General features: G+C 42.5%; 1 protein-coding gene across 1 annotated transcript; it reads right to left on the bottom strand.

Moving 5' to 3' along the window:
- Nucleotides 1-22,811: 22,811 nt before the first annotated feature.
- LOC139447840 (uncharacterized) lies at nucleotides 22,812-51,811 on the bottom strand. Its single transcript, XM_071229317.1, has 7 exons — nucleotides 51,665-51,811; nucleotides 42,558-42,698; nucleotides 36,101-36,263; nucleotides 34,621-34,929; nucleotides 33,656-33,851; nucleotides 31,927-32,033; nucleotides 22,812-24,613 (listed from the first exon to the last, which is right to left on the bottom strand). The coding sequence occupies exons 1-7, from the start codon at nucleotides 51,760-51,762 to the stop codon at nucleotides 24,302-24,304; spliced, it is 1,326 nt and encodes a 441-aa protein (XP_071085418.1). The 5' UTR covers nucleotides 51,763-51,811; the 3' UTR covers nucleotides 22,812-24,301.
- Between the last annotated feature and the right edge of the window lie 6,372 nt (nucleotides 51,812-58,183).

Below are 58,183 nucleotides of genomic sequence, written 5' to 3'. Positions count from 1 at the left end.
AAAGCGTTCACTCGTCACGCCAAAGACCTGGGTTCGATTCCCGACGTGGGTACAGTGTGTGAAGTCCATTTCTGGTGTCCCCTGCTGTAATATCGCTGGAATATTGCTAAAAGCGGCGTAAAACTAAACACTCGCTCACTCATTAAGCTGGAATATTGCTGAGTGCGACATTAAACAACAAACCAAACAAAAAAAACATTAATTTCAGTGAAGAAATATGACATTAATTTGTTTATATATGCGCAGCTGCACAGCTGTTGTCTTGTGCTAAAATGCTAAATTAGAACGTAGTACACCTTAAATTGGACCATAAACAAAAATGTTCTACACTGAAATAACAGAACCCATCCACAAATCCTTGTATTGTTATAAAATATTTCTGGATTAATTAACATAGGACGAGTGTCGGACATACACCGTCCCATTAAGATATATAGGATAGTACATTTCTGACACTTGTGTGATATTCAATAATCCATGTAGAAATATTTAAACAGCGACCTGGGAAACTAACAGGAAGTTTAAGCTCTAAACTCCCACACGCCAAACAACGTATACAGTAAACTACGGTTATAACGAACACGCTTATAACGAACTGACGGATATAACGAACTTACTTTTTTGTCCAGACTATTTGCTGTGGTTATGCTGTATATATGCATATAACGAACCACGGCTACAACGAACTAAAATTAGTGGTCCCTTTGAGTTCGTTATATCCGTAGTTTTCTGTATGTCTATTTTACGAACTGCGCACAACGTTAAGAAACGGACGTAAAATGAACGCATTTATGTTGACAACCGGTCTTTGAAACTCAAACTGTGAGAATGGAGTGTATTGAAGACCACCGTCGTGGGGAGTAAGTTTGGTTTAACGCCGCTTTTAGCAATATTCCAGCGCCATCCTCCAATATCCAGTGTGTCTCCATCTAATTAGATCCGAAGGGATTCCGAGTAAGAATATTGGTCCCCAGCAACCTATGCTTGTCGTAAATAGAGGATATTATATGAGTGTTCATGTCACTGTGTTTACGACGCGAGTTTCTAAATTTCGATATTTCTCGAGCGAGAGCAAAGGAAACATCGGAATTTAGGCACGAGTGTCGTAAACATAGAATGACATGAACACGAATATAATGTTTAATTTATTACCGAAGGAGATGTCTACATACAGAGACAAATTTTAGTGTTTAAGGTTACACACAACCAAATGTTTTCCCATAGACTTCTATAGTAACGTTATATATTTTTTTAAATAACTAAGCATTCAACAGCTATTACCTGTACGTGTGTGCACAGTTTGGCCTTAGCGCAGCAGTATAAACATAAAAAATGACTAGCTTAGCCAGCTCCTTTTCCGAGTACCGGAAGCTAAACACAACACCCCCAGTTTCGCACCAAATGTCACCTACCTGAAAATAGCTGTGGTCACATTCAGCATTAGTCATCATGTTGAAAAAGACAGAACTAAATATAGAAAAACATGGTCAGTTTTAATAACTGGATGGATGTACATTTAAAAGACATAAAAATCTTACAGAATATCCTCCAATCACAGCCTGCAGATATCTCGATCTGCACTGAAGGCTGGTTCTGATTTGGTGTAGTTGAACCTTAAGGACAGCAAGTCGAAAACAGCAGAAATACAATTTGTCGAATGACGTTGACAATCTTCAGCTATGACGTCGTTTCTAGTGTAACCTCATTCCGACCCTCACGTCACAATAAGATCCGAATGACATCAACAATGCCGTCTGGATGACGGAAACAATGCGCTGTTGTCTCGTGACGTGATATGACCCTACGGCACATATAGAGAATCTTACCCGAGTGTCTTTTGATATCAAATATATATCAACACGAGTTGATAAAACCGGAAAAAAACTCCGAGGCTTATATCAAAAGACACGAAGGTGAGATTTTATTGATCATCCAACATCATTCTTCCAACTTTTTTTCAGTTTGTATACAGTAATAAGCAGCGTCTACTAACAGTACTACTAACAACTTTAGTAGCAGTGCCATTAGTGATGTCATTTGATTGTGACGTCATGGTAACAATGACGTCACAGTGGTCTGCAAAGCATTGTGATGCAATTTCATTGCAGCGATATCTACTATGTAGATATTGCTTGATATCACCCAAGCGATATCTCCTATGGGAGCCAGTTTTGGATGATAAATGATTTTTATTAACCCCGATATGTTTGCCCTCGTAGGTAATAAATGTAAAAATTGACTTTCACTGTGTGTGAGTCTCGAAGAGCCAAATTCTATGAACGTGGGAGCTTGCGAAAAAACATTGTAAACATGCAGGGGGTTTCTGTTACGAGTTTGGCGCGGTTCGTGGAAAGTTCTAACGATGATGGACAGTAATTACGCTCACAAAGCCCAGAGGCCAACGAGCCGCACCTTCCATGAGACACACGAAGCAGGATGCTATGAAAAATGGTGTTGCATCCGCATCATGTAACTGTACACGTCGCCTGCAACACATTCCGTTCAGGAAGTCCCACAGGGAGTCCAGGGTTTAAAACAATAATGATGACGTCATGCTATTGTTGTTGTAGTTGATTCTGAGCCAGGAATTCATTGACCTTTCTGATCGTGTGTTATCTGCAAGTAAAACTGACGCAACTTCAGGTCATTATCCAAGATTACAGAGAAATTGTACATCAACAATAAGTTGGAAGCAGACTCTCGAAACTGCTTATTCATTTAACATTAAGTTCACCTTCTTGCACTTAGGGGCGGTCGGGTAGCCTAGTGGTTAAAGCGTTCGCTCGTCACGCCGAAGACCCGGGTTCGATTCCCGACATAGGTACAATGTGTGAAGCCCATTACTGGTGTCCCCCGCCGTGATATTGCTGGAATATTGCTAAAAGCGGCGTAATACCATACTCACTCGCTCACTCATTCACTCTTGCACTTACGAGTCCCAAAGGTGCGTGTTGGAGCTGGGAGTGGGGGTGGGGGGTGGGGGGTGGGGGGTGGAGGATGGGGGAGGGTTTGGCTGTACTTGCGAAGCCAACAGGCTCTCATGATGTCTCCATTACTATTATATTTGACGGTATTCCACTAAACCTACTAAAATAAATGGGTTGGTCATGTGACTCGGCTAATCACATATTCCGGCCTTGACCCAGTAATGAATACCAACAAATAAACTTTATGTCGCCTGACCGAGATATCGAACAGACAACGATTCCAGGTTTTCAACGTCGAGCTGGGTTATTTAACGGCGCTACTTTGAATTCGGCACCGAACGTGCCGATATCGGCGGTTTCAAAAAGAGGTGGTAATTGTAGATCGTGTACCTCTGACTGACCAATCAGAATCGAGGAATTTCAAAATTCATGGTTCAGTGATTTTTATCCGGAATGTCAAACCATTCTTGATAGAACGGGTATATATTAACCGACACCAAGAAGAATTTTTAGTTTGCATACAATAGGTGACTTGATATACTTCAGTTATTTGTACCTAAATAACAAATCTTTTCGGAATATATTAAAATGAGATTCATTTCCCGTTACTTTTATGTCTAGAATGTATAAAACAACAATGTATAACAGAATGTAACACCAAATAATAAAATTTAAAAAACGAATTCCCATATCATCATGTTTTGTTGGTTTAGTCCCAAACTACTCACCAAAAAAATGGGGGGAATTATGAGCCTGGTGCTACTCCAGTCGCTGTACTGTACTAAAACATAAACGCACTATCAAAATTTGGTATAGAATTTTAACTGATAAGGAAATCCGAAATTAATATAAAAAAAGGTATGCCAGTTTATCATTCTGAAAGGACCCCATATTGCTGAGAATCTACCATGGACGTATTTTGTGCAACAAACACTTGTGGACTTACTGAATTGTTTGATAACCCTGTGAAAATGTTATACACAATGGCTCACTTCAAGATAGAATAAATATACAAAGATCAATATGTGTATTATTAAAAGAATTTTAAAGAAACTTTATCTTTTGAAAACTATCTCTTCCCAACCAAACCCTCTCCAGCTATGTACAAATTTCATCCCCATAATTTTGTGTGTGTGTGTGTATGTGTGTGTGTGTGTGTGTGTGTGTGTCATGCACTACCGTTTGTGGGTTTTCGAGTAATATCCGTGCACCTCACTTTAAGTATACACTTGTAAGCACATAAACAACCTCATAATTTCAGTTGAGGAGAATAATGGTTTGGTCGAGTAGGTCTGAGTGTTCTTGTAATTAAAGTTCTTAAAACGAAAATGAATGTTGTGTGATAAAGCACTTTAATGTTAAACTAATCCTGAGAGCAGAAAGTCGAGACTTGGCAGCCTAAACGTGTATGTCTGTAAGATAGACCTAGCGCAGGTGCAAGAAAGTCAGTAGGTCACGGAAACCGAGATGAAAGGAATCAGGTCACATCGCAATATCTCGGATATGTAGTCTCCCCAGGGAGCTGAGAATGCAAGTTGAAGGAACATGGACCTCGTGAAGAACCGGGTTAGAATTGGCCTTCAGCATTCTCTGGTCCAGACTAGATTATTTACAGACTGCCGTCATTTTGCTGGCGTCAAACAACAAACAAACAAACAAACGAATGTACACGCGCTCGCTGACCGGGGTAATAATTATTGCACGAGCGTATAAAAACATATGTTGTTGGGCATTTGAGCTACCACCTAAAACCATAAAAAAAAACCAAGAAATATTTTCGCATTTTGTTGTTTTAAACGTCGCGGTCAGCAATATTCAAGCTATATGACGACGGTCTGTAAATAATCGAGTCTGGACCAGACAATCCCGTGATTAATATCATGAGCATCGATACACACAAATGGGATACAATGACATGCATCAAGTCAGCGAGCCTGACCACCCCGATCCCCGTTAGTCGCCTCTTGCGACAAGGATAGTCGCCTTTAACGGCAAGCATGGGTTGCTGAAGACCTATTCTATCCCGGATCTTCACGTGTCTATATGTAACATGCCAAGACGCACCATATCGTATTATATTAAAAACAGTTAACCATGGTTACAATAATATTTCCCAAAGTGAGGGAGACTGGAAAAATATAAATTAACTTAAGAAAAACTAGGGTCCGAATCCCCCACATGGGTACAAAGTGTGAAGCCCATTTCTGGTGCCCCCAGGGGCGGTCGGGTAGCCTAGTGGTTAAAAGCGTTCCGCTTCGTCACGCCCCCGAAGACCCGGGTTCGATTCCCGACATAGGTACAATGTGTGAAGCCCATTTCTTGTGTCCCCCCGCCGTGATATTGCTGGAATATTGCTAAAAGCGGCGTAAAAACCATACTCACTCACTCACTCTGGTGCCCCTGCTAAAACCGGCGTAAAAACCATATTCACTCACTACCATTCTGTTTGTAACCGTAATCAAAATTGACACAAATCCACGCTCACGCTATTAACTACTGATATTATTGTCAATTTGAGAGTAAATATGTTCCCCCTGAAAATGTGTCCCGACCCCCCCCCCCCCCCCCCTTCTCTCAAGTGTCTCCCCCTCCTCAAGTTTCTCCCCCTCCTCAATTTTCTCCCCACAATATAACATAATAGGTTCTAATTTCTAGAGATATCTATTCCATCGCTCACATCAAGGTATAGCGGCGGAAAGGGTCCTTCACGAACTCAAGCAGAGGACAAATGGACGTGCGCTCTACCGCCCCTCCTAGCTACCCGCACAAGACAATCTGACTTCCTGTACATAGATCTGCACGCAGAACGCATGTTGCCTTCTCTCATGCGGAGGTAACCCGGTATATTTACGTATATTTCCTGGATTCTAACATTCCTCATGCTAAGCCCGTGGAACGAGGAAATCTGCCGACTTCCGGTGGAGAAAAATAACTAGTTAATACACAAATAATGACTTTGTTGTTCTCCAGCCATCGGGCGATTGTTTTCAACCAATTACGTCACAGTGACATAGGAAGATCACGTGACACGAACCAGCTTCCCGCCCAGGTGAAACCCATGACTTACGCACACGATCATCGTGTAAAACATTAGTCTGTAATCAACTTGAGGTCCATGTGCTTGGCTTTGATAGGTAACAAGAGCCTAAGTTGATTACACGTGATTGGATAATTGACGTCTGTGTTACTGCATCGACTCGTTCAGGTGCAGTAAACAGGTGGTTGTTGCACGTGCATCCCGTGTTTGGCGTGGTACGATGCTGTAACAAAATCAACATTCGTCGACAGTAACACAGCATCTCGCTGGAAGATAGAATATGTATAATTTCGCATATCCTTAGGATTTTTGTTTGTTGTTTAACGCCGCACTCAGCAATATTCCAGCTATATGACGGCGGTCTGTAAATAATCGAGTCTGGACCAGACAAACCAGTGTTAATATCATGACCATCTATCCACACAATTGGGATCGATGACATGCATCAAGACAGCGACCCTGACCACCCGATCCCTTTAGTCGCCTCTTGCGACAAGCATAGTCGCCTTTAACGGCAAGCATGGGTTGCTGAAGACCTATTCTACCCCGGATCTTCACGGGTCGTGTGTATAAAATGGGTAATGTATCTATGTTGTATTGTAGGCCGCTTTTGGCAATATTCCAGCAATATCACAGCAGGGACACCAGAAATGGGCAATGTGTCTATGTTGTATTTTAGGCCGCTTTTAGCAATATTCCAGCAATATCATAGCAGGGGACACCAGAAATGGGCAATGTATCTACGTTGTATTTTAGGCCGCTTTTAGCAATATTGCAGCAATATCACAGCAGGGGACACCAGAAATGGGCAATGTATCTACGTTGTATTTTAGGCCGTTTTTAGCAACATTCCAGCAATATCAGATCAGGGGACACCAGAAATGGGCAATGTATCTATGTGGGGAATCGAAAAATGTCCTCGGCGTGTCGAGCGAACGCTTTAACCACCAGGCTACCCTACCGCCCCTACATTTAAAGAATACATTTTTTATATCACCATATGTTCCCTTTTTGTCTCCATCAAGGTAAATAATGCATGCTTTATAATGTTGTGGAGTCACGTTAAACATTATAAAAGCAGATAGTCATTATCCAATTAAACCAAGTTAATGGGACAAAATTACTGACATTTCGAACTCATGTAACCCTGGACGTATTGCGCGGTACGACCTGGTGAACCAGTGTTCCTTGACCTCAAACTCGGCTTCGTTCCCAGAGAGGGCCTGGGTTCACCCTCATACCCTGATGTGCATGGTGACCCCCCTTGACGATCAACGACCCCACGTCGGCCTAAAATGTCAACTATTTCATCTTAATGTCAGCGTTTACTCCTGCGGTTGATTTCGTCATCGTGTGACCTTTTGAGTCTTCTATTATGCAATACTATATCTATAGGGAAGGATTGCTGTGACATTGTCTCACGCTGTCCTGCATTCCTGGACTGGACTTGCCGTTGAGTGAGATTGCGAAACGCTAACCTGTACCTAAGTTCCATTCAGATTTACATTCGGAAGGGCACTCGATTAACCAGTAGGTTATCTCGGCCGGCATTGAGCGGAATTCATATTGGAACTGAATTTACTATTTCATAATTCACGTGATACTCAAAAGAAGTTGAGGAAGACCCGATTTTTTTCATATGACTATAGACCGCCTCCGTGGTCTGGTGAGTGAAGCGTCTGTCCGGTCGGTGTTCGATCCTCGGCCACGTCATACATAACTCTTGGTGTCATCGATCCCAATTGCGACGATCGATGCTCATGATGTCAATCACTGGACTGTCTGGTCCAGACTCGATTATTTACAGACCGCCGTCATATGGCTGGAATTTTGCTGAGTGCGGCGTTAAACAACAAACAAACAAACAAACAAACAAAACAAACTCTTGGGCCCAACATACGACGTACGAGTTAACGTATGGACCCAGCATACGACGTTGCAGTTAACACTTGGAAGAGACATACGACGTACCAGTTAATACTTGCACCCGACATACAACGTACCAGTTAACACTTAGACGAGACATACGACGTTGCAGTTAACGCATGGACCCGACATACGACGTACCAGTTAACGGTTAGACCCGATTTACAATGTTGCAGTTAACGCTTGGACCCAACATACGACGTTGCAGTTAACCCATGGACCCGACATACGACGTCCCAGCTAACCTTAACGCTTGGACCAGACAAACAAGAGATTGATACAATGAATACCGATTAACGTATTCGGGGTACGTTTATTCATATTGCAGCCGGTTGTAGAGTCGCCGTTTCTCGCCCTAGTATCCTACTCATTTCCGTCTGCCAGTGTGACCAGCCGGTACTACTTCCAGACGCCCTTCGCGACAAGCATGATGCTGGATTCCCACGATGGTACCTACACTGTACCGGTAATGTATGTATATGTACTTGCTCACATGGACAATGATTGACTAATCAGTGGCCTTACAGATCCGACTTCAGAGGCGGCCTGAGTTGAGTGAGCCGAACGCCGTAGCGCTCTGGAACGTGGGATTTCCTTTGATGCAGCGGATGTCTATAGCAGTAGTAGTAGTAGTAGTAGTAGTAGTAGTAGTAGCATCAGCATCAGCATTAGCATTAGCATCATCATCATCATCATCATCAACACCATCATCATCATCATCATCATTATTATTATTATTATTATTATTATTACCAAACACTAGCTGTTGTCGTCACATTGATCACAGTGAGTCTGTGGTATTTCTGGCGCCATGCAAAAACCACAAGCGACATATTTCATGAGTGAAAAAAATATAAAAAATCCCATTTTTAAGCATTGTTTTTGTTCAATTGTGTTCAGGAATATGTTTTAACGCGAAACAAACATCTGAGGACTTCCCATACGGGTCATGCCAGAACGACCTTTCATCCGACCAATCAGAGCGTCGCTTACCAGATCAAGAAAGTGGCAGTCGGAATGCGTTTTCTGATCATGCAACCTCGAAAAGGTTAACACGGGGTCTTCCGAGTGTCAGTTACGGGCTGTACAACCGAAATCATCAAAATCATTGTCTATCTCTCGCTTTAATGTGATGAACATTAGACTGGAAGATATTTTGCATATCCCGTGGGAAGTGCTGCCATACAAAGTCGGCCGCCATTCCAGACTGCCCTTTTGTTCAGTTTTAAAATTATGAATCGAGAGTTTTGTTTGTCAATCTTGGACGCGACAATAAACCCCATTTCACCTCACCTCCCTTTGTTTGTCAAAATATATTTCCAAGCGTAGTCTGGAATGGAAGTCGCCAGAAACTGGTGCCGTAAAGTTCGAGAACGTAGCTCTCTGATTGGCTAATGTCGACTTCTTGTTAATCATAACATTGGTCGGTTAAAGTTCGCGAGAGGTCGATCTGACGTGACCTGTAATGAGATGTCCTCAGCGGTAGTGAAAAGTAATATCTGATTTTAATGACAATGAAGTAATTTCCCAAAAAGATATGACCGTCTCCGTGGTCTAGAGGTAGAGCCTCCGCCCGGAGAGCGGAAGGTCCGGGGTTCGATCCCCGGCCGCGTCATACCAAAAAGACGTTAAAAGATGGTACTTGTTGTTACCCTGTCTGGCGATCGGCATTAAGTGGCTTAAACAAGGGCTGGTCGGTATACTGTGTCTGAGTGGGGTATTCATGTAAAACTGCGACAAGGTATCTCAGTGGGCTAGCACTGTAGATCGGTGTTACATGTAGTCCGCACTAGTACAAGCAGCCACATGAACTGGAACAGTACTGACTTTAAATTGGGATTGTAAACTGAAAGTAAACTGTTTGTATCTAACACCACACACTCACTCGCCCTCTCGCTTACGCACACACATCCACTCACTCACTCACCCACACATTCGCTCAATGCCTTACCGCCACTACAATGCCCCCCCCCCCCACACACACACACACACACACGCCAGACCTCCCCCCCCCCACACCCCCCCCCCCACACACACACCCCACACACACACCCCACACACACACACACCCCGCACACACTAACTAACTCATTGGTGTTCTGAGGTCAATGTCCATGGCACTTTTAAGCTTCCAGGGCGGATATAGCATTTTTTTAAAAAGATATATAAAAAATCGAAAATATCAAAATCCTCTCTCAGATAATTGTACTGCCTACAACATACCACATTTTTTTTCAAAAGAAGGGGTAGGTCCGGACCCCCTTAACCCCAAACCAACCCGACCCCCACCCCACCGTCCGCCTATGACCTTGACCTTTGTACGACCTTCAATCACCTTCCTGCAAAACTAAACTACTCTTCAGTCACCAGATGCTACGTGTTTACTACGATTTACTTGGTTTGCGCCAGAGACCATGTAATAGATATTATATGGCCTCTGGTTGCGCGTAGTAAACCTGATACACATTAATCGTCATTAAAGTAATAATTTCGTGTCGAAATGTAGACATCTCGTACGAAATACGCTTCCAAATATTCCGGAATCACTTATTGCCAGTCTGAGATATTATCTTTGTGAAAAAGAACGAAGAATCTTTTCCATTGAAAAGAAATATGATTTACCTCACGAACATCAAGGGGTTATGACGTCAACGCCTGGACACTGTAGCCTTATTTCAGACCCCTTTTTACGGTCCGTGAACACATAACGTATACACGTGCTACCGCTCACAGCGTTCTTATCACGCACCACGAGACTCCCGGGGATTTGATTGGATAAAAACGCTGGGTTAACTTCCGGTTGTTGTGCGATCAGGCGCCGTGCAAGCGTTGTGTCGAGATATCGCGGCTAATCGCGAGATAAGGGGAGACAACTCCCACTGAGGGCATCGCCACAATACCAGTCTGTTCTTTCGATGGGTGGGCACCAGTCAAACAACCTCAGACAAATAAACATACGATAATGTGAGAATATATTGTGATAGGAAACAGGGCGATAAAGAATCTTGTGATGTGAAGAAAGTCGTGTGATGAACAAACAAGTTTGTTTATCCCTGACGGCATGGGGCTCTGCTCCTCTTGAAGACATAAGAGAAGACAACGAAAAACCATCCTGACACCGTCCATCAATAAAAAAAACCACCAACGCCAGACTTTGGATTTATTTGTCTAGGCTTCGTTTTTCAAACAAATCTTTTGAATGTTAACTTTTATACTGTCTACGCCATTTATTACATTATCTCGACCGCCTCTGTGGTCTAGTGGCTGAGCGTCCGCCCGGAGAGCAGAAAGTCCGGGGTTCGATCCCCGGCCGCGTCATACCAAAAGACGTTAAAAGATGGTATTTGTTGTTACCCTGACTGGCATTAAGGGGCTAAAACAAGGACTGGTAGGCTCGGTGTCAGCATACTGTGTCTGAGAAGGGTATTCATGTTAAACTGCGGCATGGAATCTCAGTGAGCTAGCACTATAAATAGGCATCAGTCCGAACTAGTACAAGCAGCCACACACACAAACACACGTACATGCATGTCGCTATATAAGTGCAATAATCTTGGACGCGGCGTTAAACCCCAATTCACCTCACCACTACATTATCTCTGATGTCAAGGGAGATTTAGAAGCACGAGATAGTATCTATTATATTTATTGTAAGGGAAATCTAAATTTGTCATTTTTCAGCGAAGTTTTTAAATGTGTTTACTTTATCGTGTACCGGGTGCATCGGGATTTTTCAACGGTGTATCAATCTTGTTAATTACCACGCATAGCAATATGGGTGCCTCTTGGTTTATGCTGTGCCTCCATCGCTTTCACAATGTTTACGCGAGGGTATGTAAATCGCAGTGTTTGTGTGAAAATACACTTATCTAATGAAGCTATGCCAACGAAGTACATCGCTGATCAAATCAGTATGAATTATTGTCTGAGATGAGTCATTGCGTGCTTAAAGAACTATTTCAAGTCAGATAACATGTACTTTAAGTTGTTTTTACTCCTTTGCATTAACAGATGGGGAAACTTATGAGAATTGCGATCGTTGACTAGAGGTTGCAGCTATTACCCGACAAAAAATCTTTTGTGTGGGTTTGAGAAAAATCGTCATGATGACGGAATGGCGGCGTCGCGGAGGCTACGAAAACAAAAATCGTCTTTAGTTTGTGGTCGATATGGCATTTCAGTCCATCCTGCTGGCTGACTGGTCAGTGGTCACAATCGGGCAAACCTTGCATGGTTTGATAACTGGACCAACCTGTGCGGGGTCTTGGACTGAGTGGTATAAAATACACAAGAAATAGGTACAAGCTATAATGTTGACAAAACAGTGAAAGAATGTCGCGACATAAAGGTAGCAGAATTGTCAACCATGGTGACGTCAGTTACTGACAACAATGTTTTAAATAGTCACTGACAACGATGTTGACATAATATGTCAACATCGTTGTCAGTAACTATATATCAACATCGTTGTCAGTAACTATATATCAACATCGTTGTCAGTTACTATATATCAACATCGTTGTCCGTAACTATATGTCAACATCGTTGTCAGTAACTATATATCAACATCGTTGTCAGTAACTATATATCAACATCGTTGTCAGTAACTATATATCAACATCGTTGTCAGTAACTATATGTTAACATCGTTGTCAGTAGCTATATGTCAACATCGTTGTCAGTATCTTTATGTCAACATCGTTGTCAGTATCTTTATGTCAACATCGTTGTCGGTAACTATATATCAACATCGTTGTCAGTAACTATATGTTAACATCGTTGTCAGTAGCTATATGTCAACATCGTTGTCAGTAACTATATGTTAACATCGTTGTCAGTAGCTATATGTCAACATCGTTGTCAGTATCTTTATGTCAACATCGTTGTCAGTATCTTTATGTCAACATCGTTGTCAGTATCTTTATGTCAACATCGTTGTTAGTAACTATATATAAACATCGTTGTCAGTAAGTATATGTCAACATCGTTGTCAGTAACTATATGTCAACATCGTTGTCAGTGACTATTTAAAAAAATGTTGTCAGTAACTATATATACTGACGACGACGTTGAAGACAGTCACTGACAACGATGTTGAAATATAGTTACTGACAACGGTGTTGACATATAGTTACTGACAACGATGTTGACATAAATATACCGGCAACGATGTTGAAATATAGTTACTGACAACGATGTTGACAAATAGTTACTGACAACGATGTTGACATAGAGTTACGGACAACGATGTTGACATAGAGTTACGGACAACGATGTTAAAATATATTTAATGACAATGATGTTGACATATAGTTACTGACAACGATGTTGACGTAAAGACACTGACAACGATGTTGACATATAGTTACTAACAACGATGTTGATATATAGTTACTGACAACGATTTGGATATATAGTTACTGACAACGATGTCGACATATAGTTACTGACAACGATGTTGACATAAAGTTACTGACAACGATATTGATATATAGTAACAGACAACGATTTGGATATATAGTTACTGACAACGATGTCGACATATAGTTACTGACAACGATGTTGACATAAAGTTACTGACAACGATGGTGATATATAATTACTGACAACGATGTTTTGAATAGTTACAGACAACGATTTGTATATATAGTTACAGACAACGATTTGGATATATTTTCTAGTATTATTGTTGACAACCATTCAGTGACAGGTACTGACGTGTAGTTCCATGGAAGAATTACTTAGAGAAATTCTCTTCTAACTTATGTCCAGGGGGAATCAAATCAGGTCTTCGGCGTACCCACTGTGCTACCCCGCTGCCCTAGATTCCGTTTAAGTAATTCACAGCAGATCATCAGTAGTCTTCTGTAGCCTTTCCAAGTGGGTTCCGACCTTCAACTATGACACGATTTAAGCACGCGGGCAGTCCCGCGTTTATCCAAACAGTCTTATCTTCTGCACGGGATCAAGTGATGGGCGTGGTGTGGGCGTGGCGTGCTTTAGATATACATATGTGTCGATAAACATACACCAGCTGGCCAGTGGAAAGTTTTGACAAAATCTAAACATTAAAGAAAACTCGTGTTGAAAAGATGTAACATTAGCAGACCGAGGTTTGAAAGTTGTTGTAAAAATAGACTTTAAATTAAATCGATTTGACAGAGAGAATGAAAATACGATGTTCGTAGAGTTAGAAAACAGGATGCATTTTATTGTACATAGACTCCCACTCGGGCCGTGTACAGAAACAAATTAACACATTAAACATTATGACAGTTAAAGATAGCACACAGAAATGATAATAATGTGGTAATCTGTAATGGGGGTTAACGCCGCGTTCAAGATTGTTGCACTTATATAGCGACGTGCATGCACTAGTCGACTAATGCCGATTTTATAGTTCTAGCCCACAAACACCGGCCGCTGTTGAACATGAATACCCCACTTAGACACAGTATACAGATTCCGACCAGACCAGTCTCTGTTTTAGCCTCTAAATGCCGAGCGCCGGCCAGGGTAACAACAAGTACCATCTTTTGGTGTTACGCCGGCCGTTATCGAACTCCGGACCTTCCGCTCTCAGGGGGCATGCTCTACCCGATGACCACGGAGGTGGTGTGATAATAATGAGACACAATGTCAGAGTATAGAGTAATAGCACATTTCCAACATGTTGTGTATAAACGGACTATAAGGGCTAACAAAATGACGTTAAAGGATGGTACTTGTTGTTACCCTGTCTGGCGCACGGCATTAAGGGGTTAAAACAAGGACTGGTAGGCTCGGAGTCAGTATACTGTGTCTGAGTAGGGTATTCAAGTTAAACTGCGGCATGGCATCTCAGTGTGCTAGCAATATAAATTGGCAACAGTCCGGACTAGAATAAACACACACACACACGCACGCACGCACGCACATACACACACACACACACCATATATAAGTGAAAAGACGGTGCTTGGATGCACGGGCGAGGGCAGGGAGGTTCGTGATGGATATAGGACGCCAAGGCTGTTTTAGACACAAAAGACTGTATTTCTGTTGGTCAAGCACATGGCCAACACTCCTGGTCGGAATGCCATTGAGGTATATATGGAAATTGGAAAATAGTAAAGGAAACGAAATCGAGTATAATAAAAGTGTAATTAAACAACGAAACGAAATAAGGCTCAAAAGGCTTTCTGACAATAAGTGTAATAATCTTGGACGCGACCTTATCCCTAATTTCACCTCACCTCACCTATAAGGGCTGAACAATCAAGGAACGAGGTCAGTAGGAATTGTAAAGCAGTGGCAATAAATTGCTTTTGGAGATATGGGCTGGAAATTATAATCTTATGGAAGCATAGAGAGAACTGTCAGGCGCGTTGTCTTCATCTTCAACCTCTCCTCAGGACTGTTTCGAAAAATGGAGTGTCCAAAGAAATTCCTAAAAAAATAATTATGCTGCACAGAGTTGAAATTTTTTTAATTGCGTGCGACAAAAAGGATATTGTTGCAAAGTGTTTTTCTAAAAAACAAAACATTTCAGGTTCATAGTTTTAAATAAAAAATAATCTGGTCATGTAGCTGTAGCTGAAAAAAATATGTAATTTCGATACAAAAATCCGGTAAACATCAAAGAGCTTTCCTAAAGTATATCGTTGTTTTTCTACGCATTCGTAGGATATCGCTGTTTTCCCATGCAGTGGAAATATATCCTTGTATTTCTACGCAGTTGTAGGACATCGTTGTTTATCTACGCAGTTGTAGTTCATCGTTGTGTTTCTGCGGAGTATGGAGTGTAGTATAGGTTGCTGTTTTCCCATGCAGAGGTAACATATCCTTGTATTTCTACGCAGTTGTAGGACATCGTTGTTTATCTACGCAGTTGTAGGACAGCGTTGTGTTTCTACGGAGTATGGAGTGTAGTATAGGTCGCTGTTTTCCCATGCAGAGGTAATATATCCTTGTATTTCTACGCAGTTGTAGGACATCGTTGTTTATCTACGCAGTTGTAGGACAGCGTTGTGTTTCTACGGAGTATGGAGTGTAGTATAGGTCGCTGTTTTCCCATGCAGAGGTAATATATCCTTGTATTTCTACGCAGTTGTAGGACATCGTTGTTTATCTACGCAGTTGTAGGACAGCGTTGTGTTTCTACGGAGTATGGAGTGTAGTATAGGTCGCTGTTTTCCCTTGCAGTGGTATTATATCCTTGTATTTCTACGCAGTTGCAGTAATTCGTTGTATTTTCTACGCTATTGTAGTATATTGGGTTTTTTTCTAAGGAGTTGTAGTATATCGTTGTATTTCTACGCAGTTGTAGATAATCGTTGTTTTTGTACGCAGTTGTAATATATCGCTGTTGTTCTTTGCAGTTGTAGTAGATCGTTGTTTTACCCAGGCGTTTTAGCACATTGTTGATGGTCTATGACGTTGTAGTATATTGTACTTGGTCTCCGACGTTGTAGTATATTATAGTTGCTTACGACGTCGTAGTATATTGTAGTGGCTTACGAAGTTGTAGTATATTGTAGTTGCTTACAGCATTGTAGTATATTATAGTTGCTTACGACGTAGTAGTATATTGTAGTTGCTTGCGACGTTGTAGTATATTGTAGTTGCTTACGGCATTGTAGTATATTATAGTTGCTTACGACGTTGTAGTTTATTGTAGTTGCTTACGGCATTGTAGTATATCATAGTTGCTTACGACGTTGTAGTTTATTGTAGTTGCTTACGACGTTGTAGTGGCTTACGACGTTGTAGTATATTGTAGTTGCTTACGCCGTTGTAGTATATTGTAGTTGCTTGCGACGTTGTAGTATATTATAGTTGCTTACGGCATTGTAGTATATTATAGTTGCTTACGACGTTGTAGTTTATTGTAGTTGCTTACGGCATTGTAGTATATTATAGTTGCTTATGACGTTGTAGTTTATTGTAGTTGCTTGCGACGTTGTAGTGTATTGTAGTTTGCGACGTTGTAGTATATTGTAGTTGCTTACGGCATTGTAGTATATTATAGTTGCTTACGACGTTGTAGTATATTATAGTTGCTTACGACGTTACAGTACATGTATATTGTAGTTGCTTACGACGTTTTAGTATATTGTAGTTGCTTACGACGTTGTGTTATGGTGATGCTTACGACGTTATAGTATATCGTGGTTGCTTACGACGTTGTAGTATATTGTAGTTGCTTACGGCATTGTAGTATATTATAGTTGCTTACGACGTTGTAGTTTATTGTAGTTTCTTGCGACGTTGTAGTATATTGTAGTTGCTTACGCCGTTGTAGTATATTGTAGTTGCTTGCGACGTTGTAGTATATTGTAGTTGCTTACGACGTTGTAGTATATTATAGTTGCTTACGACGTTATAGTATATCGTAGTTGCTTACGACGTTGTAGTATATTGTAGTTTGTCAACGACGTTGTAGAATATTGCTGCTGGCCTACTATGTTGTTTATTGGTTACCAAAGCGACGGTAGAGGAACCACAGACGTTGTGAAGCAAGCTACAAACTCTGCGTCGTACGCTGGACGGACAGACTACGTGAAGAAGGCAGGAGGGTGTTGCCACTGTAGCCAATGTGTTACATTGGAACTCTGTAGAATACGATAACCACCTCTCTATTGAAAATAACGACGTGCTAAATCTATCTTAGGATCAACATACTCGTGATAACCGCAGACAATTTCAGATACTATATAAATACTAAATCTGGGAGGGATATTTTTAAAGAGGAATTTCCAAAAACGAGTGCGGATTTCCCATATTTCATCAGCGCCTGGAGCCTACGCTCTCCTAAATTGAACTCTGACCGAGTTCATATGTTTACATTCCCCGATTTCTTAGGTGTTTACAGCAGTATTTCATTTACAAAGATTCCCTTTTTGCTGTTGCAACATCCACCATCTTGATTTACATGAGCTATCGCGAGATGTGACACATTTCGTTTCCAGAGTTCCCGCGGCTCCTGACCCGAGTTTTTGTATCTCCATTAATAACGGCGAAGCGGAAGGGAAGTTTACACGACTTTCCTTGGCAGACAGTCAACGTTAGACATTTTAATGTTTGTACTTTGGCAGTGTCTGAGATGCGGAAGGAGAAGTAGTCTATCTACCTGAGCCTGGAACTCGTCAAGACGAGCCTCATGGGTCGCAATCACAGAAAACCTCTAACAGAACCCTTTAATCTCTCAGACTGTTTCAGAGGAGACTTCACAAACGTACAACGTCCTATTTACATTACAACTCGTTGTGGTGACCTTATCGAATAGACGCCTGCGTATTCCGTTGTCGTAATAACAGAGCCCATCTTTCGTCAGGTTGTAATTGAACGTTTAATACTTGGTGTTTACATGTGATGGGGCGATCTATTGCTGTCCGTGTGTATTTACCTGTCAACTTACCTGTAAGAACACCTGTTCGCCCACCTGTCAGAACTGACACTGCTGTGAAGGAACACGAAGGCTACACCTGACAAAAGTTATTTTCATGAGACGTGTTTGTATGTTTAAGACCTGGAAACGTTTTCATTCGGGTTATAGTCAGCACGTGTTGAGTGAGAGGGTGAATGCATTCGTCACCACTCGCCCCTTTCCGTAACCTGCTATTCGGCTTGTCCCGGAATAACACGAGTTGGTCACGAATGAGGGTGAATGTAGTTTTACGCACTGTCGGCAATATTCCAGGTTTATCACGGGGGACTGTAAATAATCGCGTGTGGATCATGTAAATGTGTGGCCTCCTACCTCGTTGCATAATCTCTTTATCTACTTAAGGTGGAGGGGTTAGTGAGTGATTGAGTTTGGTATAACGCCGGTTTGAACAATAGTTTAGCTCACGTCATCTCAGCTTAGTATGGGAGCAAAACCTGAAGCGACTTTGATTTGAACCAACGAGCGCAGGTTTGGTGCAAAGATTTCTACTCAGGGCTAATCCCGGACTCGAACCAACGGTCAGCGGATCCTGGATCGACCAAGGGACACAACTTCTGGTCAAGGAAATCGACCAGAAACATGTATGTGTTGAATGAGGGTAGTCGATGAACGTTCGCGCTGTCGACTGGTCGTTGGACCGTGTATCCAGTATTGCTACACTCAAATAGCGCAGCCCCTTTTCCGCAGGTGACTGACTACCTGCAGAGGGTTCGAATCCAATATTCCATTCCAGTATGCCCCTGTGCCGTTAGTAACTTACAATTCCTCTTTCTCTCTACCTTACTGTCTCTCTGTCTGTTCCTCTCTCTCCCTCTTTATCTTTCTACTCTCTCCCCCTCTCTCTCTTTCTCTTTCTCCCCTTCTCTCTCTATGTCTGTTTCTCTCTCTCCCTCTCCCTCTCCCTCTCTCCCCCTCTATGTCTCTCTAACTGAAATACTGTTCACGAATGTGTTATCACTCACTCACGCACTCACTCACTCACTCACTCTCAGTCACTGGTTTGTGTGGATCTCTCTCAGTCACTGGTTTGTGTGGATCACTCTCAATCACTGGTTTGTGTGGATCACTCTCAGTCACTGGTTTGTGTAGATCAGTCTCAATCACTGGTTTGTGTGGATCACTCTCAGTCACTGGTTTGTGTTGATCACTGTCAATCACTGGTTTGTGTGGATCACTGTCAGTCACTGGTTTGTGTGGATCACTCTCAGTCACTGGTTTGTGTGGATCACTGTCAGTCACTGGTTTGTGTGGATCACTGGTTTGTGTTGATCACTCTCAGTCACTGGTTTGTCTGGATCACTCTCAATCACTGGTTTGTCTGAATCACTGGTTTGCCTGGATCACTCTCACTCACTGGTTTGTCTGGATCACTGTCAGTCACAGGTGCGACGTGCATGCACGTGTGTGTTGCTGCTTGTACTAGTCTGGACTGATGCCGATTTTATAGCGCTAGCCCACTGAGATACCATGCCGCAGTTTAACATGAATACCCCACTCAGACACAGTGTGCTCCGAACCGATCTTGTTTTAACCTCTCAATGTCGAGCGCCAGACAGGGAAACAAGTATCTTTTAAAGTATTTTGGTAAGACGCAGCCGGGGATCGAACCCCGGACCTTCCGCTCTCCGGGCAGCCGCTCTACCACTAGACCACAGAGGCGATGTAACGTTCTTGAAACCCAATTGGTTCCTAAATAAGTTTTGCTTTTTTCTAAAATGTGTAAAAGAAAAGTCACGACCAAATCCGTTCATATTTCTTTCCTATCTAATTAAACGTCAACTCAGGAGAACCAACAACAGGCCGAGTAAACAGCTGGCCACATTATAGATATAATATGTGATAGTCTTTGATTACCTGATTTAGGTTACCAACCCTGGCTGATAAAAAACTTGGATTGCCTTGCAGGACAGCTCACCAGTCGGTCATTTACATACGCGGGTCTGTGATTCGTTTTAATTCTATAACCCCAGCATAATGGTTGGTTGGTTGGTTGTTGTTTAACGCCGCACTCACCAATATTCAAGGTTTGTACAGCGGTCCGTAAATAATCGAGTCTGGACCAGACTATCCAGTGATTGATATCATGAGCATAGATCTATGCAATTGGGATGCGATGACATGCATCAACCACGTCAGCGAGCCTGACCACCCGATCCCGTCAGTCGCCTCTTACGACAAGCAAGTCGCCCGAGCATAATTGAGTGAGTATGATTTTACGCCGCTTTTAGCAATATTCCATTATCACACATTTGGCTTTACACATTGTACCCATTTTGGGATCGAACCTGGTCTTCAGTGCGACAGGCGAACGCTTTAACCACTAAGCTACCCCACCGCTCGGTCCATATTGGACAAACGATTTAATTGCGAAGTTCTCAAATCAGCTGTTCTATTAACTAACACGTTACTTATACTCCTTCGGTAGCTATTGTTTTTAACTTATGAAATATTGAATTCGTGTGTGACTTTACAGAAAGAGGTTTTTGATGATCATACTATCGACCATTGGTTTGTCTGCTCCAATCAGATTAGTCACTGCAGACAGTTCTTATTTGCGTAATAGAGGCGGTAGGGTAGCCTTGTGATAAAATATTCGCTAATGACTCTGAAAGCCCGTGTTCGTTTTCCCACACGGGTCCATATCAAAAACATAAAACTAGTTTTAATCGCTCGCCTCGTCATCCATCTCTGCAAACTTGCAGTTTGTCTGAATGATGGTCAAGAAGAGAACTTCCCCTGTTTGTTTCAAAATTGTCATTTCCGTCTCATAATAACTTTGATATAGCAACAATTGCTTTCCGTAGCGTTTAATTGGCTATCCGAACAATGGCTTTTGTGTTTGTTTCTATAAACCTAATAACATTAGACCATGCCGGATTATTACTCTTTCCTGACTGGCTGAAAATAGAATGGACAGGACTTGTTGACTTGCCATGAATGACGTCACTGATTTCGTACTGTTGTCTACAGTTTCGTGTGCCAATGCTTAATAATCAATCTATGAAGTTATTATTATAGACCCATGAAGATCCGGGGTAGAATAGGCCTTCAGCAACCCATGCTTGCCGTAAAAGGCGACTATGCTTGTCGTGAGAGGCGACTAACGGGATTGGTTGATGCATGTCATCGCATCCTAATGGCGTTGATTGATGCTCATGATATCAATCACTGTATTGTCTGGTCCAGAATCGATCATTTACAGACCTCCGTCATATAGCTTGAATATTGCTGAGTGCGACGTTAAACCACAAGCAAACAAACTGTCAAGTTATTATGGTTGGTGTATTAATTCATAAGAATGTACTCCGATATATTATTGCGGTTATGGAGTTAAATAACTATGCCGTATCAAGGAGCGTATGCACTTTGTAAAATTTCAAAAGCTCATGACTCATAGGGTCACGAATCATACCGTGACCTTCTTCGCACACATCTTTATAAATACACACCCTATAAATTCTGTCAGTTGTCTTCTCAACGAAATGATGGCCCGACAAGGGGACACAACTCTATAAAAAAACCAACGTTGTTGCGCTTTAAACAACATCTTCCCGAGGCATGGGTAACCGACTATAAAAGTCCAGTTTCCACCCTTGCCGAACTAGGCTGTAATTTCTGAACTCGATCGTACTACCACGTACTATTACGAGTTATGTCCCTTCTATGTCCGTCCTATTGACCAATCAGATTCCACCTCTCATATCACTTGCATTTGCTTCAAACAAAATGGCGACGCCCTGTCAAGACGATCTGATCGATAATCAAAATCTATAGTGTGGTAAAACGGTTCCTACTTCGCGAAGAGCATCAAATCAAGTGAGCACCTTGATTCAAAACATGAAAAGATTTGGGAAATATCGTTTGACACCGAGTTGGCGGTATACATGTTTTGCAAATCCTGCAATCGCCCGAAATCTGCACCCTAGTTTACGAACCGGATGCCGATTTCGTTACGCGATTTTGATTGGACAATGCATAGACTCGTTAGTCCAGCCAAAATATAACTGTTATAGTCAGTTAACTCCCTTGCCTCGGGAAGATGTTTAAACAACAGCACCACCTTGACGATCCGTGGGCCTTTCCAGACAGGAGGTGAAATGGGGTTAAATGTCGCGTTCAAGATTGTTTCACTCATATAGCTACGCACATGGGTGCGTGTTTGCGAGTCCGGAGGACCAATGCCGGTGTTTTAGTGCTAGCCAACTGAGATACCACGACGCAATTTAACATGGATACCCCACTCGGACAGAGCACACCAGAGCTTGTTTTATCTCCATAATGCCAAGCGCCGGACAGGGTAACCACAAGTACCATCTTTTGACATCTTTGGATATAAGACGGCCGGGGATGGAACCATCGATCCTCCAATCCTCGGGCAGACGCTCTACCCACTAGACCACGGAGGCGGTCACCTTCCTGACAGGTGTATTCGAATGGAATACATCAAAATCACATTTCTTCACTCACAAAACAGAATATACAGGGCAACTGATCAAGGAATTACGCAATTTATTTTCAATACGCAGATAACAGAAAGATTCTAGCCTGAACTATATATTTACAACCAGAAAAGTAACAACGAGGTATATATTATCATCAATATAATCAATATTATCATCAACAAACTTATTTACATGAGTTCAACAAATTGCTGACACAGCTAAAATGACCATTAAGGAACGTCTCACTCAGACACGTGTTTACTGATGTGCCAGCGTGTGTCCCCTTAACGGACAGGACGCACGTACAAGCTATATACAGTGGTATTATGAAACACGCACGGTAAACACACTGAAAATAAAATAGTTGAACCATTTGACAAATTATTATATATTCATTTAATATTAATATCAAAATATAGTTTATTTGGTACTAAAATAATATGTTACATCAATCTTACGGTATATATTGCAAAATATATTTAGAAATACTTCACTCGTGACGAAAATTATGGTTCTGTTGATGAAAGTATTACATCAGCATAATACATGCAATAGAAATATTCAAGATATTTTATTCATTTTAGACTGCTCAATTACACGTAAAGATACGACTTAGGTCAAAAACGGTTTATTATATTTGAGTGGGTGAGTAAGTATGGTTTCTCGACGCTTTTAGCAATATTCCAGCAATATAACGGCGGGGGACACCTTCGTACTCATGTCGGGAATCGAACCTGGGTCTTCGGCGTGACGAGCGAACGCCTTTACCACTAGGTTACCCAACCGCCCCTTATCATCTTTGAATAGACATTGTGCTCGTCTTTACTGAAAGCGGCCCTATTAGTAATCGATATGTATATATATTGACGTATTTATAAACAATTCCACTTAATCAAACTTGTATCCTACCCATAGATCCGATGTGTACACTGACCGTCAACCAGTAATGGCGATGTGCGTTATTAACATTTGCGACCTGAAACGAAGTATTAAATATATACACTATTTACATACACTTTAAATATGTACAAGCTGTTGCGGTGACCTTGACCCGGCTTAACTGACGTTACGTATTATACAGCACGCTTATTATCATACATCATAGCTGAGACTAATACATTTAAGAAATGATCATATCCATAACTATCAAATTGGATAACTGTAACAAGATATTACTATTGATGGACAGCAAAAACCAACATATCACATCCACCTGCCCAACTGAAAGCACACCCTGACGTGGCCTGCCGTCAACTCTAAACACCACTTGCTCCCACGGCTCCTCACACCGTCACTGGTCGCTCGTCTCGCGGTGATTGGAGGGTATTTATGATGTTATATACCTTACGGAAACTAACATGTTGTGTATCTTAATCATGTTTCCCAATTTCCATTTGACAAAGCAGCAACTGACATCTTGACGATGGCCGCAATGACTGCTACGTTTCACCGGAAGCTGCTGCCAAACGTGCCACAGCGAAGCCAGCTCCGCCATGACACGGTGGCCTTGACCTTGATCCATGACCCTTTACCCATATTCTCAGTTTTTAGACAGCTTGGGAGGAAGCATCCTGTTTCGGCCTTCGACTCCTGTTTGGTTTTTTCGCTGTTTCCTCCTCTTTAACCTCTCAAACTTCTCCGTCTTCCACCATTTCCTCACCAGCCTAGCCAATCGTTTCATGGCGTTGCTGTACCTGTTGACGTCGGTTGAAGACTTCGCCGCCTTCTCCTTCTCCGGCTCCTTCAGCTCCATCCATCGTGACCTTGACCTATGGACCACTCTCTGTGTACGTTTCAGCGTTCGGAGCAGCTCCCGAACCCGCTTGCAGAGCTGTGAGTGTACTTTCCTGCACTGAAAGAGAAAGATGTCAAGTCAGCATAACAGTCAACGTCAGACAAAATGATATGATATTATCAAATCCACTTTCGAGTGGTAGATGTGTTCGGTCTTGCTACAACAAACAGATTGGTTCAATTATACATTGTATATAGACGATTTTGTCTCGAGGCTAACACTGTTTCAGCGTAGGCGCCAATCTTGCGTGAAGACAAGCGTTGCGTCGCTGCGTGCAGTTTAATCCTGTGATTCCTTACAATACAGCATGGGGTAGTGGGGTGCTAGTATACCCGGAATCCCCACAAGGGGGTACTGAAATCATTTCTGCCCGGAATCCCCCACATGGAGACAAACATGGGGTATTGGGGACCATTTCTGGCCGGAATAACCCACGGGGAGACAAACATGGGGTATTTGGGACCATTTCTGGCCGGAATCCCCCACAGGGAGACAAACATGGGGTATTTGGGACCATTTCTGGCCGGAATCCCCCACAGGGAGCCAAACATGGGGTATTGGGGACCATTTCTGGCCGGAATCCCCCACAGGGAGACAAACATGGGGTATAGGGGACCATTTCTGGCCGGAATCCCCACAGGGAGACAAACATGGGGAACTGGGAACCATTTCTGGGCGGAATCCCCACAGGGAGACAAACATAGGGTACTGGGAACCTGATCTGGCCGGAATCCCCACAGGGAGACAAACTTGGGGTACTGGGAACAATTTCTGCCCGGAATCACACACGGAGAGACAAACTTAGGGTACTGGAGACTATATATATATTTACAATGAGGCCCAGAACAATGCTTATCTTAAAACCGTGTAATATAATCTTACCAAAGCATTCTGGACTTCAGTTGGATTCATTTTGAATTTTATTCCATAGGTCTGGTGATAAGCCAGAATGAAATAATGGTATAATAAGCGTTAGGAATTGGCAGTGGTCTTATAGTCCTTGCTAAACTGCCCGATAGCTAAAGTATCACAATGACTAGTTGAAATTTGCCATTTTAAAGGGTTTTGCTATTTGTTTATATTGTAAGGACTAGTAGAGTAAAACAGTCCGTTTCTATCGCTGATAATCGTACCTGACTGTTTAGAGTGAGTGCGTGAGTATGGTTTTGCGCCGCTTTTGGCAACATCACGGCGGGGACACCAGAAATGGGCTTTACACATTGTACCCATGTCGAGAATCGAACCCGGGTCTTCGGCGTGACGAGCGAACGCTTTAACCACTAGGCTACCCGACCGCCCCGACTAGAGAGGATAAGCGATGCGATAACGATGCTACTTTCAACAAGGGGTCACTCGGTATGCACTAGGTGGAGAGGATGCTGCGGTCATATCCACCCAATGAGGCCTCCACACATGCAATAGCAAAAAAAAACGAGGTGGTGTTCTTTATGTGTCATAAGGTTTGGTTATATTTTCTAGTGATTGCCACACTTATCGCAAGGTGCAGTGAAACCATTTTTAAAAAATCGTTGATTCATCGTTCATGTATGTTTGGGCTCCGACTATTACGACAAGCCGTAAATGATGAGTCTACACTTCTTTGAGAACCACCGGCGTTACAATGATGCTATGATATGGAATTCTGTCAATGAAATGTACATCACCGGAGCAGATACACGTGTGGATGTTGTTATGGTAATAGTTAACTCAACTCGGGATCTGGAAACTCGCTCAGGGGAAGCCATGGGGCGTCACGTGACGTCATGTCTGTTTTCACTGCTGATCATCCTAACTCAATTATACCATCTGGGCATCCCATTAGCCGCGTGTTTGTCGTCTACTCATGCTATTCATGGCGTTAGGGAGGCCTCCTGTTTGTCGTCTACTCATTCTATTCATGGTATTTGGGTGGCCTCCTGTTTGTCGTCTACTCATGCTATTCATGGCGTTAGGGAGGCCTCCTGTTTGTCGTCTACTCATGCTATTCATGGTATTTGGGTGGCCTCCTGTTTGTCGTCTACTCATGCTATTCATGGCGTTAGGGAGGCCTCCTGTTTGTCGTCTACTCATGCTATTCATGGTATTTGGGAGGCCTCCTGTTTGTCGTCTACTCATGCTATTCATGGTGTTTGGGAGGCCTCCTGTTTGTCGTCTACTCATGTTATTCATGGTGTTTGGGAGGCCTCCTGTTTGTCGTCTACTCATGCTATTCATGGTGTTTGGGTGGCCTCCTGTTTGTCGTCTACTCATTCTATTCATGGTATTTGGGAGGCCTCCTGTTTGTCGTCTACTCATGCTATTCATGGTGTTTGGGTGGCCTCCTGTTTGTCGTCTACTCATTTTATTCATGGTATTTGGGTGGCCTCCTGTTTTTCGTCTACTCATGCTATTTGGGTGGCTCCTGTTTGTCGTCTACTCATGCTATTCACGGTATTTGGGATTGTCGTCTACTCATTCTATTCATGGAGTTTGGATTGCCCCCTGTTTGTCGTCTACTCATGCTATTCACGGTATTTGGGATTGTCGTCTACTCGTAGTCTACTAAATCTAGCCATGATGTTGGTATAGCCGCGTGTTTCTAGCCAACTCGTGCTAGCCACGATGTTGGGTTGGCTGCGAGTATCGGAAAGGGGTCACGTGGTTCTAGGGGTAGGTCGAGGGGAGGGACCGGGGTGTTGGGGTGGCCATTGCGGGTAGGTCCTGTTGGTTTAGGGAGAGTTGTACCTGAGACTGAAGACCCAGGTCACGGATGCATGGAGTAATTTAAGATAAAGCGTGCCTCAATCTCAAAAGTCTACAGGACTAGTGCCAATTTCTAATGCTGATAAAACCACTGGTTCCATTGTTTCAGTCTGGCTCTTCACCAGAACTGTGGACAAAATTAAAAAAATGAATCCAGCTCAAGTCTAAAATGATTTGGCAAGTTTAGATTTTGGCAAGTTTTAAATTGCCTCAGGTGTAAAATAAGCGTTGTTCTGGGCTCCATTTGGATTATATTTTTTATCTTGTATATATACAAAAAAAAGTACATTAAATTTTATTTTTATTTGTAGAACTAAATGTCAGTCTAGGGCATATGTACCTGAGACTTAAGACACAGAGCATGTAAGACAGGGCACGATAACTCAATGTGTTTTCATGGCAGCACCCCCAGGACTAGCGTCTCTCGCCCGGCGCCAGACATTATCTGTGTACGGGGCGGCGCGGGACAGGGGAAGGGGTCCTGCCGTACGCAGGTTACAACATGGCGGGACTCGCATCAGCTATTCCCTGAGTGACTGATAAGCCCTTCCTACATACGCAATTAAGCCACTGCCAGCAGCTAAAAGCGTTACTACGCAAAGAAAGATCTAAACACGAAATGAGGAAACGGCGTGTTTATCACCTGGTTAATAAAAACAATACTGCTATGGATACATCGACAATGAAGTCAAATCAGTGCTATTAAGTCGGGGAACGAAACGTGTATTAAATTATCTAGGAGGTGGTGAGCGAATTTGGTGTAGCATTGCAGTCAGTGCCATAGCTAGTTCATCACCCAGACTGGCGCAGACAAACCAGTGATTTGAAACGATAAGCGTAAGAAATTATCTGCGCAGTCGGGGTAAGACAACCCACAAACCAGCCACGTTAGGCACTTTAACCAACCAACCAACCACCCAACCACCTAACCCCCCCCACCCCCCACCCCCCACCCCCTTCCTTACTTACATCCATCCCAACTGCGTTAATCATCCCTCTGGAGCATTGCTGAGTACGGCGTTAAACAACAAACTCAACCGTCCCTTAAACACGCAGTGGGTGATTTGATTCTTTGCAGCCGATCCGTTAATGCTAATATTCACATTCTGTCAACATATATTTAATGGTAAACCAAATATCTCTGGTAGTTGTGATTCCGTATAGTATCGACAATCTTTCAATCACGTATGCCATGGTGAAATATCGCCGGAGATTATCTATATTGCGCTTCTATCTAGCAACGCTGGGCCAAATCAGCGACCGGGGACCGTGCGTGGGGCTTCAACACGTTCGGCAGCCGCGGTGCCTGAACATGTAGGCTATCAGATGCTACCTATGTTATTTAGTCGTGTTCTCGTCCATTTCTTGCCACATGTAACCGTGGTTTATTGCCAAATGTAATGCAGTCTGAGATGAGAGTCGATAACTTTAAAGATTATACCGGCATCAGTCAGTAAATACGTTTTTTTTCATTGAATAAAATCACCCCCTATCTCACGACTTATCACTCCTTCCGGCGGTTTACCTCCTCGGCACTGTTTCATGTGTGTATTATTACGCGGGTGTGTGTGAGGAACTTGCTGACCCCTCCCAGTTCCCGTATAGCAGGTGGTATGGCAGACCGCCAGATTCCCCCCCCCCCCCCCCCCCCCCCCCCCCTCCTTTCTCCTCTGCGTCGACCGTGCGTCAATTTCACCACTGCCAAGCAATCACGCTGCCCCACGAAATCAAGTTTGCAAAAATATCGCCGTTTTTCCGTGAATGTTTCGGAAACGACGTACTATCGTCTAGACAAGCTGCAAATGGTCTTGGCTTTATCAATCTGATTTAAACCATAAACCCACGCTTTTCCCAACTTACAATGATTAAATCAAAGGTTTTTCACTTCGCATTACATGTGTATACACCGTCTTTTAAATAGATATACATGCATGCGAGCCAGGAACATGTTCTTCCAGACATTTAATAAGGCAATGCCTTCCAGATAAACTCCCATTTTGTGTCTTCCCGTGTTTTCGTATTCAGGGACTCCCTCAAAATCCAAAATATCATTTTTACACAACAGGGTCAAGGCTTCCGATTTACGAATGAATTGATAACGTAGACCAATTTCTGGCATCGGACCAATGAATAACCCTGTCCATTCCGTTATCCGAAACGTAAATGGGATTTGATAAGATACCAGGAATTCCCGAAAATGTTTCTTGATAAAGTCCCCGAAATATGTCCGCCTATCAGATACTGGGACACTGATGAGGCTTGCTGTCTACTGTCTAAGGCGTTATAAATCACATGAGTGGTCACGTGTCAAACATATCTGTATCAGCATCAACCACGGAGGATGTAGGTTGATATCCTACACTCGGTTGGAGATTCTTATATAAACTATTTACTGAAATGATAGCCTCAATGTTTGTTTTGAGCAAACATGAAACAGCGACAACCGGAAGCAATTTGCTCCACACATCGCGGAGGGCGGTGTGCGGAGTTTTGAACGACCCACATGCACGCCAGTTATCTGTATTAGTATCCTTTTAGAAGTTTTCGGGAGATTTATTTTAATTTTAATGTAACATGAAATAATGTACTTAAGACAAAAAAAGTAACATCTGCCATTTCTAGTTGATTTGCACCTGTGTGACTGCTATTTGATTTGATAAACCACTCAATGATCATAACCTGCTTCGTAGCAGGTGGTTTTAGGTGCGAACGTTTCCGTTCTTCTAGTGTGAATTAACTGTAACACTTTCATTGCAATGAAATTGCATTCCCTTTAATTCCAAAGATATTTCTGTATTTCGCATAGTTCATGGGAGGATATTTAATAACATCATGCCATTAATTATTATTCGTGTTATCATCATCATCATACATTATTATTATTATCATCATACATTTATTATGATTATCTCCATCATACATTTATTATCAACATTATCATTAACATCATCGTACATTTATTATAATTATTATCATCATACATTTACTATCATTATTACACATTTATTATCATTATTATTGGTATATACGGTGAAGTCTCAAAACAAGTCAACGTTAACCACATTGTCTTACTAAATTGTGTCTAGATAGTATGAGAAAAAGACGGAAAAAACTGGCATAAGAAAGTAATTCAGAATTGAATTGAATTGAATTGAATTGAATTTGACCAAACAATTATCAAAACGTTATCAACACGTTACCATGGACTAAGGGCTGAAAGTAGTCACCAAAACCCTACAAACTTAAGGTCCTAACTCAGCAATGATACCCATATCAAATACATCACCATCGAATAACTATATCTTGTTTGTTTCATTTTAGCCATCATCGGTGTGTTCTTTCTTCCGCCTGGCAGTTTAAAAAATAATGATGAACACGAATCGATCGTATTAATATAGAATACATAACATAGAATATAGACTAAAGAAATCAAGGACGGACATTGACTTCCTCTTGTGTACAGTTGATTAATGCATCTAAACAATATTTTAAAATGGCCGCCAAGGCGAGCATTAAAAATGAATTTAAATTATGCAACTTTTCACTGGTTTGAAAATAGGATCGGCCGGAAAAGTTAATCTTTTTTTTTGTGTGTTTGTTATTTAACGCCTCACTCAACAAAATTCCAGCTATATGACAGTGGTATGTAAATAATCAAGTCCGGGCTAGACAATCCAGTGATTGACATCATGAGCATCGATGTTCGCAGAGCAGCTTTGTTTTTATTAGCCAGGTGATAGACACACCGTTTCCTCATATCGTGTTTAGATCTTTCCTTGCGTAGAAACGTTTTTTAGCTGCTGGCAATGGCTTAATTGCGTATGTAGGAAGGGCTTATCTTTCACTCAGGGAATAGCTGATGCGAGTCCCGCCATATCTTAACCAGGGGAAGAGTGGACTAGCGAAACAAAATAACCTTGGTCAGACTTAATTAAGAGTCAACCCAAAGGAAGAGAATTTATGGATGTCAACTTCTTTATTATTAGGAACACATATGTTCCTCATAACCGAGGCAAGAGAGTTAACTGACTATAAAAGTCTAGAACTAGGCTGGAATGATGGAGTTACATTTTGGCTGGACTAACGTGTCTATGCATAACTTCTTTGATAGGCATTTATCCTTACTGAGTCTATGCATAGTCCTATCAAAATCGCGCACCGAAATCGAAATCCGGTTCTGTCGTGCAGATTTCGGTCGATTTGCAGGATTTGCAAAGCATGTGCACCACCATGTGCACTGTCAGCAGATATTTCCAAATCTTTTTATGTTTTTAAGGTGCTCACGTGATTTGATGCATTTTGCAATGTAAAACCCGTTTTATCACAATATAGATCTTGATTACAGATCAGATCGTCCTGACTGGGCGCCACAATTTTGTGTGAAGCAAACGCAAGTGATACGGCAGGTGGAATCTGATTGGTCCATAGGAGATGCTAAACGGGAACATAACTGGTAATAGCCACTGGTGGCGCTACGATCGAGCCCAGTAATTCCAGCCTAGTTCGGCAAGGGTGGAAACTGGACTTTTAAAGTCAGTTAACTCTCTTGCCTCGGGAAGATGAAGTCAATCCGACATCTAGTTTAAAGAAATACACCAAAAAAATGATCGCAAAATGATAAACCTTACCCGTTTGGTTGCTTTCTTCCCTATCTTCGTGGACTGTCTAAGAGTCACCTCCAGGACGGACGTCTTTTCCCACATCTCAAGACTCTGCCGATGAGCGAGACGACTCTCTACAAATGTACAACATCAGATTAGTAAAATGTTGGTTGTTGTTAAATGGTTCAGCTATATGACGGCAGTCTGTAAATAATCGAGTCTGGACCAGACAATCCAGCGACTGACATCATCAGCATCGAACCACACAATTGGGATACGATGACATTCATCAGCCAAAACCAGCTAGCCTGACCACTCGATCCCGTTAGTCGGCTCTTACGACAAGCATGGGTTTGCTAAAGACATATTCTATCCCGGATCTCCGACGGTAGATTAGTGAACGATTTAGTAAGGTTTCCCGGGTTTTTTTAAACAATATTAACTTGTGTAACAGCAGGTGAAATGGGGTTCAATGTAGCGGTCAAGATAATTGCACGAATATAGCGACGTGTGTGTGTGTGTGTGTGTGTGTGTGTGTGTGTGTGTGTGTGTGTGTGAGTGTGTGTCCCGAGTGCCAGGCAGGGTAAGAACAAGTACCATCTTTGAACGTCTTTTGGTTTGACGCGGTCGGGAATCGAACCACCGACATTCCGCTCTCCGGGCAGCAGATGCTCATCCATTAGACCCCGGAGGCGCTCCATGAAGTAAGGAGCTAAATGTGCCTGTGCATCATCCTCGAGTATCAAGGGTATTTATTGTGCATCCATTCTCGAGTCAAGCATACCCTGGAGCCATTTGCAACCATAGCTTTGTTTTCAGTCTGGTCCGAAGGACGGGACACTCGAAATAGCCGTCCAATCAAATAACACCCACGAACGAAAATAATTCTGTGCTAAGTAAGTGATAAACGAGAAAGAGATGGTGACGTGATTTTGGAAATAAACTATGGTTTCGATTAGGGCCATGGTATATAATACTATGAAATAGAAGAATAATACCCTGGATATTCAAGGATGTATGGGGGATGTCGCCGGAATGAACGAATGCTTCTGTTTGTTGTTTTAGCAGCAGTCAGAATTATTCCAGCTGCATCCCGATTCCTTGTAAATAATCTAGTGTGGTCAGAACGAACAAGTGTTTGATATCATGAGCAACCTTCTTGTCAGGGTACTATGACAGGCAGTCAACCAAACCACCCAATCGACCCCCGATCCATGTGGTCAGTTCGAGTGAGTGAGTGAGTGAGTGAGTGAGTGAGTGAGGTTTTACGCCGTGTTTGGCAATATCCCAGAGGGGACACCATAAATGTATCTAAATAATACTGTACCTGTGGAGTGCAAGGACATGCGTAGGGTACTTGCGTGGGTTCTAACACACATTCCCCAGGGGAAATCGTTTGGTATGAGTATGTTATATTCAATCACAATAAGAAAGTTGCAATCCATTAGATTCTGCTGAGACACAAGACCACCCATTACACTTGAAAAACAAACAGTGAGTGAGTGAGTGAGTGAGTGAGTGAGCAAAACAGACTAAGGATCATAATAATAAAATCAGGAGATCCTGCTCGGCGCAAGTGAAATGAGAAAAATGTATAGCAAGGCAAATTTGCTGAATATATATTCAATCACATAAAATGAACTAAAAAGGGGTCCATTTGAAAATCCTATTGTGATATGTGTGCCACACCTCTTGCATCAGAGAACTCTATTGCAGTTGCCATGGCAACACCCCAGGCGTACAGTAAGGTACTTACGAGCTTTTTGCTGAGTTTCAAATGGGTAGAGGCTGTATCGTAGGTGAGGCGCAACCTTGTCATGGTCGATGTCGTCACGTAAATGCTTAATTTCCCCCTCCATGATCTGGACGTACCGCAAGGCATGCGCATACTGTCCACTCTTGAATGTCTTGCTGCTGTATTGACCCTTCCCTGCCGTTGACAATCTGATTATCTGGAAGACGAATTCTCATAATGTACGTCTCTGAGTGAGTGAGTGAGTGAGTGAGTGACTATGTCTTTTACGCCGCTTTTAGCAATATTCTAGCAATATCACGACGGGGGACATCAGAAATGGGCGTCATGTGGAGAATCGAACCCAGGCCTTGCAAACGTGCAAACGCTTTAACCACTTGGCTAACCCACCGTCCTCCGAAGGTTTCCGAGCGAAGGCTGGAAGACGTATTCTAGACGCAAACGATGAAACAATAGACGTCCCATCCGGTACACCATAGCAGTACAATTACCACCAATTAGGATGTTTGCAGAAATCCCTCGAAGATCGCCGGTAATGTAAGCCCCGTTCTAATCGCTGCAGCGTTTTGTAAAGAGCGATCGATGACTATCTTTAAGCTATACCACTCGGACAATGAGGGAAAGTTGTCTCTTATCACTCGCATTGAATGAGGCCAGACCTTTTCTTTTTTTTGACAAAAGAAATTCAGGTCTGTAGCTTTTAAATAATATTTAACAGTAAATTAGCTCTTGTTGCAAACATTGTACTTATTTCTCGTTGTTGGAATAATATACCCATTGCTTTTCATTTTTTTCATTTTTTCACATTTCAATTTATTGGCTTCGGCGGATTTGAACACCTAGTGGCTAGTTTAAACAAATATGGCCAAATGGCCGTTAGCACTAAACACACAATGGCGGACAGTTTGGACAGACAGGTAAGTTTACCATCATTAAAGAAGATACTGGAATGTATACATGTTACTCACGAGTAGGTTAGCTAGCGTCCCAACTTCTCTCCGCACTGTCTCCATGTAAACGGACATTAGTGATTTCGGCGACCTAATTTCCTTCGCTTTCATTGTCTCCTTCCGCGTCCGGAACCGGAACTGAACTATGATGATCTCCAAGGTGCCGTAGCTGATGTTCTTCAGGTAATATTTCCCATCATTCTTGGACTCAATGTCGTTACTTGGCCATATGTTATTTTCTAAAATATCCAGGCTCTTTCTGTAATACTCAACATAAGCCCGGATCATAGTCTTCTCGTTGAACGTCAACTTGCTTGCGATCTCAATCTGAAAGTAGAAGATGTTTTGTTTGTTTGTTTGTTTGTTTGGCCGCCGCTAGACGTAGGTTTCAAATGTTTCATTTGGATCCGACGGGGTTAGCCTTAGTTTTCAAATGTAAGTTTCATTTGGATCCGACGGGATTAGCCGTAGGTTTCAAATGTTCAAGTTTCATTTGGATCCGACGGGATTAGCCGTAGGTTTCAAATGTTTAAGTTTCATTAGGATCCGACGGGGTTAGCCGCAGTTTTCAAATGTAACTTTCATAAGGATCCGATGGGATTAGCCGTAGGTTTCAAATGTAACTTTCATTTGGATCAGACGGGATTAGCAGCAGGTTTCAAATGGAAGTTTCATTTGGATCAGACTGGGTTAGCCGTACGTTTCAAATGTTCAAGTTTCATTTTGATCCGACGGGGTTAGCCGTAGTTTTCAAATGTAACTTTCATTTGGATCCGACAGGGTTAGCCGTAGTTTTCAAATGGTCAAGTTTCATTTGGATCCGACGGGATGAGCCGCAGGTTTCAAATGTTTAAGTTTCATTTGGACCCGACGGAGTCAGCCGCAGGATCGAACCCCAATCTCCCGCTCTCCGAGCATACGCTCTATCTTCTAGACATGTCACATAAAGCCAGGCAACGTATAAAGTTAGAATGAAAAGGTTATCAGCCGACTATTGCAAAATTCTTTTGCAACGATGGTTCAAGTATTGCAATCAAACAACAATAATGGTTATATCTATTGTGATGTAGTGAAACCCCGCTAATCTTCCCGATTAATCGATTTCTAGATAAACGAGTAAGCATTCTTATCAGTACTATCCTTGAAGGTGGAGTATCCCGATTGACGGGGTACGGACTAAGGGGCGTTCACCGTTAGTAAACTGTTCCTTTTGGTCTGGGGGCACAAGGCGACACAAGTCGCTGAAACGATTTGCGCACCTTGGGCACGCCAGAACCTATGATTGTGGGTTCGAATCCCGGTTCGCCGTGATTATATTTCTAGGTTTGTCAGCACCATACCCGTGCTCGTGGGTTTGAACAAATTGGTTAACGTCTGAGACCTGCATGACTTTCCTCCCACATTTAGCTGACACGCCGTGATATAACTGTAATACTGTTCTGAGCGGCGTTAAACCCAACTCACTCACTCACTCCTCGTGGTCTTCATGCGTACTCACTGCCACACAGTCGCCGTTGTTCAGGATCCCTAGGAACGACGCCGCTTCTCCCCCACAGAGACCCAGGTAGGCGATGATGTCGTTGGGGGTGGAGATTGGGGCGTTTCTCTTGCTGTGGACGGGTCGGGTCAGCGATGTCACATTGCCGAATTTCCTTCGAGAGCTGAACCCAAAAGCAGTAATTTAACATTCAACACATTTCAGTTCCTACTCTATTTAGGGTTATTTATGTCACAAATACTTATTTATCAATCGTTATCAATGAGTTTCGCCCATTTGTCGTGTAGGTACCAATAATTGTGGGTTCGAAATTCTAAATATGTTATCAGATTTACGGAAGTTTGGAAACCTTTTAGTGCCATTTTCTTCTTCTTCGTGAAATTTCAAGATACTACGTTGAAATTTCAAGATACTAAGTTGAAATTTCAAGATACTAAGTTAAAATTTCAAAATACTAACGGGAAATGTCCAGATACATACTAAGTTGAAATTTCCAGATACATACTAAGAAATTTTATCTTGAAATTTCAAGATCATTATCTTCAAAATTTCAAATTTTGCATCTTGAAATTTCAACAGAGCATTTTGAAATTTCAACTTGGTATCTTGAAATCTCAAGTTAACAAGTTGAAATTTCAAGGTATAATTTTAAAATTTCAACTTATTATCTTGAAATGTCAAGATCCTTATCTTAAAATTTCACACTTAGTATGTATCTTGAAATTTCAACGTAGTATCTTGAAATTTCATATAACATCTTGAAATTTCAAGAAAAAAAAAAGAAAACAAATGGCCCTAAAAGGCTTCCGCACAGATTTGTCAGCACCATACCCGTCGGTATCACCAAAGTGGTAAATGTCTTAAACATGCATCCATTCCTCCCACATCAAGTGTAATACGCCATGGTGTGCGTGAAATACTGTTCAAAGCGACGTTAAACCCAACTCACTCACTCACTCCTTCCTAGTTATCAAAATGTTGTTCATAATACAAGTTACCATATGTCACAGGTGTAACGATCCACCGAGATGGCAAGTAGTGTGTACAAATGAAACAATATTGCGCACTTGACTTTGAATTTTGGTCCATTTGAGACATACAGTTTTGGTTTAATTCTTTCATCTTCCCTCACGAGGCAAGCATGTCCAGTGCCTAGTTTGAGACTTTAGACGTATAGGCTAGTGGACACGTGTGTCTCGGAAGATGTAACTCTTAAGGCACTGCGTATTTCTATCAGGCCTATAGTCTGTCATTCAGACCCTGAAACAAATATATCCCATAAAGCCCATGCAAGTCTATAATAGTGGACAAGTCTAGATTACAGGACCTGTGAAGATCCGGGGTAGAATATGTCTTCAGCAAACCATGCTTGCCGTAAAAGGCGACTATGCTTGTCGTAAGAGGCGACTAACGGGATCGGGTGGTCAAGCTCGCTGACTTGGTTGATGCATGTCATCGATCCAAATTGCGTGGATCGATGCTCGTGATATTAATCACTGGATTGTCTGGTCCAGACTCGATTATTTAAGGACCGCCGTCATATAGCTTGAATATTGCTGAGTGCGGCGTTAAACAACAAACCAACCAACCAACCAATCTAGATTAGAGCAGTATCTGAAAATGAAGAGAGTCTCTGGGCTCCTTTTTAGTATATGTTTACAAAGATAAATTAACGACTCTCTTTTTTCTGTGAGATATGTTCATTTCAGAGACGAGATCTTAGTCTATAAGGTTTCCCCCGCAACCCCCTCCTCCTTCACCCCCATCCCCTCACCTATTCTCACAAGACACCGGCGCTCGTGTGCTGTTCATTTTGAAATTAAGGTGTTTTCTAACCTCAGACAAATTAAACACAATAAACACATTTGTCATTAACCACAAATTACTGTCTTAAGGTTGTACCTGATCATAGATAGTCTATGTGCGTCGAGTATGCCTGTTCGCGGCTTCAGAGGCTGTAATGAAGCACCTCATCCCCATCCTCTGCCAGATACCATCTCTACTTACGTGCTAACACACCGACACCAATAAGCTCTCTGTTAAATTATTCTGCAATCCCTCGCAATATAAAGTAGGAAGATTTACGCTTTTTCAAAACGGAAATAACGCATATAGTCCTCAGGAATCCGTATCAAGGTTGACTTGATGGTTAAGACATAATCTTAAAACAATAAATTGCTCTATCATAAACCGTTTGGCATACGTCTTAACCATCTTCCTGAATTCGCCGGAAACTATGTACCCTGACGCTTCACCTCCCTGGTGTGAAGGGATGGTGGAAGGACATACGGAAGTGATCAGGTCTTGCTCGGAAGGTTATATCACATCCGAGAAAGTAAAGAGTCCGGACGTTAATGTGAGTTGTTTGGCTACTATAAGGGACTATCTCACCGGGTGGCGGAGGAATTGGGCTGTAAACAGGCTGGTGGAACGCGCACACGTGCATTGTGCCTTGGATGGGTACTTAGCAGAAGGCGGTAAATCTGTGTCATGATTGTGGAAACATTTGTGCGTGGTTGGACTACAACGTTTGCTGGTAATGATGAGCGATGGCGTGGCTAGGTGTTTGGAGCGTGATGGTAACTTAGCCTAATAATGGCACGCTTTGGAAATAGGGTACGTCATTTTATAGTATTATGGCGAGCTACGTCGACATCAGTTACCACGAGAAGGTGGTGTTGACTCAAATAACCGCCGAGGAATTCAGCAAATGAGTAATCCATCCAATACACTTGAAGACAGGGAGATGTGTATTTGACATGGCTGTGATCGCAGAACAGGTTTACAACCATTCGACCGACTAATTCTACATCCTACAGAAGAGACGAACTCGGAATAATTCGTTCTTTAGCAGAACATGACATGACAGGAATTTCTTTTTAAGCGAAAGCCTTAGTGGCTGAGTAGGTTAGATCGCTAAATTTATGTGATGGTTACTGAATGCCTCACTCTGAGAGAGTGGGTTCGAATCCCGGATAGGACCTAACCCCCAAAAGTACAAGAATTTGTACTTTACAAAGGAAGAGTTAACCCAAATATAACATGCGTTACATTTGACAACTTTGTGTATGCACAGTTTTTTCAGTTAGTTCAAAGAATATAAAATAACGGGGGGAAAAGGATACACCTGAAAGTTAGATTTGACCCAAAAAATAGAAACGTTTTCAAAACGTTACTAAGCTGACAACAGTCGCCCGAAACACTGCAGAATTAAGACCCAGAACACGACTATGATACCCGTATCAAATAATCACCGTCGAATAACCATTTCTTGTTTGTTTCATTTTAGCCACTATTAAACATGGGTGTATATTTTCTTTTGTCCGGCTGTGTATATAGGTAGAAACGCATCTTCATCCACACCGTGTAGATTCCGGGTATGAATACAGGGACCAGCAGCCCATAGTTGTAGTAAGAGGCGACAAAATGGATCGGGTGTTTAGGTTTGGTTGATCGCATGTCATTGTATCGAAGACGCCGGAATTCGCTAGACAGAGTTGCGTCCCTTTCGCACGCTAGGAACCCATGATCGGGATTAGAATACCAGTTCGCCCTGATTTGTTTTTTTGTTTATCAGCACCATGTCTGTGTTCGCGGGTTTCACCAAAGATGTAAACGTCTGAGACCTGCATCACTTCGGGCTTTCCTTCCACATTAAGCTGACACGCCGTGATATAACTGGAATACTGTTCAAAGGGGTATAAATCCAACTCACTCACTCACTATCGGTTTGATAATGTTACATGACAGTTGAGTATTTCTCCATGCTTTTCTTACACTCCCGCCCCAATGAGCGAGTTTTATCACTAGCATTACAATATCCATGACGACCCGGGAGGATCCGGGTAAGAATAGGTATTCAGCAACTATACTTGCGACTAACGGGATGGGGGGGTCAGGCTTGGTGACTTTGTTGATGCAAGTCATTGTATCCCAATTGCGTGGATGGATGCTGATGACGTCAATCATTGTCTGGATCGGACTCGATTATTAAAAGACGCCGTCATATAGCTGGAATATTGCTGAGTGCGGCGTTTAACAACAAACAAACAAACAAACAAACAAACAATACCCATGCCACATCATGACAGGGGACACCAATAATGGTCTTCTCATATTGTAAGCATAAGATCGAACCTGTTACTTCAGCGCGACGTGCAAACGCTTTAACCACTGTGCTACCCGCTTTAGCATTACCCATTGGACAGTTGGATAATGGGTTATGATTGGTGCCTTAAGACTCCTGATTATCAGTCAATATCGGTCATGTGACTGCTTTCTCTTAAACAACCCTGTTTAAGTTTCGCGTCTGGACCCAACCACGCCAAAACGTCTACGCTATCTTGACTGGCAAATTCATCCGCGCCACAAATGTCAAGGCAGCAGTGTGTATTACGTCTTGAATGGATGTATAATTATGAAATGTCTAGGGACTAAGTTTTCTAGTAGCTTCCACAGCGGCACCGTTTCACAACGCTGGCGTCACACCATGATAGGTTTGAATGAATGGAACTATGTTTTATCTGGGGCGCTTCCGTGCCAGCGCCTCCGTCTGATAGGAAGGTGTGTGTTGCCGCCTCCCCTGACGAACCACACAGGCAGGTTGGGACATCTCAGGGGAACTATCAACCCTGTGGAAACGCTTAGTAAATCACGAACTCGATAAAGAAATAGGTATTTATCTCGACTAGATTTGATATTCACACTGGCTTGTGTTATATCACACAAGATGCGGGGCGGTTGACTTCCGGTTGGAACGAAATCAACCTGGCAAGGAGTGATAATGAAATAGCATCTCGTGTTGGCAGACTCAGAATCTAGAAAAACCTTAGCTTATATTATCGTCGAATCCAACTTCCGTTACTGTTGAAATAACGGTCTATTTTCTCGAGAGATAACACATATGGTTACTTTTCGGCGATTAGCTTGAAATGTAAAACAGATTCCCGCCCTTGCATGTCTCCGTTACATATCATCTACAATTAGGTCATATCGAAAACTTCACGATATTTTTTTTATCGTTTTTGGTATCGTTATGCGAACCTATATTCATATATTTTAAAAACATCATTGACCGGAGATCACTGAACAGAGATACACTGCTGGACAAAAGATAGTGACTAAACAATAAAACAAACCATAAATGGTTAATCGACGGTGATGTATTTGTATCAAAGATGTGTTTTCGACTTTGAGTTTGCCGTGTTTTGCAGTGAATGTTTTCAGCCTAGTAACGTTTTGAAACGTTTGTAAGTTTTTGGTCAAATCCAATTTTCAGTTGTATACTTTCTTTTGCCAGGCAGTATATTTACAATATGTATGGTCATAGTAACTTGATGGTAGATTGAACTAAGAAACAATACTGAGCCGATACAAAATATACCCCTATATATTTATTTTTTTATCGAGCAGGATTGCCCTACGCTGTTAGCATTTACAATCTACCACCAGGCTCGTCGATTTCGTTGATTAGTGTTTGTTCTCAAAATATCAACCGGAGCGGTGGGATAGTCTAGTGGTCAATGCGTTCGCTCGTCTCGACAAAGACCTTGGTTCGATTCCCCACATGGTAACACTGTGTGAAGACCATTTCTAGGAGACCCCCGCCATGATGTTGCTGTAGCATAACATCAACCAACCTATTATTTACAGACCGCTGGGATATATCTGACAAATTGCTGACTGTAGTATACGAAACGAAATTAAATAGCGAGTGAGTGAGTTTGATTTTACGCCGCTCTTAGAAACATTCCAACAATATCACGGCGGGGGACACCAGAATTGGGCTTCACACGTTGTACCCATGTCGAGAATCGAACCCGGGTCTTCGGCGTGACGAGCGAACGCTTTAACCACTAGGCTACCCGAATTAAGTAGAAACGATGTTCATGTGGTTTGTTGTTTAACGCTGAACACAGCAATATTCCAGCTATATGACGCCTGTCAGTAATTAATCGAGTCTGGACCAGGCAATCCAGTGATTGATCCACGCAATGAGCATCGATCTATAGGCAATTGGGATAAGATGACATGCATTACCAAAGTCAGCGAGCCTGACCACCCGATCCCGTTAGTCGCCTCTTACGACGAGCTGAAGTTGTTTGCTGAAGACCTGTTCTAACCCGGATCTTCACGGGTCCGATGTACACGTGAAGGATGTTTCCAGTCACAAGTATATTTTCAAGATGGCCTTGACCTTATTATCAAAGGATGAAGGACTGGCACAAGGTCATGGGCAACTCCCACATGGAGAAAGAGATGTAACGCCCTTCCTAGCGACCTGAAGCACTAGCTTCTCGCAATTTGTCAACGCCTTTGGAGACAGGGCCCATTGAATGGTCGTATCAGACCGTCCCATGGCAATGTCGGTATATATATATATATGCATGTCACTGTTTGATAACCACTTCCTACGACGCAAAAGATCACATTTCGTTACATGGGTTGGGTGACTTACCATCGGAGACGCTCCATCCCGTGACTTCCTTTGCCGTTGCTAATCGGAACTTCCCGCCGTGGGCACTCGCCGAGATCGAGGGGATCCGAGAACTTCCGAATGTACTCAAAGGCCGTTATGTCCATCATTCCCGAGGCGGCCCTGAATTTAATAGAAACAATTTTTGTCAAAAGTGCAGATAGGCTCTGTGTAAAAATGTCTTTCTGAAATGAAAATTAAAATCTTTATTTGGCAACTGGGCATAAATACGGGACTTTTAAGTCTATCTGAGGTTTTGTACCGTCCCGCGCCATGATTTGACTGGTTATTAAGTGCGAGTGTCTTAACGACTACCTTTACATGCATCACGTTCATCATTCGTAAGTCAATACATGTTTTGTTGCATCGTTTAACATATATGTACAAAATATATTCAAATGAGTTAAAAAAATACTACTGTCACAAAATGCCTTGTTTAAAAGTGGATTTTCGAAATATGTGCCATTTCAGGTAGGAGCTAAGAACTAAGAAAATAACTAATTAAAAATTATAAAAATAATTCAGAATATGTTTTTGTGTAGTGCACATTACGTCACACAAGATCGGTCAAATAGAGTTGAATCTGTTGAATACGTTTTTATCTCAACTGAAATTCCTGGACCATAAAACTGTGGCCACTAAAAGAGTGAGTGAGTGAGGTTTTACGCCGCTTTTAGCAATATTCCAGCAATATCACGGCGGGGGCACCACAAATGGGCTCCACACATTGTACCATGTTGGGAATCGAACCCAGGTCTTCGGCTTGACGAGCGAACGCTTTAACCACTTAGCTACCCGACCTCTCCGCCGCTGAAAGAATTTTGAATAAGCGCTCCAGAAAATCGGCGCCTGCAAATGTATGAATTTATTAGAAAGCTTATAATACAAAAAACCCCGTTAATTTTGTTTATCGACATCGGGGATTCTGACCTTTCCATCACAGCTAGTAGCAGCCTGTTGATAGCAATGCCGCAGAGCACCTGACATGTTTTAATAATCAACCCTATTGAGCTAATAAACACATATCTCATTCTCTCATCATGACAACGGGGCGTACTCATCGACTCATAACAAACCATAAAATTAGAAACAGGACGATTGTTGAAGGTCCTATCTTTTCAACTCGCTGAATCCCCAAACCAATTATATTAACACGTTGATCTAAATGCGAACGTTGAATAAGCGAAATCCATTTGGGAATCTTCAAAGCTCTGTATTTAAACCATTCTATTACAACCATTTGCAAGCCTTTAAATTCAGAGGTGTATTTATTTGCTGTCGGGGAGGCCGTGTGGCTTAAGTGGAAACGGCTCCTGTCACGTTATGAGGTGTCTGTCAGTGAGAACGCGAACTCGTACACTCCACAGAACTTCGACCCTCGCCTGTCCCCATGCATCTCTAGCTGCACTGTGTCACACACAGACTTGCACAAGTCTCTAAGGCAATAATTATTTGTTTGAATCATAATTTCTAGATTATGTAAATAATAAGAAACAAGTCGTCCCTATAAGAGACTGGGGTCCGCATAACTAGACTTGGCTATTAGGAGGATAGAATTACTACACATCCTTGGACTTTTCTTTGAGTACAGCCTTGGAGCAAGGCTACGTCACACATTCAGGATGAGGATGACGAATTTTATAAACACTAACCCCTAGCCTTTATAGCATCAATAATTTCAGAGCTTTATCATAATAGCAGGGATCACGCACGCACAGTCAGCATCAAAGCTTGTGATAACATAGCACTGACGAGAAACAATTTGCTGTGAGAATGTTTTAGGAATATGCGTAGTTCGGTTTCATTTGCGATTTTCGTTTCGCAAACAGAAAATGAGTTTCTATTGCAAGCATTAATCATACATTGAAAAGGACTAAACGCGTAAATGACTCAATAACGACTATTATGACAACTGGTGATTAAACTGCAATAAATTCAACTGCGATGTCGGATCTGGAAAAGGATCACGACTTTCCCCACCCACCATTTTGTTATAAATATGGCGTGAGAAATTTTGACCTCGTTGACGCTATTTCCTATATTCTATAGTTATTCAATTCACATCCGTTGGGACATAAAGATCCGTTTAGGCTTCGTGATTTAGTTATCATCTCATACGTGTCACCAAAAATTCAAATCCGAGGTATTCTGAGAAATCAAGTGAATACGCGAATGAAGTCGAATGAATGACGCAACGACCAAGCGTTTAAGTTAATTGACTGTCAGGGCTTAGACAGTTCTAGACTCTCCATCCCGGGCGAGTTCTAAACCATTAAGGCATACCAGGGCAGATTTTCATTGTTTTCGTGACACTGGGGTCTGAGAGATCATATATATCTCCTGTAATACTTGAGATATAAAACTGAGGCGAGGCACGTCGGTAAACTCCGCCTGTCTACGCGGACCACGTGACTTCGAGGTCATGTGATGTAGGTTCAGGTCCCTTAATGATCTGTAACTAAAGACGTGTCGGTTATTTTATTTCCTTCAGCGTTTTGCTGTGACTCGTGCTCTATGCTTGCTATGACGGCTTTTGAATTGCGTTGATTAATTAGAAATGTAGGTTGAATGATTTTAAAATTACACTCCAATTGTTGATGATATGTCTTGGGAAATTATTTTTAATGAATGAGATTTCAAATTCATTGACTGATTCTGTAGAACACGCGTCGTGGAGCGCCATGTTTTCTCGTAATATATAGCCTGCCTCACAGTCCCTGAAACACATTATTTTCCCTTACGCCCAGTCCTGTCTGTAATGCAAAAGTCCTAAATGAAGCAAGTCTAGATTTTCTGGGTTTAGAATCTCCCTTCTTACACGGCCTCCTTTACAATTTAAATGGAGTTATTTGGTTCTATCATAATTATGTATTTTCAGAGACTAAGCGTGAGTCTCGGCAATATACTGTAAAGGTTGTCTGCATACATTTATTATATATGTAAAGACTAGAACCGACAAGCGACAGCAAAGAGATCGATGGCACCGGCGTTTTGTCTGAAACACGCTGACATGAAACTTGTCTAAAATATACCTCGGATGAATTTCTTAATGTTTATTTCATTATTAAATCATATTTAGATGGTGGTAAATAGAAACCTGAAAAATATAGAGCCTGAAAGCGTATATATCGTACATTCGACGACATATTTGTCCCGACATTATCATATTCAATAAAGTCCAAGGCACAAATCTGCGAATCTGGGAATCCGTAATGTGTCCTGGTTACGTGTCTAAAATGAGTGAGTGAGTGAGTTGGTTTTAACGCCGTTTTTTAAACAGTATTACAGTTATATCACGGCGTGTCATCTTAATGTGGGAAGAAAGCCCGAATTGATGCAGGTCCCAGACGTTTACCACTTCGGCGAAACCCACGAGCACGGGTATGGTGCTGACAAACCTAGAAACATGATCGGGGCGATCCGGGATTTGAACCCACAATCATAGGTTTCTGGCGTGGCCAAGGGACGCAACTCTGCACAGCGAATCGCGGCGCCTTAGGCCCGTGCCCCCGTGTCTCAAAAAGATTCTGTTGCCGAAAACTATCTCCAGGACAACAACAAATAGTTCACATGGTATGATGAATCTGGGAGTCCAGGACAAGCTACTAGATGTCCCAGAATATACCCTTCAGTCAGTCGGTTTTGTAAAAAGCGTTCCTCAAAGAGACCATAATGTTGTTACCATTCCTTGGACTTGTGTACGTTATATCCGTGTTCGACATATCCGAAGTTGACTATTTCTGCAATTTGTACGAAGTCCGGACAGCACATACCCCCACCCCTCACGCCTACTCCATCCCACGCAACAGCGTAAGCTGAACATAACGTCGGTAGCTCCCGTAAGAAAGTAGATAACTTGCGCCTATAATGGGCTCTTCTCCACCTTCTCAAGTGTTAAGGTTTTATGCCCTCTTTTAAACCGTGTATATAGTATAGCGTTTTTAAGTGATAACTGTCTCGCAAACGCACCTCGTTGTAGATATGTTGGCACTACTGGACGTGCAACGTGCTTGGGCTATTATTTTGTACTTAGACTTGCACAAGTCTCCAAGGAAATGATTCTTCGTTTAACACACAATTCCTTATGAAGTAAATAGATAAATATTGTCCAAATAAAGACTGGCATCCTGTACTGTCCGTTTATGTAGAATTACCATTTTAAGGATGCAATTACTATACATCCATGGACATTCATTAAAGCTTTGGAGAAAGGCTATGTTGCAAAGTGATGAATCGTTCGTTTCAGCCTGCGACTGGTGTGAATTGCTCTTGCATTTGAAGTTTAATCTTCAAATATGTGGGTTTTTGAAAATTATTTCTAGATAATATTATGACAGGTAACTTATAACACGGTTCTCTTTTCTAAGGATCGGGTTAATGCCGTAGTTCAGCACCATCACAACTGTGTAGGCATCAGGGAGCATTGTTGGTTGGTTTGTTGTTTAACGCCGCAATCAGCAATATTCCAGCTATATGACGGCGGTCTGTAAACAATCGACTCTGGACCAGACAATCCAGTGATTGATATCATGAGCATCGATCCACGCAATTAGGATCGATGACATGTATCAACCAAGTCAGCGAGCCTGACCAGCCGATCCCGTTAGTCGCCTTTTACGACAAGCATAGTCGCCTTTTACGGCAAGCATGGGTTGCTGAAGACCTATTCTACCCCGGAATCGTCACGGGTCGGGAGCATGGATGGGGGTGTCAGGCCTTGCTGCATGTCTTCCGTGTCACAACGCTTTGGTGGCATCGGGGCGACTATACCACACCCTCATTGTTATTGCAGTGAGGTCAACACCGTATTTCAGATATATAAGGCTGTAAGATTAAACTATGTGAATCCACATGCGGCATAAATCCAACCGAATACGAGAATGGTACTGACAGACGGAATCATATTCAGCTAGAATCTGAGATTCGAAGTCACGATCAGCGGATCCTGGCAAGGTTAAGGGAAGTAACTCTTCACGGAGAGAAATTTTGCACATCTTGTCCCGGCGGGCACTTTGAGGATACCACTGAGAGGTTGAATGTTTCCTATTAACCTAATTGTTAAAGCACAAGGACAAGCATTCATCACTGCAAAACATAATAACCAAAACCCGGCTAATCTGGCTGGCGTTATGCCCCCGACTGTCCAAAACGTTTGATGAAATTGATAATATCGACGCATGTTTACGGACGCTTTGTTCAAATAAACACTGACAGCCTGTTCGTTTGAAATCGCCGGGGGTAGACTGTTTCTGGTTGGCATTTTGTGATGCGAATGTCATCAAGGGGCAACTGCAAGCGTAACTTTCCATGCTGAACAAGTCCAAACAGACTGATGATATCGTCCTGACTAGCCCAGATCTGCTATCTAACAGAGCCTGCTATCCTCTGCACCGCGAAGCCCGAAGAAAACTGATGCCATTGTTTGTAAATACCATGGTGCTAACTCTACGAGCGCCGGCTAACAATAGCTTGTGGCATGTTTCGAGATTCACCTTGTCTGTACCTTTATCAAATAGGCCCCGGCGCTGGCTTGTTTATACAGAGTCTGTTCGTCATTGCAGTGAATTATGGACATATTGTTCCCACTACAACTTCTACTACGGCTGCTACTACGTCAACTACACCCCGCTGTCGTAGTATTTCTCTTTCTACTATGAGCGTCTATTGCAGCGTCTGCTCTGAGATAGACTACCAATTCCACAACTACTCCATTATTGTAACGTCTACTCCTGTTACCCCATCCTCCCCTGTTACGTCACCTACTGCTTATATTTTCACAACTACGCAACTACTCCTGAAATCTTTGAATCTACTCGAAGATTTCCACTACTAATATTTATGCTGCTTCAGCGTTTAATTCTACAAAATCTACCAGTGTTAACTATTACATAAACATCATCTAGTTCTGCTTCACAAGCATCTGCTTCTTTGTTTGTTTGTTTTTTAACGCCGCACTCCGCAATATTCCAGCCATGTGACGGCGGTCTGTGAATAACTGAATCTGGACCAGACAATCCAGTGATTGACATCATGAGCATCGAACTACGCAATTGGGATACGATGATATGCATCAATCTTCACGGATGCATCTGCTATGCTGCTGAAGCTGGGGACACAGAAGTCTCTGTCGCCTAAGGCGACGTAACACGGTCTGCATTACTGCGTTCCTCGGGCGTGCCAGAAAACTATGATTGTGGGTTCGAATCCCATATTCGCCCTGATAATGATTCTTGGTTTGTCCTACTAACCCAACCTCGTGGGTTTCACCATGGCGGTAGAGACCTAAATCATTTCAGGGTTCCCTTCGCCATCAAGCCAGCTGACCCGCCGTGAGATAACCGAGGCAAGGAAGTTAACTGAGTATAAAAATCCAGTTTCCACCCTTGCCGAACTAGGCTGAAATTTATGGGCTCGATCGTAGCGCCACCAGTGCCTAATACAAGTTATGTCCCATCTATGTCCCTCCTGTTGGCCAATCAGATTCCACCTCTCAATTCACGTCCATCTGCTTCAAATAAAATGGCGGTGCCCAGTCAAGACGATCTGATCGATAAACAAGATCTATAATGTAATAAAACGGGTCTTATCCCCGAAGAGCATCAAATCACGTGCGCCCCTAGACTAAAAACTACAGCTACTACTGCCACGATGTTGTATATTGTTATTACTATTGTAACAGATATACATTTTCCCCTCTCTACAACATCCAGTTGATTGTTACGTTAATACTACGAGATCTACTATTAGAACTTCGTCTGCTAATTTCCTCTTCCATCTGCTGATACGATGTCGACTATGACTTCATACTGATATATTGGGTACTATCACAGCAAAATAATCATCTGGGACTACGTTCGTTGTTGCCGACACATCAACGTCTACATCAACATCGTCGTCTGCACGCAAGAGGTCGGTTATTTGATGTCAGAGGGTGGGGATCGGGCTTGTTTTGGTGGGTGTTTAAAATATATTCTGTTACCGAAAATTGTCTTCAGGCCAACAACAAATCCTTCAAACGCCATGCTGAACGTTCTGACAAAGAGTGTGCAGTGGGTGATTTACTCTACGTATTCTACCAAAATAAACTCAAGACCTTCCCGATGACAGATTAACTGTAGTAATGTGAGTGAGTATAGTTTTACGCCGCTTTTAGCCATATTCCAGCAACATCACGGCGGGGGACACACGAAATGGGCTTCACACATTGTAACCATGTGGGGAATAGAACCCGGGCCTTCGGCGTGACGAGCGAACACTTTAACCACCAGGCTACCCCACCGCCTTTTAGTAATATGAAAGAATCGAGTGGTTCTTAACCGTTGTTTTGAGTAGAATATATGAATATGGAAATTTGTCAGTATTCAGCCTCCATGACTGTAAGTGGGAAGATACCAAAAGTGTAACACTTTTTGATTGCATCACACCTATTGCTGAAGACATGGGCATCGGTGACTGGTCAACTCCGGGTGTACAGAAGAAAAAAATCAGTTCAAAGAACCTACAAACATTACTGTATACTTATACACTGCAATAATGTCATTTGTACCGTGCTTGTGAATTCACAATACTGTTGTTCTCATATTGTTCTATACAGTAAAGTACGTTTATAACGAACACGCTTATAACGAACTGACGGATATAACAAACTGATTTTTTTGTCCCGACTATTTGCTATTGTTATACTGTATATATGCTTATAACGAACTACGGTTATAACAAACTAAAGTTAGTGGTCCCTTTGAATTCGTTATAACCGTAGTTTACTGTAATTTAATGTAACTGCAATGTACTTCCCGTGGTTTAATTAAATATAGACTATGTACAAGGAACAGATAAGGAAATTACTTCAGCGAATAAATCGACAAGTAAAATTCATTCATTTATACGTTCGTTCATCCTTCCTTCCTTCCTTCCTTCGCTCAAATGTCCAAAGGTAGCTGTGATTCAATACGATTCGAATTGGCCATGTCCTGCCAGGATTTTCATTGTAGAGATAGCCTGTTTTACACTTGCTTGCTGAACATAATCAGCGTATTTGTACTGTTTTCTACGGCTGGTATATCACACATTATATACTTCCCCATTAAGAATTACAAACTGCCTTGTTATCGTCACGTCGAGTTTATCCCTTTGTGAAAGTCTGAGTACCTCATCGAGGGCACCCGTGACTTGTGTACGTCACAATATGGTGTACGATCAGCAGACGACATTAACCGCCATGTTTAGGACTTTTGTTACCTCTCGTTTCAATATCACTTTACCAGCCAGACATTGTGAAACTAATTTGTCTCATAATACACCTGTTTACGTAACCCGACATCGTTAAAACGATGAGTAATGGACCTTGAACTCCGGTGCAATTTGCAGGAAATGGCCCTATGTGGAAGGATTATGTGTTGTAATAAAACAACAGGTCATGATCAGCTGGTCAGCAATGTGTGGTCAGTAGACATTGCTGAATCACCCTCCCACTGCACATCGTGACACTCACAGTATCATATAACCATAAAGAAACAAATCTAGTGTCTGTCCGGTACATGAGAGGAACTAAGTTTGCGTCGCAAATAAATTTATATTGTATTCCCATGAAAATCTACATTTTGGTCAAAATTGACCTGCTATCTAATGGAGTGTGACAGCCACTGTTTGTAAACTGGACAGTGCCATGCTTTAGGCGATCTGGAGCAGCGGTCTCAGATTACTTGCTTATCACATACTTTCTTCTTTCACAGGACTATATACATACCAAAATCAATTTCGAAATAATTTGACATTGTTCATCGGAGATATTTACCGTACACAAATTTTCATTTGTAGTATATTTATGTAATTAATCCAATTTAATTACTTAATATTTGTAATTAACAAAAATATCGGTTTCGTTCCGTGTCTACGATTATATAGGAATTAGACTGGTTGATCACGGTAAACGTAGTATTGTCACACAGTCGGACAGTTGAACACATGTGACAAGTCAATTCTTACTCGCAAGGTAACGTGTCAACCTGTTTCCGTCTAAAAAACGCGAGTAATTATGAATCACAAATACAAAATACCCTGTCGTCTGCTGTGGAGGTCACGTGACTTACCTTGCCATCAGTGCTAAAGCGAGTGTGGTGAGAAGTACACGCGTTGCCATGGTATTCGTGTCCGTTGTTCGCGTACCCCTCCGTTTAGGAAGCACCATATCCCGTGTATCACCCGGCTTACACTGCTACACCATGGGATAGCCGCATCAATTTATACCACGCAATCTCATAAGTGAGGTGTGCGCGTGCGCAGGACAGGATGCACTTCGGAGCAGACTCTTGGCACCGCCGTGACGTGTGTTGAATCGTCTGCTACACCAGGTACAGCACGTGCGGCGGGAAACTGGACACAAGCGCCGCTCCCTCCCCTCTCCCCCCGCTCTGGTTTAGATGCTGCGGTTAGGATGCATTTTTTCAACTAGCTCCAGTTATATCGCGGTTGGTGTGTCGCGGCGATGCAGTTGATAACTCTACACATTTATAGCACCGGGATTGGCTCGTACTTGCCATGGATTGAGCAACGTTCCTAGAAGTTTGAGGCCTGGTCGTAGGGCACTTAAACTATCTGACAGGGTAGGGGTGGGGGTCGAGCTAGGTGAGAACCCATGCTAATTGCAAGACTGACAGGGCACGTGCAGACGAACGCTAGCACCAACAGGTGTCCGTTTTCCCTGAGCTCTGTCGGTCCAAGGTTAAACATGTGTCGGTTAAGCTTATCCTTTGCCATACGGTAATGCTCTCACGGGGGTAAATGGATGCAGAAGAGATTTGAGAGTGGTTAGTTCCGGTGATTTGTTTCTTTTGAAGATGAAGTGCGTCCTTTGTCTTGATTCCGTTAGTTGGTTGAGAGCGAGAACATTTGTGAATGTAGATTTAGCACTGCCATTGCCTTGGGTTTCTTTGAAGAATTTTGTTTATTAAATCTCGCTGTACAAAGTGGGTTGATAATTAACCCATCCTTCACCTGACGTATCATTCTTAACGTGTCTGCACAACCATTTGGGGTTAAGATGCACCAGGACGCCTAGTGCTCTAAATTAAGACGTGTTCATTACTTGCTAGACATGGAGAGGGGTTGGTTCAAGGAAATCTGCTGATAAAATAAACGGTCACAACCATCGTCAGGTTATTCGCATAGTTTTCAAATTCACGCTTGTTTAAGAGTTCATGTAAGCGTTTTGGGTTTAAAAAAATAATAATAATCGAATCTGGACCAGAAAAGCTAGTGCTATCATGAGCATCGATGTACGCAATTGGGATACGATGACATGAACCACGTCAGCCACCCTGACCACCGATGCCGTTAGTAGCCTCTTACGACATTTCTCTCGGCGAATAGCTGCAAAAGTGCGCACTTATTCACTTACGACAAACGGGTTTGCTGATGACCTAACCCGGATATTCCCGGGGGATTAGCGTTACAGAGTTGTAGAGATGGGTAAATAATTCATATTGTGTAACTGCAACCAGACTTCCATCTGGGTGAGAGTTGGTCAGTCCCCAGCCACCTGTGATGCTTTTATTTATTTATTTGTATTGTTTTGTTGTTTAACGCCACACTCAGCAATATTACAGCTATATGACGTCGGTCTGTAAATAATCGAGTCTGGACCAGACAATGCAGCGATTGGCATCATCAGCATCGATCCACGCAATTGGGATACGATGACACGCATCAACCAAGTCAGCGAGCTTGACTACCCGATCCCGTTAGTCACCTCTTACGACAAGCATAGTCGCCTTTTACGGTGATGCTTTTAAGAGGCGACTAGCTGGATCAGGTGGTCAGACTCGGTGAGTGAGTGAGCATGGTTTTACGCCGCTTTTAGCAATATTCTAGCAATATCACGGCGGGGACACCCGAACAGGGCTTCACACGTTGTACCCATGTCGGGAATGGAACCTGGGTCGTCGGTTTGAATAGCGAATGCTTTTACCACTAGGCTACCCTACCGCCCCGTCAGACTCGATAACTTACTTGATAACCTATCATAGTTAAACAATGTCATCGGCTTTTGTCAATGTTATTAAGAACTCTTCCAATACATCGCTATGTGGCTGACATTATGCCGATTCGACGTGAAATTTTAACTCACTCATTCAATCTTCCAAAACACGTGTGTCATCATTCCGGATTGTAGGGTAGCACAATGTATAGTATGTTTGCATGTTCGACACTTTTACATTACCAGAAGACGGTCAAATATTTGTTGCACAACCCACACTGAACAGCTATGCTCCATGAAGAATTCAGTTTGTGTAGCACAACATAAACAAATTGTACGTGCGTTTGTGTGTTTGTTGTTTAACGCCGCACTCAGCAATATTCCAGCTATATGACGGCCCTCTGTCAATAATCGAGTCTGGGCCAGACAATCCAGTGATTGACATCATGAGCATCGATCCACGCAATTGGGATACGATGACATGTATTAACCAAGTAAACGAGCTTGACCACCTGATCCCGTTAGTCGCCTCTTACGACAAGCATAGTTGCCATTTACGGCAGGAATGGGTTGCTGAAGACCTATTCTACCCCGGATCTTCAGGGGTCACACATTGTACGTATATATTTTTGTGGGATTGTGTATGGATATTTTTTTCAAGCTACATCTGCAAAAACAGATATTTATGTTAATTTAAACTATTAGCCTAAATATATTTTTTGCTTTCAGAACTATAACTGAGTGCAGAGACTGACATAGACCAAACTTGCATGCATTTAAGGCGTAACAAATATTGCCAATTTTACTATAATTGATGTCTTGGAGCACAAACAAAACTTCGTGGTCCTGAATAACCTTTTAACCTAGAGGTTTTTTAATCTGAACGATTACAATAATTGTACATCCCGATTTAGTGTGAGTGAGTATTGTTTTACGTCGCTTAAGCAATATTCCAGCAATATCAGCAATGGGTTTCACACATTGTACCCACGTGGGGATTGGAACCCGTGTTTTCGGCGTGACGAGCGAACGCTTTAACCACTAGGCTAACCCACCGCTCCCATGTAACATGTTTCTGTTGAACATCAGTTAACGTAGCTATGTCTTAACCTCATGTGACTGAGCTCATATTATCCATCAGTTGTTCTTTAGGCCTCTCGTGCTCAATAAACATCTGTCTATTTATCTAAAACATGTGTTGAAAAATAACGGCGTGACGAGCGAGCACTTTAAGCACTAGGCTACCCTCCGCCCCTCACATCCCGAATTGAACAAGCATCGCTTGATACCAAATGGTTGTAATGTTTATACCATTGAAGGGGCGATCGGGTAGCCTAGGGCGTAAGCGTGCGCTTGTCACACCGAAGACCCGGGTTCGATTCCCGACATGGGTACAATGTGTGAAGCCCATTTCTGGTGTCCCCTGCCGTGATATTGCTGGAATATTGCTAAAAGCGGCGTAAAAACATACTCACTTATACCATTGAATGACTTCCACCTATGCCGTAGTGTAGCCTAGAGGTGCAAGCGTTTGCACATCACGCCGAAGACACGCGTTCGATTCCTCACATGGGTACAATATGTGAAGCCCATTTCTGGTGTCCCCCGCCGTGATATTGCTGAAATATCACTGACTCACCCAATATCGTCTATATTGATGGGTGGGTGGTACGAGTGGCGGTGGATTACCAAAACGCTAAACAGGGACTTGTTGATGATATACTTTGAAAAGCTGGCCCATAGGGAGTCCTTTTACTGTTGTAAATATGTAAGTATGTTGGTAATATCGCCATGATAAACTCGAGTGGAATTCAAGCCTGTCCCTATACACCTTCGCGAAGCTCCGTGACAAAACCTGTACCCAACTTATGTAGAAAGACCGGTTAAAAATCCTCACCGATCCCTTATCACTCGCACGTCTGTACAGCATGCCTGTGGCGTTGCGAGCCCGCATCTCGAGCTCGTATCTTCGTCAATCCTGGAAAGGGGAGATGGGGGTGGGGATGGGGATGGGGGTAGGGGATGCAGGTCAATGGGGGGAGGCTGCATTTCTGTGCAGCTTAATTGAGTGAATGAGTTTGACTTTTCAACGCTTTCAGAAATATTTAGCAATACAACGACGAGGAGTGACAGGAATCAGCTTCACACGTTTCACCAATTCCAGGAACCGAGCCCGGGTCATACTCTAGTGCAATACTCAGAACATGTCCCTCTCTTGAAGAATCCTGTTTTGTAATTTTTGTCTTTCTTGTTTCTTCCAATCTGGTAGTTTAACTTCCGTTTCCGGATTAAAGGTATAACTCATGTTAAAGAATGCAAGTCATCCTATGGATTTTTGATATGGTTTAGTGTAAACAGTCAATTGTAAATATATTAAATTTTGATAATATTGAAAATGTTCGATATGTTGCCAAGATTCAATGTCACATGTGAGTGAGTTAGTGAGTGAGTGAGTGAGTGAGTATGGCTTTACGCCCCTTTTAGCAATATTCCAGCAATATCACTGCGGGGAACTCCAGAAATGGGCTTCACACATCGTATCCAGGTGGGGAATCGAACCCGGGTTTTCGTCGTGACGAGCGAACGCTTTAACCACAAGGCTACCCGAAAGCCCCTATTTGACAGGTTTCGGTAGACTAACATCTAGTCTCTGAAATGAACATATCGTACAGTTGATCAATTATCCTAATAAAAATATAATAAAATGGAGCCCAGAGATTCTCTTCATTTTCAGACTGCAGTAATCTAGACTTGTCAAAAGGACTGCAGTAATCTAGACTTTCCAAACATTATAGAGGCAAAGGTTTCGGTTGAACATGAGTTAACGTAGCTATGTCTTAACCTCATGTGACTGACCTCATATTATCAATCAGTTGTACTTAAGGCCTCTCATGCACAATAAACATTTGTCTAGTTATCGAAAAGAGTTGTCTTGTTATAAAACTGTCAGCAGGTCATAAACATGGTCAGCAGACATTCCCGAGTTCCTGGGAACATTGCATTAGGCAGTATGTCATAACTGTGAACAAAACTGGCGTCCAGACAGTTGATATTGCATTACAACAGATAACCTTACCTTAAAAAATCTACAATCTGGTCACAATTGACCTGCTGTCGAATGGGCTGTTTGTTTGTTGTTTAACGCCGCACTTAGCAATATTCCAGCTTTATGACGGCGGTCTGTAAATAATCGCGTCTGGACCAGACAATCCAGTCTGGACATCATGCGCATCGACCCACGCAATTGGGATCGATGACAAGCATCAGCGAGCCTGACCACCCGATCCCGTTAGTCGCCTTTTAAGGCAAGCATGGTTGCTGAAGACCTATTCTACCCCGGATCGTCACGGGTCCTAATGGACTGTGAGTGAGTATGGTTTTACACCGCTTATAGCAATATTCCAGCAATATCACGGTGGGGGACACCAGAAATGGGCTTCAAACATTGAACCCATGTCGGGAATCGAACCCAGGTCTTCGGCGTGACGAGCAAACGCTTTAACCACTTGGCTACCCGACCGCCCCCTAATGGACTGTGATAGGCAGTTGTTGTAAACAGGACAGAGCTGAGCGGTGGAGAGCTGAGGTTTCAGATTACTTGATTTTCATAAACTTTCTGCGATGTTCATAGGAGTAGGATGGCCTGACGCTTTATCCTATATACACCGCCTCCGTGGTCTAGAGGTAGAGCGCCAGACCGGAGAGCGGAAGGTCCGGGGTTCGATCCCCGGCTGCGTCATACTTTAAAAGATGGTACTTGTAGTTACCCTGTCTGGCTCTCGGCATTCAGAGGTTAAAACAGTAGGGCCGTCAGTATACTGTGTCTGAGTGGGGAATTCATGTTAATCTCAATGGGTTAACACTATAAAATCGGCATTAGTCCGGACTAGTACAAGTACAAGCAGCCATACACACACACACGTCAGTATATAAGTGCAATAATCTTGGACGCGGCGTTAAACGCGTCCCATTTCACCTCACCTCACACCTTTATCCTATAGGCTACCCCACCCCCTTCGATAGCCACAGGTTTATCCACAGGTCCCCCCTCTCACTGGAGCTCCTTTTCAATATAAAAGGAGTTATTTGTTTCCATTAAAAAATATATATTTCCAGAAACTAAGCGTTAGTCTAGGGAGCGGGGTGGAGAATGTCAAGGTCAACGTCAAGGTCAACGTCAAGGCTGAGTTCTGAGATCGATAACCTGGCATCCCCAACGCAGATTAACGAACATAACTGGCTTCATCAGCTACACCACGTGGGGTCCATCTGGCCTCATGTATGTACAGTTAGATAAATACTTATGTCCATCTTAATAGGGTGACCGGCATATATGTAATCCACATTTACAGTTCCGGTAATTTCGGAAGCAGATTCGCCACCTATAATTAAGTTGAATAAGTTGCACTGAGACGCCTATTCAACCCCACTGCGGGCCGTGGTTATTTACTGAACCGTCTTTGAATGACGATAAGTTTATGCAAGCACCACACACCTTAATTAGAATTTTCGGTCCGTGCGAGAAATTAAGTGTGCGGGATTCGGAGCTCATTCAGACTTCCGACAGTTTTGCAATTTGATGTTTGGCAACGGGCCACCTTGTGTCTCCCACTACTTCGAGGCCAGACTACGG

This window comes from Haliotis cracherodii, unplaced genomic scaffold (assembly GCF_022045235.1).
Source record: "Haliotis cracherodii isolate W230 unplaced genomic scaffold, xgHalCrac1.p SCAF_7, whole genome shotgun sequence".
NCBI lineage: Eukaryota > Metazoa > Mollusca > Gastropoda > Lepetellida > Haliotidae > Haliotis > Haliotis cracherodii.
This window is presented reverse-complemented; position numbering and strand designations above follow the sequence as displayed.

Coding starts and splice junctions, on each gene's coding strand:
- LOC139447840 (XM_071229317.1), bottom strand. CDS start 51,762: ATGGTGCTTCCTAAACGGAGGGGTACGCGAACAACGGACACGAATACC. Junction 33,852..34,620: donor GGACGCTAGCTAACCTACTC/GTGAGTAACATG, acceptor TTCGTCTTCCAG/ATAATCAGATTGTCAACGGC. Junction 32,034..33,655: donor TGAAACTCAGCAAAAAGCTC/GTAAGTACCTTA, acceptor GTACATTTGTAG/AGAGTCGTCTCGCTCATCGG.